Source organism: Salvelinus fontinalis, chromosome 15 (genome assembly GCF_029448725.1).
Source record: "Salvelinus fontinalis isolate EN_2023a chromosome 15, ASM2944872v1, whole genome shotgun sequence".
Classification (NCBI taxonomy): domain Eukaryota; kingdom Metazoa; phylum Chordata; class Actinopteri; order Salmoniformes; family Salmonidae; genus Salvelinus; species Salvelinus fontinalis.
Genome location: NC_074679.1, coordinates 37971358 through 38026594, shown reverse-complemented (window position 1 = coordinate 38026594; position 55237 = coordinate 37971358). Strand labels below are relative to the sequence as shown.

Below are 55237 nucleotides of genomic sequence, written 5' to 3'. Positions count from 1 at the left end.
TTATCAGGTGGGCCTCTATACCACTGCTCCTTGTAATATAAAAAAAACAGAGACCAATTCAACAATTCAATTAAGTGCTAACAGTGTGGCAATCTTAACAAGGGACGTTAACCGTTAATGCCCTTGAATGGGACCAGGAGAATGGTGATACAATAGCAAGATTAGATTAACACATCACTAAAGATGAAATTCTCTCTCTCCATCTCTTTCTCTCCATCTCTTTAGCTTACCATCGCTCTGCCTTTCTCTCTCTTACTTTTCTGTTTTTCCCTCTTACCCCTCTCTCTCTCTCTTTTGTTCTTTCCATCTCTTTCTTTTACTTTTCTGTATCCCCTTTTCTCTCTCTGTTCTTCTCTCCCTCTCTCTCTCTCTCCCTCCCCTTTCAATTCAAATACCCTGAATTACCTCCTGTTTCAAGGAAAAGAGCAACAGTGATTGTTTCTCTCTTTCCCTCTCTCTACCTCTCCCTCTGTATTTCATAATGTACCATCTGACACCTCCTTGGTCTGTGTAATCTACCTAGAGTGTCATCCCCTCCCGTCTCTAGTAATGATGACATAAGTGTCTCTCCGGCACGACTAGCTGATTGGTGACCCACCCTGCTCAGGCACATCCAGAATAATCAGCCCCATCAGTGGCCTGGAGATAGCTTGAGCTGATGAGCAGCCAGGAGCTAACATCTCCACCCCCTCCTCTTCTCCCCTCTCTCTCCTTTCTATCTCTCCTTTCTCCTCCCTCCCTCTCCTTTCTCCTCCCTCCCTCTCCTTTCTCCTCCCTCCCTCTCCTTTCTCCTCTCTCTCTCTCCTTTCTCCTACCTCTCTGTGACACGACTGTGATCTTAACTCCTACTGTATAAGTCATGGGCATATGGCTACATGGTATACGTTATAGGGATACATTTGTGGAATACCATTATCCTCTTATAGCGGTCTAAGGCACTGCATCTCAGTGCCAGAGGCGTCACTACTGCCCCTGGTTCAAAAAATAATAATTATAATATTTTTTTAACTAGGCAAGTCAGTTAAGAACAAATTCTTATTTTCAATGACGGCCTAGGAACAGTGGGTCAACTGCCTGGTTCAACTGCCTTGTAAGCTGGGGGGTTCGATCTTGCAACCATTCGGTTACTAGTCCAACACTCTAACCACTAGGCTACCTGCCGCCCCGAATCCAGGCTGTATCACATCCGGCCGTGATTGGGAGTCCCTTTGGGCGGGGCACAATTGGCCCAGCGTCGTCTGGGTTTGGCCGGGGGTAGGCCGTCATTGTAAATGAGAATTTGTTCTTAACTGACTTGCCTAGTTAAATAAAGGTTAAATAAAAAATATAAATAAAATATATATGATTATAAATCTCTCTCCTCCTCTCTCTCTCTGTGTGTGACAGAGGTGATCCAAACCCATGTACTAAATAATGTACAGGGATGGATTTCCTTTATAACACTCTCTCATCTCTCTCTCTCTCTTTGAATAGATGATCTTTGAGGAATGTACTGTATAGGGATGGATTTCCTTTATAAGACTCTCCTTTCTCTCTCTCTCTTTGAATAGATGATCTTTGAGGAATGTACTGTATAGGGATGGATTTCTTTTATAACACTCTCTCTTCTCTCTCTCTCTTTGAATAGATGATCTTTGAGGAATGTACTGTATAGGGATGGATATCTGTTATAACACTCTCCCATCTCTCTTTCTCTCTTTGAATAGATGATCTTTGAGGAATGTACTGTATAGGGATGGATATCTGTTATAACACTCTCCCATCTCTCTTTCTCTCTTTGAATAGATGATCTTTGAGGAATGTACTGTATAGGGATGGATTTCCTTTATAACACTCTCTCATCTCTCTTTCTCTCTTTGAATAGATGATCTCTGAGGAATGTACTGTATAGGGATGGATATCATTCCCATGCGGCACATTTCTAACCTTTTCTCTCTCTTCCTCTCCTTCCCAGAGCACCTGAAGGGCCGTCTGGAGGAATACATGGCCCGGTTCCCCAAGGTGCGCATCGTTCGGACCAAGAAGAGGGAGGGTCTGATCCGTACCCGTCTGCTGGGGGCCTCGGTGGCCAAGGGAGAAGTCCTCACCTTCTTGGACTCTCACTGTGAGGCCAACGTCAACTGGCTGCCCCCCCTGCTTGGTGAGTGTGTGCGTGCATGCGTGCGTGCGTGCGTGCGTGCGTGTGTGCGTGTGTGTCTGCGTGCGTGCGTGCGTGCGTGCGTGCGTGTGGACCAGCCACACAAAGTGTAGTCCCCCCTGTTCGGTGAGTCGACTGTAACGGAGTCTCAGGGCGTAGCTGCAGGTAGAGATAACTAAAAAAAAGCTTAGACAGAGAGAGGTTTGGGCCAGGAGAGGAGTGAGCGGGAAAGGAAAGTGAAGAGGTCGGACAAAGTGGGACGGAGAAGGTGCATCTTTTAGTTGTCTTTTTTCTCTCTGTAAGAAGAGAGTGGCGCCGGGGAGAAGTTTGGGTCAGGAGAGCGAAAGAAAGGGGGACGGGTCGAGCAAGAGAACGTGTGAGAGAGTAGGAAGGTTAAAATCTCCATAAGAAAACTGTCTTATCTCACACTTCTATATCTGTCAGTTTAACAAAGGAAATATCTCTCTGTTTCTGTAGTTTGTTTGATAAAAGAGTGCCGCAGCCTTGGCTTGAATCCATGTTCAATGCACGTTCCCGACGCGCCGCTCCACGGGTGCAACCCTAAGCATCGAGGAAAACTGCCTCCTGGGCTGTCGCGTCACGTGTAGCCTGTGAACAGGTGTGCTGTTCTTCACATACCAGCATAACATGTTACTGCAACATTAGGGAGACTAGGGAAACTCCCTGATAATAGCCATCTCCCAGCACAAAATAAATGGATGTGAAGTGATTACAGCCATTACTGTACTCAATCACACAGGGACTGGGATTCCCATGAAAGGTATGATAGATATGTACGCCCAGGTCCCTATGATAATAATAATAGTAGATAATAGCCACACCACCACCACCATTCCACGACATGGCCCCATTGTCTTCTGGCTAACAGAGAAAGAGGACTCGCAGTATGGGGTTCTTTAATTGGTTGGAATGGAGCCGCCTGCCTGTCAGAGAGCAGAACAGAGCGGGCTGATGAGGTATGCGTCCAAATGGCACCCTGTTCCCTTTATGGTGCACTACTTTCCTATAAGTCCTGGTCAAAAGTAGTGCACTATAAAGGGAATAGGGTGCCATTTGGGAGGCTGATGTAATGCGGGACGTGACGCGGAGGAGGGAGGCCATGCTGTGCTGTGGGGTTCGCATGTATGAATAGAGTGGAGGAGATACCGCAGTGAACCCCAGGCCATCCACAGGCACGGTGACACATGCAATCATCCTGCCGGGCTCTGGTATCAGATCAGTGGAATACAGGGATTTGCTGTTTGTCGTTCTTTCTTTCTCTCTTATTTCAATCTCTCCCTCTACCTCTCTCTCTCTCTCTCTCTGTAGATCTAAGACTCCAAAACCACACCATTCTAATTAACAGGCCAGGTTTTATCACTGCTCTCTGAATCTAATGCTTCCTCTCTCCTTGGATCTCCTACAAACCTTGGATCTTACCTTGATCAAAGGACATAATGTATAACCCACATAACGAATGGAACAACTTTTGAATTAACCGCTCTTTCGCTATGTTTAACAAACGTATAGGATAAGAAAGTGTGGGCATGGCAACTGTGTGGATTACCTCTTTTCTTTTCCACCTGACTGCTACATTTGAAATGCAGTCCCTTCTCGTTTAATGAGCTCTTGAGAGTTCCCTTCCCATTTGCCTCTTGTTATTTGCCTTTTTGTTCATTTCTATTTCATTACAATTGGGAGTTCTCTCTCGTTCTCTCTTTCCTTTGTTTCAAATGTATCCATGCCGGCCCAGTAAGATGGTGTCATGGGTATTCGCATTTAGACTACTTAGCCGCAGCGCTGGAAATGTGAGGGAATAAAACAAAGGATTGTGTCACAGTAAGCACACTAGATGAGTATTACAGAGACCTGCACATAAACACAAACTGATTCAAGTCAATAGTTTCTGTATGTTTATATTGGCAGGGCCAAGGGGGGGGCTTATAGCTGGGTAGTTACTGCTTGTACAGCCTTCCATATGCCAATTAAATTACATCTTAACCGTGTGAGAAACCCGCCACCATTTCAAGGTGTGTTACTCTTCGCCATGCTGCATGACAATGATTTTATAGCAGTTGGCCAATAAACAGGTCTGGGACCAGGCTACCAGTACTGAGCCCCATGGCATGGCAACAGCCATAGGACCACAAGCAGATCTGGGACCAGGCTACAGTGCTGATAGTAAGGTGTGTCAATGTACAATACTGTACAGTCACTCCCCATTAGTCTCAGTGCTGTGGTGTTGGGCCTCTGCTCCCCTTCTCTCCATGGTCCAACACACACGGCCCACAGAAGAGAGAGGTGGGTGGGGTGGGCGGGGTGTGACAGATCTGGGGCGACTTATCTTTGCTCGGCTCAGTCACACACACACGGCAGACGGACACGTCGAGGTTGGCTCTCAGGCCTCCACGGAGCCAACCCACTTTGAAATGCTGTAATTGTTTCTAATCGCCCAGTGACTCGCTGTAGGAGGAGCAGAGCTGCCCAGAGACCTCCACATAAGGGGAGAGGAGGGAGGAAGCGGTAGAAGGGGACGGAGGGAGAGAGGTCCAAGGGAACAAAAGCAATTGCCCTGGTTCCACTCCCTATGTGTACGTCAGATAAATGGAGAGAGAGAAAAACAAGAGATAGAAAAGAAAGAAAGAAAGAAAGAAAGAAAAAAATAAGGAAAGAAAGAAAGGAAGGAAGAAAAATAAGGAAAGAAAGAGAGAACTACAAACAGCAGGGTATGGTGATTGATACATGCTCACACTCTTTCTCTCTGTTGTTCTGTCCCCCATAAAGACCAGATTGCCCAGAACCCCAAGACCATTGTGTGCCCTATGATTGACGTGATCGACCATAACCACTTTGGATATGAAGCCCAGGCTGGGGACGCCATGAGGGGAGCCTTCGACTGGGAGATGTACTACAAACGCATCCCCATCCCTCCAGAGCTCCAGGGCCCCGACACAAGTGATCCCTATGAGTGAGTACACAGATACGCATGTGCACACAATCATACACACACACACACACACACACACACACACACACCGTATATGTGTCATAGACAGGCAGCCCAATTCTGATATTTGTTTAACTATTTGGGCTTTTGACCAATCAGATCTTTTGAAAAAGATCTGATGTGATTGGTCAAAAGATCAGAATTGGGCTGCCTGTGTAAACGCAGCCTATTTTATGACACACGACACCAGCCTGCTACAAGGCGCACGGCTGAATCATTTCCCCCAGTCAGTTACTAGAACAGTGGTGCAGCCAGGCAGCAAGGAGGGGAGGTGAGAAAGCTAGAAAGCTAATTTCCTCTGCTAGCCCTCTTCATATATCCCTCTAAATTAATCCCGGGCTTAATGCCTTGGCTGCGTCGCCAGTTGGGGGTGAAATGTGTGAGAAGGTGATAGAGGATAGGGGATTGGGAGCAGCACAGCAGTCACTGGGCTGTAACATCCTCTACTCTTCACTGTGACTGACTCCTCTGGCTCACTCTCTTGTTCCCCAGCTAGGGACCTTTTGCTTGCTGCCATTACTGTGTATGCAATGAATGCTTAAAGGAACCCGCTAACCTCTCTCTAGACCAGTGGTTCTTAACCTGGGTTCGATCGAACCCCAGGGGTTCGGTGAGTCAGTCTCAGGGGTTCGGCGGAGGTAAAGACACACATCCGACTCATATGATTCGTGATGACACGCCCCACTTGGCCATCATTGGCTGCAGGTGATCACGCTACATCACTTGGCCTATCTGTGCTACAGGGAATTTGCTGCACTCGGTAGTCGACTTGTGACTGTCGTGATGGTACGTCTTGTGATTTCTTTCTTAATATTTTAATCCCTTCATACTTACTATGTCGAGCAAAAAAAGAAAGTGGTCGGACGAATATGTACAATATGGATTCACATGTATAACGGAACGTGATGGGAGTTAGCGTCCTAACTGCATGATTTGCAATGCCAAGTTGAGCAATTCTTGTCTAGCACCGGCAAAACTAAGAGAACACTTCCTTAAGCTGCATGGAGATGGAAATGACAAGAACACAACGCTCGCTGAATTCAAGGTGAAGAGAGCCAGATTCGATGAAAAGGCTACTCTGCCTGTTCTCGGCTTTGTACCCATCAACAAACCAATCCTCACAGCATCGTACGAAGTTGCTTACCTGATCGCAAAGCAGGGCAAACCACACACCATTGGTGAAACACTCATAAAACTAGCTGTGTTGAAGATGGCGAATATCATGCTGGGAAAAGAGGCTGAAGTTAAGTTATCCCAAATTCCTCTTTCAAATGACACCATCAGCGACAGAATAGAGGACATGAGCAAAGACATCTTGGCTCAAGTAGTTGCAGATCTGATTTCAAGCCTGGCAAAATTCAGCCTTCAACTCGACGAGACCACAGACATTTCCAATCTAAGCCAGCTTGCTGTATTCGTGCTCTATGTGAAAGACGACGTGATAAAGGAATTTTTTTTATTTTGTAAGCCTCTTTGAACAACAACTAAGGCAGCCGATGTGAAGAAACTTGTGGATGACTTCTTCAAAGACAACAATCTTTCGTGGGATATGTTTTCTGCAGTTTGTTCGGACGGAACTCCAGTCATGCTGGGAAGGAAGTCTGGTTTTGGTGCGCTAGTGAAAGCCGATGCACCACACATCATTGTTACGCATTGTATTCTGCACAGGCATGCGTTGGCAACAAAAACCTTGCCTCCAAAACTGGCAGAAGTATTCAAAATTGTAGTGGAATGCGTGAACTATGTGCGAACTAGTGCTCTGAGGCACCGCATCTTCAGTGAGCTGTGTAAAGATATGGGCTCTGAATTCGAGGTACTTCTGTACCATTCTAACGTTCGGTGGTTATCCCGGGGACAGGTGCTGAATCGTGTTTTTGCCGTTATGAGTTCATTCTCATTTTAGCGTACATGGCTGATATCTTCGCAGCTCTCAATCATCTCAATCAAAAGATGCAGGGCGGTCGAGTCAACATCATCGAACCGGAGGAAAACCTGAAGGCTTTTCAAAAAAAGCTACCGTTATGGAAACGACGAACAGAGAACGATAACTTCGCAAACTTTCCCCTGCTGGACGACTGTGTAAGTAAGATCGAAGATGTATCTGGAATCGGAGACATTTCTGTACCCGCGGAACTGAAGCAAGCAATTGCCACGCACTTAGATGAGCTTGTAAAGTCTCTCGACGGACACTTCCCTACAAGAGAGTCATATCCAGCATGGGTGAGACAGCCGTTCACGTTTAGTGTTGAGACAACAGATGTCAATGATGAATACCTCAATGAAATCATTGAAATTCAGCAGAGCCAGGTTCAACAGCAACTTTTCAGAACAACAACGCTTTCAACGTTTGGTGTCAACAAATGGTAACGTACCCTGTTATTGCTAAGAAAGCTCTGGAGATTTTCATACCGTTTGTTACAACATATCTTTGCGAGCAATCCTTTTCAAGGATGCTGGACATAAAAACAAAGAAAAGGAACAGACTTTGTTGCGAAAATGACATGAGTGGCACTTGCCAAGGTGAAGCCACGCATTTCTGAACTGGTCTCTGAAAGGCAACAGCAGAAGTCACACTGATTTGCAGTAAATATTCATTATTATGTTTTTGTTTTTGTGTGAAAATCATGTTTTGATGATTTTGTTCTTTGAACACACGGTGTTGATGTTGATGCACGGTTCATTTTGTGCACCAGTCAAATATATACCTATGTTTTGAATTTGAAAAAATCATATTTTATTTTTCCAATTAAGAAGGGTTCGGTGAATGCGCATATGAAACTGGTGGGGTTCAGTACCTTCAACAAGGTTAAGAACCACTGCTCTAGACCCCCAGAAATGACTCACGATGTCTGGCAAGCTGTCAGTGTCAGTTAGTCACTCTTTACACCCTAAAATATCTTTGTGATCTGTGATCTAGGTCTGTGATCTGTGTCTAAGGCCATTTTATCCCTCGCGGAGATAAGAGTTCACCCTGTCCTATCCTAGGTAAGCACTTGCTGTTAAAGATACACATCTGAACCAACACCTTTTTTGATCTCTTTAACGCGTCAGGCTCCGACTGGCGATAGCTCACAGATCTACAGAGGTACGTAGGTAGAGGGCCCCTAGAATAGATGAAAGCCCCACTGACGTAAAGGCAGAACAGGATGATCCAGTGGGTGTTACTTCTGGTGTGTGTCCCAAATGGCACCCTATTCCCCTAAGGGCCCTGGTCGAAAGTAGTATACTGAATAGGGAATAGGGTGCCGTTTTGGACGCAGGCGTAGCTTTACCCAGTCAGCAGATACTTTTATCCCAGGTCACAGGGAGCGGTTGGCATTTTACACGTCCTCCATTTACATAGAGATACAGTATGGTTTATTAATGAAGCAAATGATTACCTGTCCTCTTCAAGGGCAACGGCATCATCAGGGGTTAAACTGTGTAAATGCTGAGAGGGTAAATATAGGGGTGGGGTGGTGGGGGGTGTGTGCACGTGTGCTTATCCACATTCTGTGCGACCTACTCAGAAATCCAGCTGTCAGGGTGCTGTTTTCCCTTGACTAGTGGCTCCCTCCCTTCTCAGATCTTTCCCAGGACAACCAAATATCCTCCCCCCTCCTCCACCGCAACTTGCTCAAAACACTGACAGCGCAATGCTGTGCACCCCTGGATCTGAACCTTTACCTCATTTAAATTCTATAACACCAGCTCTCATTCCTGCTTCCCTTTATCCAAATCTCCCACCTCTCTGCCTATAGCCTGAGGCTAAGCTCTCCACACTCAATGGTCCTCTTCTTATCCTAAACCCAGACAGACAGACCGACAGCCCTCCTATCTTCCAACGAACCCTCTCCCTTTTCCCAGACTATCCCCCAGGCTGCTGCTGCCTCCTACTCCTCCAGACTCTAAGGACTTGGCCCAGGGCAGCTCACAGTGGGCTGCCCAGACTTGTATGCTCCCCTATAGGCCCTGAGGCCCAGCATGCACCCCCTACCAGGCATGAATCCATGGATCCTCTCTGGAGCCAGCCAGCACAACTCACACAGCCAGACTCCCTGGCTCCATTCTGTTGCACTGATAAACCAGACCCGTTAACCCTCCCACACTGCTTACTCATCTCAGCTCCATCATCCTAAACTTTCTGTGTGTGTGTGTGTGTGTGTGTGTGTGTGTGTGTGTGTGTGTGTGTGTGTGTGTGTGTGTGTGTGTGTGTGTGTGTGTGTGTGTGTGTGTGTGTGTGTGTGTGTGTGTGTGTGTGTGTGTGTGTGTGTGTGTGTGTGTGTGTGTGTGTGTGTGTGTGTGTGTGTGTGTGTGTGTGTGTGTGTGTGTGTGTGTGTGTGTGTGTGTGTGTGTGTGTGTTTCCTATTACCACAGGTGTCCCAGTCAAAGCGGAGCTAAATTGGGATTCATTAAGGGAATGAATGCAGAAGGATGATGCTCATGAAATGTAACATTTTCCCAAACTGCCTCCATCTGTCATGTTTGGCTATGGGAGAGAGATTCTGTTCAACCAAGATAATAACCACAATGCTGTTTGGTAATGTGAACATGGGGCGGGTACACTGAAATGATTACAGTTTAAAGGAGATTACTACAGCACCAATATATTTCGACTCGAGTGGCTTATTTGAGAAAAATCACTGTGTGGGGTTGACTCATATGAAAAGTTCTGGTGGAATGACTTAATCGTAATCATAATCGCACTTTGAAAGTCGAGCACGTACTGTATTGAAGGCATGTTCATTTGTATCAGCAGACACAATACTACAACCATTCCATTTTCACTGATTGCTTGGTCGAACAGAGCAGAACACATACTTTGAGTACATTACTTTTAGTGAGCCACGTACGTGTTCTGAAAGGAACTCTTCCATGTTCCAAACAAAGATATGAAAGAGTGATTTTTATCTCGCCTACGGTGTCATCACGTAGGGGACAACATTTGTGAAAGACTTGCTCCTTTTTAAATCCCCTTGCTATTGAGACTATTTCTTCTTCTTCTTTTTTACCTGTGGATGCTGTGTTTTTGTTTCGGTTTGAGAAAAGAGAAGTTAAAAACACGAAGAGGAGACAAGGAAGAAAGTAAAATCAATATCGAGACCAGTATTTCTTCATGGGCGTTGTGATACCAAGCTGAATATCTGGACATATTCCTCATCACAACCTAGTCTCTCTGGGAGGTTAAGAAGAATATCCAACAGGGAGGAACAATGTAATATAAATAACTAGCTCTGGCCAAAGCTTCTACTTAATTAGAATGATTCTACAGAACACACACATCTCATTAGAATAACAGTTCCCTATGTACAGGAGAATGTTGAGGGTGAGAAGGCTCTATTCCTTTGTTACAACCAACGACATGCACTTTATTGTGAGTATGTTGTGGAGGGAGAATGGGACACTCTCCGTAGCATCTGATCTGAGGTCAGGGTAAGAGGCATAAAGGAGGACCCTGATGCTGACAACGTAACAGGCAGTGTGTCCATGTTAAACTTTGTCACGTGCCATGGCACTGATGGCAGACACCCGTGTTAACTAGCAACCAAGGCTTCTGAAGATGTCCAAGACTTAATACATTAGTCAGTCCGTCTGTTTGTGAACAGCCCTTTCTCTGTGTGAAACTAGAAGGACCACCAACTTCCACGTCAAGTCAGGACATTTTGTGGATTTGTACTCGACTGTCAGAGGAGTGAAGGGAGGAAGAAAAAAAAGAAACCATAAAACAACTTGCTCCAGGTCCGCAGATTTCCTACTTTACCTCTGTTTGAAAAAGAGTGGGAGAGTTAGACATAATGGGGCAACTCTGATTTTTCCCAATCACCTCTCCATTCCAGAAGAGAGAGAGAGAGGAAGAGACAAAGATGTGATGGACTGGTAATGGGGCTCTACTGCTAGGTGCAGAGGAGATACAGGATTCCACAGGCTTTCAATAAATCCCTCCTGCCTTTCTACTGGTGACGCCACATACGGCTGCGGGCCTGCCTGCCCCCGTCTGCCTTCCTGCCTCCATCCCTGCCTTCCTGCCTGCCTTCCTTCCCTCCATCCATGTCTGCCTTCCTTCCTGCCTGCCTCCCCCTTCCTGCCTGCCTGCCTCCCCCTTCCTGCCTGCCTGCCAGCCTGCCTGGCACATGCAGCACCAACACATTGGCATGTGTGAAGTGTGCTCCTCTAAGATGCCTTAATATAGATCTTAGCGCCTGTTATCAGATGAAAGCAGTTCCTCTATCTGGAACAAAGCTCATTGTGAAATGACTGATCCATTGAGAAGGCACATTTTGCTTTTTTTTTTTTCATGTTCTGTGCGTGCGTGCGTGCATGTGTGTGTCGATCTGTCCTAGCACATCAGAACTAAATTAAACCTCATAATTTAACTTTGTCACAACGCTGTTCAATGGGAATTAATCTTGTTAAATGACACTACACCCCCCCCACCTCCACACACACCCCGACAAATACACACAAGCACACACACTTCCCTTCAGATCATGACATGACCTACACTCTGACCATGACATGACCTACACTCTGACCATGACATGACCTACACTCTGACCATGACATGACCTACACTCTGACCATGACATGACCTACACTCTGACCATGACATGACCTACACTCTGACCATGACATGACCTACACTCTGACCATGACATGACCTACACTCTGACCATGACATGACCTACACTCTGACCATGACATGACCTACACTCTGACCATGACATGACCTACACTCTGACCATGACATGACCTACACTCTGACCATGACATGACCTACACTCTGACCATGACATGACCTACACTCTGACCATGACATGACCTACACTCTGACCATGACATGACCTACACTCTGACCATGACATGACCTACACTCTGACCATGACATGACCTACACTCTGACCATGACATGACCTACACTCTGACCATGACATGACCTACACTCTGACCATGACATGACCTACACTCTGACCATGACATGACCTACACTCTGACCATGACATGACCTACACTCTGACCATGACATGACCTACACTCTGACCATGACATGACCTACACTCTGACCATGACATGACCTACACTCTGACCATGACATGACCTACACTCTGACCATGACATGACCTACACTCTGACCATGACATGACCTACACTCTGACCATGACATGACCTACACTCTGACCATGACATGACCTACACTCTGACCATGACATGACCTACACTCTGACCATGACATGACCTACACTCTGACCATGACATGACCTACACTCTGACCATGACATGACCTACACTCTGACCATGACATGACCTACACTCTGACCATGACATGACCTACACTCTGACCATGACATGACCTACACTCTGACCATGACATGACCTACACTCTGACCATGACATGACCTACACTCTGACCATGACATGACCTACACTCTGACCATGACATGACCTACACTCTGACCATGACATGACCTACACTCTGACCATGACATGACCTACACTCTGACCATGACATGACCTACACTCTGACCATGACATGACCTACACTCTGACCATGACATGACCTACACTCTGACCATGACATGACCTACACTCTGACCATGACATGACCTACACTCTGACCATGACATGACCTACACTCTGACCATGACATGACCTACACTCTGACCATGACATGACCTACACTCTGACCATGACATGACCTACACTCTGACCATGACATGACCTACACTCTGACCATGACATGACCTACACTCTGACCATGACATGACCTACACTCTGACCATGACATGACCTACACTCTGACCATGACATGACCTACACTCTGACCATGACATGACCTACACTCTGACCATGACATGACCTACACTCTGACCATGACATGACCTACACTCTGACCATGACATGACCTACACTCTGACCATGACATGACCTACACTCTGACCATGACATGACCTACACTCTGACCATGACATGACCTACACTCTGACCATGACATGACCTACACTCTGACCATGACATGACCTACACTCTGACCATGACATGACCTACACTCTGACCATGACATGACCTACACTCTGACCATGACATGACCTACACTCTGACCATGACATGACCTACACTCTGACCATGACATGACCTACACTCTGACCATGACATGACCTACACTCTGACCATGACATGACCTACACTCTGACCATGACATGACCTACACTCTGACCATGACATGACCTACACTCTGACCATGACATGACCTACACTCTGACCATGACATGACCTACACTCTGACCATGACATGACCTACACTCTGACCATGACATGACCTACACTCTGACCATGACATGACCTACACTCTGACCATGACATGACCTACACTCTGACCATGACATGACCTACACTCTGACCATGACATGACCTACACTCTGACCTATCTCTCTGTCTATATCTGATGTCATATCGCCACCTACTGGCCTACCAGCAACAACACTATAATCATAATATCCTTTACATACATAGTGTATCACCATAGTCGACTCAATTTAACCTTCGCTAAGCCCCTCCGAGGGGATTTTGGGCAACCAATCACAGTGCTCCAATGGATAGCCGTATGGTTGAGTATGATACACTCGGACAAGCTCATGTTTGAAATGAATGAAAGCCAGTGGGCAGTGGGAAAACAAAATATATATTCAAATATATATTTTAAACGGCTTAATAATTAAGCAGTGCATCAGGAGTACTTGCTACTGTGATTTTGAAATGCAGAGCGTGCATTTTTTTTATCCAAAATTATACTTTTGTTACATTGTTTGATAGTTCAGGGGGTTAGCTAGCTCTCAGTCTCATTGAACACCAAACATTGCTAACGCTAGCTAGCTAGCCACCTCATTGACCACCAAACATTGCTAACGCTACCTAGCTAAGCACTTAATATAACTTGTTTTCTCGAAATGTATGTTAGCTAGCTAAATTAGCCATATTAACTCCAATCTGAGGTCGAAATCAGGATACGATTTCAGAGCACTAGTTTGCTCCAAATTGATTGTAGATTTGACTACATGTTCACATTGAATTCAGAGCCAATCAGTCGCTAGCTACACTACAAACATAATATTACCAGGTTCATGAGAAGCAGTTGACAGTCCATTACACCATACCCTAGAGTTTCCTGATTACCAAAGGTTAGTCTGTGTTTAATTTCATTGTGTATTAAAGTTTGTTATCATTGTGGGGGGATTTCGCCTGGGGGAATTGGGTTTTCCAGGAAAATGTCCAAGATTGCAACAGTAACCAAGGGGGGTGGACAGAGGGGAAAGTAAAACTGTCCGGTACGGCATCCCGTTTAAATAATTAGTGGGGGTAAGCCATGTCGGTAAAACGTAAGCCTATAGGCTATTATTAACTCTTCTTTTTTTTTACATTACTGCATATCAGCTGCATAATAAATTAGCGAATTGACTGGAAAACAGGTGTTATGCAATCTAAATGGCGTTGTGGTTTGAGGAGAACACTTACATTTTGTCAAGGCGGAGATGGGTGGCCAAGACGCTCGCAGTCAAGGCGGAGATGAGTGGCGTGGACATGCATCAGTTCAGGCTACAAGTGTGGGCCTAATGACAATTGCAGAATGTCATCACAATACACGTAGGTGTTTTGTAACAGATGCCTCTGCATTCATGAAATTACGGGTGCACAGTGCACTGTTGGGGTTTGAATGCTGAAATGAGTTTCTGAGTGGACGAATGTGCGTGGGTAGCCAACAGGAGCGCCTTTGTTAAGTGATTGTTTGACAATCAGATGAAAACATCATGACTGGTTGTGTTTATGCCACATTAAAACGCATAGGCGCCGTGTCCATAAGGCTAGGGGAAGCTTTCCCTAAAGTAAATTGAATTAAATTGCCAAAATGATATAGTCTAATTAGCTAACTCCTGTCTATACATAAATAAATCAAATCATTCAATATAGGCTACTAGAACATAAAGCATGATTTGGCCACAGAGGATAATTAGCTTTATAAAAAAATACCTGCGGATTGTTTTAAAATGCATAGCCTACAGTCAGAAGGGCTTGCAATTTGGGCAGCGCTCCGCTGCGAATACGAAATAGATGATTGTTGAGTTGCGACTGTCAGTGAAGTTGAGTCTGCATATTCACTGTCTGCCATTGGGTCAGTGGCACTTTCGTTTGTTTTTGGACAATCATTTCCTCCTCCAGGTTAGATGGACATCATATTGTATTTGTGTCTCTCCTTTTCGTAGGCCTATTAGATGGATCAGACAACATCGTTTTTATTGATCTGTTTGTCAGGGTCAGCAGAGTTGGCTACCCTGTCATTTTGTAGTACAACAAAATGTGTGCGCGCACGTACAGGTAAGACATTAAATCTACTTTCACCCCTGGGGGTGGGGCTTAGCGAAGCGTCAATTAGTACAATACAATAAACTCTCATTCATATATTACAGACACTGCAGCCATCACTACATTCTATTATATCATTATAGCTGACTCCATATACTGGGGTCCTATTGTTCTGTATAATATGCAGTCTGTGGAGGCGGAGGGCATTGAGTAATGGATATGTACAGTACATCCATTTTAATCATAATATAATCACCATACAGAGACACAGTGACTGTGTGCCCTTGCCGTCTCCTACTACTGTGCCTTGAACACACACACACACACACATATACACACACACAGACAGACAGACACACGCACAATCTGCACATGGCGGCCTCAAGGCGAGGGGATTATATAAAGAGAAATAAATAAATGACGGGAGGGGGGTACCTATGCAGAGAGAGCAAGGAGCTGTATCGCTGGATAGCACACACACATTGGGCCTATATTCTCAGCTGACTCCCCCTTGCCCGCTGGCAGTCTCTGACCTTGGCTGCATGGACGTGCATTGCAAATGACTCCCCCCTACACACTCGCACACACACAACTCCCCCTCTATACACATCTCTAATACTCCCCCCTTCCATTTCCACGAATTGAACTGCTTAAAGGGATGCACGGGGAGACATAAAAATATTCACAAGTTCATCTGACTCTGGGGAAGTATAGATAAAGGGCTTCATTGCCAAAATCCTGAAGTATCCCTTTAATAAAGCCATCTATAATTGGCCATAAGGAGGTTAAGGCATCCATTATTCCATTTTCCCCAGTGGAGAGCTTGGACTGTGCTGGCCAGTGGAGAGCTTGGACTGTGCTGGCCAGTGGAGAGCTTGGACTGTGCTGGCCAGTGGAGAGCTTGGACTGTGCTGGCCAGTGGAGAGCTTGGACTGTGCTGGCCAGTGGAGAGCGTGGACTGTGCTGGCCAGTGGCGAGCTTAAACTATGCTGGCCAGTGGAGAGCTTGGACTGTGCTGGCCAGTGGAGAGCTTAAACTGTGCTGGCCAGTGGAGAGCTTGGACTGTGCTAGCCGCTAACTAGCTAGCCATTTCACATCCGTTACACTAGCTAGTGGATAGCTTGGACTGTGCTAGCTAGTGGATAGCTTAAACTGTGCTGGCCAGTGGAGAGCTTAAACTGCTGGCCAGTGGAGAGCTTAAACCGTGCTGGCCAGTGGAGAGCTTAAACTGCTGGCCAGTGGAGAGCTTAAACCGTGCTGGCCAGTGGAGAGCTTAAACTGTGCTGGCCAGTGGAGAGCTTAAACCGTGCTGGCCAGTGGAGAGCTTAAACCGTGCTGGCCAGTGGAGAGCTTAAACTGTGCTGGCCAGTGGAGAGCTTAAACCGTGCTGGCCAGTGGAGAGCTTAAACCGTGCTGGCCAGTGGAGAGCTTAAACTGTGCTGGCCAGTGGAGAGCTTAAACCGTGCTGGCCAGTGGAGAGCTTAAACCGTGCTGGCCAGTGGAGAGCTTAAACCGTGCTGGCCAGTGGAGAGCTTAAACTGTGCTGGCCAGTGGAGAGCTTAAACTGTGCTGGCCAGTGGAGAGCTTAAACTGTGCTGGCCAGTGGAGAGCTTAAACCGTGCTGGCCAGTGGAGAGCTTAAACCGTGCTGGCCAGTGGAGAGCTTAAACCGTGCTGGCCAGTGGAGAGCTTAAACCGTGCTGGCCAGTGGAGAGCTTAAACCGTGCTGGCCAGTGGAGAGCTTAAACCGTGCTGGCCAGTGGAGAGCTTAAACTGTGCTGGCCAGTGGAGAGCTTAAACTGTGCTGGCCAGTGGAGAGCTTAAACCGTGCTGGCCAGTGGAGAGCTTAAACTGTGCTGGCCAGTGGAGAGCTTAAACCGTGCTGGCCAGTGGAGAGCTTAAACTGTGCTGGTCAGTGGAGAGCTTAAACCGTGCTGGCCAGTGGAGAGCTTAAACTGTGCTGGCCAGTGGAGAGCTTAAACCGTGCTGGCCAGTGGAGAGCTTAAACCGTGCTGGCCAGTGGAGAGCTTAAACCGTGCTGGCCAGTGGAGAGCTTAAACCGTGCTGGCCAGTGGAGAGCTTAAACTGTGCTGGCCAGTGGAGAGCTTAAACTGTGCTGGCCAGTGGAGGGGCTTTTTTGTGCTGCAGATGGCAATCTCTGTTGATGCTTTTTCTATTTTCTTCTACGCTCTGAATAGATTGTGTGATTTTTATTGATGGAAATGATATGGGAGGTAGAGTAATAACTGTGGTTTGGCTGAAGTTTCCCTAAACAGTGTGTGGGTGTGTGCGTGGGTGTGTTTTGCATGCGTTTGTTCGTGTGTGTGTGTGTGTGTGTGTGTGTTTATAAGCAATGTTCCCTCTAATATTTTTTTGTCACTGAGCAAATTTCAGGTCTGCTGAGCGCAAACTTGAATGTTGTGAAAATTCTGTTCAACTTCCAGCGTGTGTTTACTGTGAACACTGAGGCTGTACCCGCTTTAAGTTGCAGTTTTAACAGTGGTCAAGTAGGCTACTGTGGTTATTTGATCATAGTTTGTTTTGGCTAATATTGCGTTGTAGAGGGAAACGTTGATAGTGTTAACAGGGAAAGCTCTAGAACAGTGGTCACCATCCTTTTCTGAGTCAAGATCACTTTCTGAGTCAAAATGCAAGCCGAGATCTACCACTCAGATTTTATTTTACAAACCGTAAGCATATGCAACATTAACCAATTAAAAATAATACTGTAGCAATGAGGAATTGTGGAGTAAGCTATATGCCCAATACATTATCACTGCATATTGGCTTTGCTTGAATTGCCCTGCAATTGTTGTTCAGGTCATTTTTTTAAATTATATTTCAAAATTTGAGGCTATATGATCACACTGGTAATAGATCCATTGTTGTATTACTTGTGAGGCACAGCTGAGTGAGCATACATTAAAATAATTCGCTTTTTATTTTTTATTTCTCTGGGCTGATGGTGTCTGTATCTAATGGTCTGAGGGTCTGCTTCTCAACATCCCTCGGCTCTCCCGTTCCTCCACTGACACTGACCAAAAAGGGACACCGTCTTCCAGCTGATGGGGAAGCTCGAGTCGCACTGCATTATTTCTGCCTCATGCACAAATCCATGTTGTTACTCTTATGAACAGAGAAAGTGAAATATTCCTTGATATTGAAAAAGACCCAATCCAGTAATAATAACAACACAAGACTATAGATACACTTTCCTACTCATTCATTACTGCTGCACTACTTGTTGTAGCGCTGAGTGGAAATAGGAAGAACGCGCATTATATGGTTTATAAAAGTGTTGAATAAAAGTGTTGACAGTGCTGAGTAAGAACTTAAACATGAACTCACTCATATAAACAGCAGCTCTTTGCTGTATTCGTTGACAAAAGGATGGAAGCAAATGTAAGTAATTATAACGTCATAACGGGTCATGCAAAAAATGTACTGTTGAGAAGAATATGTTAGTTAATGTAGAGACAAACAATTATACATTTTTTTTTTCATAAAGTTAAATGAAGAAAATTGCTATTTAGCAAGCTAGCTGACTAGCTAACATTAGCCAGCGAGCTAGCTGGCTAATGTGTTGTGACATGAGTATGAAATTGTAATTGTGTTGTTTAATGTTTTAGGGACTCCTGAGAAAACCAGCAAACCAGGTTGTCGTCTTGTGAAACAGTGGATGTAAAGAATCTAGATAACTAAAGAATTTACTGCAAATTGAATGTATAATTTTGTAAGCTTGCCTTGCTGATATTTCCCATGCAATGCAGCTGAAGTAACGAAGCTAGCTAACAATTTTCTTGCTTCTTGTATAGTGGAGGATAAAAATACCAGTATGCTTATGGATGTGTAACTAGCTATGTTGCCGATCTATGTGTGGACCCTAAAACATTTGGTATAAATATTAGTTCAGAACCTAGCTATGAACCTCAGCCGTCATAGCCTGTTGTATTGACTGATATTCACTGTATTCACTGATCATTTACTCTGTGAGACATTCTTTTAAGTCATATCCAATACCAGGAGTATCAAACTCCATTCTTTGAATGATGCTGTGTCTGCATATATGTATTACAATTATACACGTCAACAGTGTTTACCAATCCTGGTCCTGGGACATCAATGGTTTTTCTTTATTTTCTTATTTTTTTATTTAACCTTTATTTAACCAGGTAGGCCAGTTGAGAACACGTTCTCATTTATAGCTGCGACCTGGTTACACATTGTAACTATGCAAAAGACTAGAAACATGATTTAAGTAATTAAAGGCTGATTTGTAATTCATATATACAGAAACAGAATTTAAAACATCGTACACTCCACTTCCTATGCATCATGTAAATACTCTAAAACCGGTTCATCTCAATATCTAATGCCCTTCATCTGCATTGATCTGAGGACACAGGATAGGTGTAGTATTTCATCAAATGAGAGACTTAATTTCAACCAGTAGAGAATGTGAAACGCTTCATTGAAAGAAGTTCATTATCCAAGTGTTATAAATACATAATACATGCATTATAAATATTATAATTGTAATATGATATTATAAATACAAGTTCAATCTGTACTTCAATGCACATCTGGTGTGGATAAAAACAGAGGAAGAAAGGCGAGGTAGGTAGAGAGGTGTGAGAGAGTGTAAAACACAGAAAGGGAAAGAGGTAAGAACAGAGGAGCTAGGGAAGACAGCATATGATTAATGAATCAGAGTGCTACCCTAATATTCTCTCAGTTCATCACAATTACATAATAGTGTCTCTAGCGGTGTCTCCTAACAGCCTTGGAACCCCAGTTGGCCCGAAGGTTATCTTAATAGCGGGTGAGATGGCGATGATGGGACTGGAGGTTGGCATCCTCTCTCACATCAAAACATATCTGCAGACGAGAGACAAATGGAAGGAAAGATTAAGCCTTGTTTTCTTTTTATTCAAACATTGTCAGTCAGCATAATCATCAGTAGGTGAAATGCAAAACTGACCTTGGATCATTAACTCTGGAACAACTACATCTCTATCTGTATCTCAATGAATAATAAATCACTTTAATAATACTTCCTGTTGACCCGTCCGTCATGCCCTCTATGTGTCAGCCAGTTCAGATGCGGGGGGGGGGGGGGGGGGGGGTTCACCGACATAGCTGAAATACATAGTTTTTGCGAGCCACGGCCTGTTCACCACACTATCATCCAGAAGACGAAGTCAGGCAGGTGCATCAAAGCTGGGATCGAGAGACTGAAAAACAGCTTCTATCTCAATGCCATCAGACTGTTAAATAGCCATCACTAGCCGGCTAGCACCCGGTTACTCAACCCTGCACCATAGAGCCTGTAGCCCTATATACAAAGACATGGAATCACTGGCCACTTTAATAATGGAACACTAGTCACTTTTATAATGTTTACATACTGCTTCACTCATTTCATATATATATATATACTGTATATATATATATATATATATATATATATATATAAAACTATATATATATATGAGAGAGAATAACATCTTCTAAAACAGTGTATGTGACCAATAACATTTGATTTGATTTGATAACCTAGAGGATTTAGGGAGAAGGGAGGAGAGAAATTAAGGTAGTTATTGAGAAAATAATGTAGTTAAAGATCGTGTTCAACAGGAATCTGTGTGTGTGGTCTCACCTGGTGTCCACACTAAGTGGCTGCAGAGTACTTTATCAGGGATGCATGTATCAAGCTGGATGCCATTATAGAGGTGAAAGGAACACCACACACTTTTCCTCTTTCTCACTTTTTCAATACGGTAGATTTAAAGGGGTATGGCAGGTGTACTCCCTGCCTGAAAGAGATCAATTATGCCAACAAAGAGTTTCATGCTCTGCTGCTGGCACATTGTAGAACAGATGTCCACAGGCATAAAGTGTAAAATGTAATAACGTGCAGTGTAGCTCAAAGCTATTGCTTTTGTTGTGTTGAACTTGATATGAGCGGTAGGGTAGCCTAGTGGTTAGAGCGTTGAGTTTGTAACCGAAAGGTTGCCAGTTCAAATCCCCGAGCTGAAAAAGTACAAATCTATCGTTCTACCCCTGAACAAGGCTGTCATTGAAAATAAGAATTTGTTCTTAACTGACTTGCCTAGTTAAATAAAGGTATAATATAAAAATATACAGGTGAGGGTGGATCATTTTTGTTTTTACTCAGTGAATGTTATTTTTGCACACATAGCCTTGTGCACTTCATCGGTCTACTACAGTGGCCAATATAACAGAGCAAAAATAGAATGCCTGTTTGTTTTATTCTAATTCTACTTTAAGATCTTTTTTCCCCAAGTGCAATATTTAAATGTGTGTGGTCACAAGCATTCTATTATAAAGGCTGTCATGGCTCACTGCAATATTAATGTATTGTTTTTTTCTCTGGACTTGAGTGTCATTTGCAGTAAAGTCTAGGCAACAAATAACATTGGATTGCTTTCCTAATATTTTTTAGCTGTGAGTTCAGTGGCGATTTTAGCATGTAAATCTTGGTGGGGCAAACTAAAAAAAAGTGTGATGCATGCCAACAAAGCCACTACACAACACTAAACAATACAGGAATTGCACTATAACAGTGACAAACGGTGCCCACAAACTGTTAGGGCCTACATAAATCTGTCCGAACAGTAGAGTCCCAACAGCAGTCCCATCACCTTACCACTGTTACACCATTGTTACACCTGGCTATCAGCTGAGCCTTGTCTGGCAGCGAAACAGTTCATTCAGCCTCATTTACTGCCTTTTAAAAAACTTAGCTGATATGGCTGACTTGCTTAAACAAATGTGGTGTCTACTGACAATTGAGATGTACAAACTATGGCATAAGGGAACGACAAGCGGATAAAAGGCAATCCGTAATTTCGATTAAGACATCAATGAGCGAGCGAGCGACGGACGTAGTCAATATAACTATTTGTTTAGTACTTTTGAAATGTACAGCGACAGAATTCAGAACATGGGCCATTCTTACAGTGTTCTCCCTGTACACCAAGTCAGAACCGTAGGATAAATAAAGGGGGCATATAAGCAGACAATGAGAGCTCTTACAGTATTCGATGATTACATTTCTCAAAAACAGCTTATAGGCTACATGTGAATAACCAAGTTAGAACAGTAGTCAAAATTAAGAGGTGAAAATAGGCTAAATAATTAGGGTGAGGCACATTGAATGCCGTTTGGGTCTTTGTGTGATAAAAAAAGATACGTCAAATAACACTATCTCGTTAAATAAGCTTTTCATTTGACACGTCAAATAACACAATTCTATTATAGAATGTTGTATGTGCTGAATGTGCACATGCAAGCCAATCACCACCACTACTATCAGTAGCACTGTCAAAACTGTCCAAAATAAAGTCTGGTAATAATCACACACCGGCCACAAGAGATGTTTACAATACCGCGTTGGTGAAAATAGACCAAATTATTAGGGTGAGGCACATGGGCTACTAACAGCTTACTACACAACATACACTTAGTATTACTTTCTTAGCTACAGTATACATATCTCCCTGGCATATTACATCATTTATGCAGCAGCATACAAGACATTTTTGGATTCACCTTGCTCACTTAAACAGGAAGGTGGCGTGGTGGTCCTTTTTGGGCAAATTTTGTCATCAAAGTCTGGCATTCTCTGGATTTATGATGGGAACTCTGGGGAGGGGGGGACAGCCACTCCACTGAATAGCAGGCTAGTGATTGCTTTGCGATGCTTGTAGTTAGACACTGATTCCTTCCAAACCACTCATTGTTGAATTAGCAATATCCAACTTGTTGTGGAATGGGTATGTCCGATGACCACCGATACGTTTTATTTATAATTTCACTTAATTATTTATCTTCATATGACAAGTATTGAAAAGGATTTGCCATTAGATTGTCGACTTGATTCATAAAGACGACTGCTAGCTAAGATTTTGAAAGTATGATGTTGGCATGATCAGTCCAATCAAAGCTACTGTACATATAATGTGATTTGATGTCATTTTATCTGTGCCCAATGACCTTGAGTCTTCTTGGAAGGGCACTTATAATGTAACTCTATGGCAGGGCTGACATGTTCGATGTCTACCCTTACTAAGGACGTGGACTTGGCCTGTGACGTAGTGTCCCCATGAGTGACAGAACACTGAGACAATCAGGCGCAATGCTCCTATTTTCTGCTGGCTTGCCCCACCACCACAGAAAGCACTGAGCTAGGCTGAAACACCTGCATTTTGGAGCTGCCTTACGCAAGAAAGCAAAAAAGAGACCAAGTTTGTATGCTGCTTTATTAATTCAATTATATATTTTTTTTTTACAGTTTGCAAACAGATATGTGACACATATTAATGCCAAAATAGCATGCAAAACATGCAGGGCCAACTTTTAAAAAGATATATACATATCTTTTTAATGCTTTTTATTTTTTATTTTCCCTGAATGACGGGTCGGCACTGTGAGTTAGGTTCACATTAATCACTTTTGATATTACACACAGACTGATCATGTATATCATATTCTTTGTGGTTTAATTAGTTAAAACCTGCATTTCAAAAAGGGATCCACCTACTAGAAATTTGCATTTTAAAGCTGATAATTATTTCAATTAATTTTTTTATCCTTTTATATTTTATTTTGCATGTTTCAGTGCCAAAAAAAGTGTCACCTTTTTGGGCCCTCACCAGTTTGCATCCCTGACTTTCTACTGAGAAACATGCACAGACACACGAAGACAAACAATAGAGCGTAGTTACATAAATATAAATAATGAAGTGTCTTGCCTATTCTTTGAAGGTGGAAGGAGCCACAGTTATACACCTGAGCCTGCTTACTGCCCAACACAATCCATCCATCAGATTGATACACGAGTGTGTAGGTGTGGGTTATAGGGTGTCTAATTGTTCTACATTTTTTCAATATGGGTGACTCTTAAATGAGCCTGTTTTGTTTTTGTACAGACATCACCCTTCACTGAACAGCACCCTCACCTGAGAAGTAGAACGCAAAAGGAGAGAAAGTGGGAATTGAACAACTCCAGTTGACATAGCTAAGTAAATGGAAGAATACTCTTATTTCAATGTGAATGAGCATTTGGTTGTGCTTAGTGTAGTCTATGGTGTTGCCAGGGAACAGAACCCTCTTCGAAAAAGTAGGTGAAGATCTCCCGCACATTGATTGCCTCCCGTGCTCCGTTGTTGGACCCCATCCTTGAAACATCCTGCAAAGCAGCAGACTTCTCCTCTGGTGCACGAGGGCGAGCTGCAGATCCTCTACTGGTCCTCGTGTCCATCATCGTGAAGTTATGCAGGACACAGGTAGCCTTCACTCACCTGAAATCTCCCAGGAGGTAGTCCCAGATGGCCCTGGTCATCCAACCTTGCAGTGCCCTACACGGTAACTGTAGGCAATCGTTTTGAAGGTATCTGTAGGAATATGGAAGATAATTTCATTATTATACTTTTACATCACCAGGTCATTGTGGATTACTAAAGTATAATATCCCTTATAACATACCATGATCACATCGGATAGATAGATGCATGTGCACACACATGTGCATGTGTAGCACGTGACAAGCAGGATCATATCAAGGATAGCATCACAAATTAACACATAAATACCACTTGAAGCTTGATGATGAGTTGATCAATTGAATCAGCTGTGTAGTACTAAGGCAAAAACTAAAATGTGCACCCCTTTGATTCCCCAGGACCAGGACTGAGAACCACTTCTCTTCATTGGGACCTCTTTATCTGCAGACAGGCTTTCACTGTTCCCTGTATCTGAGGTCAAAAAAACCTCACAAGGAACAGACTTCATTATTCTCGAATTAGACCGCACTGAATATTATGTTACTATTATCTCCGTCCTCACTTCTACGGACTGGAACTACACAAAAGTACCTGCCCTATCCAGAATAGCCTACTCTCTCACTTATCTATTTTACCGTCCTCTGTGACTGTTAGTTAGCTACCTACAAATGTATTTGGAGTTGTTTTTTTACAGTGATAAATACATCAAGGTAGCTAGCTAATATGAAGTTAGGTAGCTGGGGATATTTAATTAACTTAGCTAGCTATCTATACAGTATGTAAAGTTGGCTAGATAGCTAGCTTGAATAGGTCCTCCCAACCATGTGGACGATTGGAAACAGAGCAGCAAAGATTGTTCGTCACCAGAGCGTTTTACAGCATATTACTATTTTCCTGTGAATAAATTAATGAAATGGAGAATGGATCAAACTATTTATCCATTTCATTTATTATTTAACCTTTATTTAACAAGGCAAGTTAGTTTATGAACAAATTCTTATTTACATTGACGGCCTACCCCGGCCAAACCTGGACGACGCTGGGCCATTTGTGCGCCGCCCTATGGGACACCCAACCACAGCCGGTTATGATACAGCTTGGATTCGAAACCAGGGTTTCTGTAGTGACATCTCTAGCACTGAGATGCAGTGCCTTAGAACGCTGCGCCACTCGGGAGCCCCCAAAATAATTGTGTCCCTGGGTGGGCCAGACCTTCATACAAACTAAAGTGCAGTATAGGCCTACCGCTGGCCAATAGGATGGCTCAGATGACCGTGTCTGCAGTAACGTAGCAGGCATAAAGGAAAGATACAGTAAAGTGAGATGTCAAAATGCTTAAAACCATGACTAGAGAGAGACTGTCAACTAATACAGCAAAGAGCTGCTGTTTATATGAGTGAGTTCATGTTTAAGTTCTTAATCAGCACTGTCAACACTGTATTCAACACTGTTATAAACCATATGCTGCCTGCACGCCTACAAGCGAACCACTCTGGGCGGCCTAAGCGGCACTCTGCAATTCACCGCGTGCTAGTGTACACGAGCCGTAAGGCTTTATCGTTGGGTTTATTACAGAAATGTTTGTCAATCGACTAGGAATGCCTTGGAGATGGACCAGTGGATTGCGATCGAACGGTTGGTGACCGCTGCTGTAGAAAGTGGAGTGAAGTTCTATCTAGTGCTTCTATCTGTGGGGTGATATTTCTGCATGGCAGCTGCGCGGCAGTCCCAGGGCTACAGCGCGCACACGCATGCAGTTTAGAGCGAACATTGTTTATAAGCTGCATAAATGTGGTATTTGTGTGGTGGTCCTTCCTTAATTGGATCTAAAAGCTCATCCCTTGAATGTACATGATGATTGACATCTCCAGGCAGGCGGGTAGGTGGCAGTAATTGGGGAGCGTGGCTCAGAAACAGATAGGTGTCAACATACTGAGGTGTGGCTGAGCTCGTCAGAGATGTGCGAAGTGTTTGTCGACAGACAGAGGCCCTCTGAATCGATGCCTGGGTTTTTTAAAGCTAAGCCACTGAAGCTACAGTATGTCTGTCTGCACTACAGAAGAGAAGGGGTATGATTAATTGTATTTGGAAAAGCCTAAGTAAAGAGAGGTTGGAGCTGAGCTCCCCTATCGTTTGGACTGATGGAGACTGGGAGCCCTTCCAAACTGTCTCCACACACACACACACACACACACACACACACACACACACACACACACACACACAATCCTCTGTTGCTTTACTGTGCTGTTAAGGGATGACAAACATACATGAGGTGTCAAAGTCTTGCTAACTATTTGACTGTGTACAGTGTGTGTAGAGTGTGTGTACAGTGTCTGTGTGTGTGTGTACAGTGTGTCTCTGTGTGTGTGTACAGTGCGTGTGTGTGTGTGTACAGTGTGTGTGTGTGTACTGTGTGTGTCTGTTTATTCTTCCACATCTGTCTGTGTGATTCACCCCATCATAAAGAACCTATTCTCCCTGGACAAGAGTGTTCACACATTACACCGCTTAACCCAGGACAGAAACAATGTTATATTTGAAGAAGAAAAACCTCCAACTCATTTCCAGAGAGAGAGAGAGAGAGGCCAAAGGCTTCAACGACATGGCTTTATTAGCATGTTGCACTAATTCCAACAGCATTTAACTAATCACATCAGATAATTAGTATTTTGAGTGGAATTACTTCTTAATTCGTTTATAGTCGGGTCAGTCAGTGTTCAGACTAGTAAACTGCCTGATCTTGCGAGCTTACATGCATGATGGCTACACAGATATCAGTGGTAATCAGTCTGGTAATTATGAGGCTATGTTCAGACTGTCAGGGTTGAGCTCTGGTCTAATTCTACAAGGAATTTGCCATACATAGGAAACCACACACACACATCCACACGAGAGAGAGCAAGAGAGAGAGAGAGAAAGACTCACATACACACACAGGGTCTTCAATTCAATGGCATTCATGGCTCTATTTCGTTTGCCTAACGTGCTACGTATACGGATGAATAGATCAGCTAAGGCCTTGTTTGTAAGCTATTCCCCAAAGGTCTATAATGTACACATCAATGTAGAACAGCAGTGATCTGCTGTGTGGAGTGCAGTACAGACTCAACTGGCTGGAGGGTAGAGTAGTGTTGTGTCAGAGTGCTGTAATTTATGCATGTTCAGTATGATAACATTAGGAACAGTATGTATGAAGGTTAATGAGCTGTGTGAGCCGAGGCTTGTACAGTGTGTGTGAGTGTGCCTGCCTGTGTGTGTGTTTGTACACTATATGTACATAGGCCAATGCGTGCTTGTGTGTCCTGCAGTTTGATTACAGTGATTAGGTTCCTACTGTGGGTAGCAGGTCATTTACAGGGCTGGGCCTCCCAGGCTCCTATGGGCTTCAGAGGCCGAGAGAGGCTCAGTCAGCCTCAGTAAGTAGCTTGACCCGGTCACACACGCCCCACTGTCTCAGAACGTCAACCTGCAGCGGTGTGACCTCTGCTTTACTCACCTGGCTGGCCAAACACACACACACACACACACACAGACACACACACACACACACACACAGAGAGACACACACAGGAACACACACATACAGCCTCCTCCGTCTCAGCTCAGCCTCATTGATCTACACGTTCCCTCTGAGATCCCTGTCTAATTAAGGGATCGATAACAGCCACCACGCTGCAGTCTTACTATATCAGATCCAGTTTGGCTGCTCCCTTCAACTCAGACCCAATCCTTCCTGGAGGAACCCACACTGAAGTAATCACATCTCCTTAGTGCTAGCCCTCTGTCCCTGGCAGGTTTGACTGACCAATATCATCTTGACTGACTGGCCTTGTTTCTTGACTACATAGTCTGCATACCAAATGGCACCCTATTCCCTAGAGGGCACTACTTTTGGCCACGGACTACATTTTGATTGAGATTGTGCCAGGAGAAGGAACGTGCATGCTGCATATTCAGCTCAGCCCCCCCCCCCCCTCAGTTTTATCTGTTTGTACACTGACTTTGCATATAATTAATTAATCCTACAATATTGAATTTGGCTATCATGGCACCCTTGAATAAATTGCATGACGTCTCTGAATGCTGCCCTCCTTCAATCAGATCATCTCTTCATAGCAGGCTGGTTCCTTCCTCCTTGTTGGGTAAGTCTCCTGTAGGATTAGATGAAGGATATTAATTCTCTCTCTCTCTCTCACACACTCTCTCTGAGCCTATCAGCAGAAATCCAGCCTGATCAAACAGTGTAAAGCCTCCACTAACCACTGAGATATCCACAGCTAAAAAACAGCTCTCATTACCTTCTATATCACCACACAAACCATCCCACTTAATCTCTCCCGTGGTGTATTTAAACCGTAGTGAATCAAAAACGGACTTTCCAAACGAGGAGGGTTTAATTTCAACCACCACAACCAGAAAGTGTAGTGTCCACGACAACTTTAACTTCCCAAATAATCCTCTAATGTTGTAGGTTTTTTTAAATAAGAATATTACGGGAGTTAGTTCTGGATTTTGTCTAATCCCTCTTTCCATCCACCTTAACCAGAAGTTGTAGTGTCAACGACAAATAAACTACTTTAACTTCCTAAATAAACTATGTTCTCTAGTGTTTTTCAGCTGTTGTTGGCAAGGCTGCTAAGAAGATAAAATATACACTGCTCAAAAAAATTAAGGGAACACTTAAACAACACAATGTAACTCCAAGTCAATCACACTTCTGTGAAATCAAACTGTCCACTTAGGAAGCAACACTGATTGACAATAAATGTCACATGCTGTTGTGCAAATGGAATAGACAAAAGGTGGAAATTATAGGCAATTAGCAAGACACCCCCAAAAAAGGAGTGATTCTGCAGGTGGGGATCACAGACCACTTCTCAGTTCCTATGCTTCCTGGCTGATGTTTTGGTCACTTTTGAATACTGGCGGTGCTCTCACTCTAGTGGTAGCATGAGACGGCGTCTACAACCCACACAAGTGGCTCAGGTAGTGCAGTTCATCCAGGATGGCACATCAATGCGAGCTGTGGCAAAAAGGTTTGCTGTGTCTGTCAGCGTAGTGTCCAGAGCATGGAGGCGCTACCAGGAGACAGGCCAGTACATCAGGAGACGTGGAGGAGGCCTTAGGAGGGCAACAACCCAGCAGCAGGACCGCTACCTCCGCCTTTGTGCAAGGAGGTACACTGCCAGCGCCCTGCAAAATGACCTCCAGCAGGCCACGAATGTGCATGTGTCTGCTCAAACGGTCAGAAACAGACTCCATAAGGGTGGTATGAGGGCCCGACGTCCACAGATGGGGGTTGTGCTTACAGCCCAACACCGTGCAGGACGTTTGGCATTTGCCAGAGAACACCAAGATTGGCAAATTCACCACTGGCGCCCTGTGCTCTTCACAGATGAAAGCAGGTTCACACTAAGCACATGTGACAGACGTGACAGAGTCTGGAGACGCCGTGGAGAACGTTCTGCTGCCTGCAACATCCTCCAGCATGACCGGTTTGGCGATGGGTCAGTCATGGTGTGGGGTGGCATTTCTTTGTGGGGCCGCACAGCCCTCCATGTGCTCGCCAGAGGTAGCCTGACTGCCAATAGGTACCGAGATGAGATCCTCAGAGCCCTTGTGAGATATGCTGACACATGCACATTTGTGGCCTGCTGGAGGTCATTTTGCAGGGCTCTGGCAGTGCACCTCCTTGCACAAAGGCGGAGGTAGCGGTCCTGCTGCTGGGTTGTTGCCCTCCTAGGGCCTCCTCCACGTCTCCTGATGTACTGGCCTGTCTCCTGGTAGCGCCTCCATGCTCTGGACACTACACTGACAGACACAGCAAACCTTTTTGCCACAGCTCGCATTGATGTGCCATCCTGGATGAACTGCACTACCTGAGCCACTTGTGTGGGTTGTAGACTCCATCTCATGCTACCACTAGAGTGAGAGCACCGCCAGCATTCAAAAGTGACCAAAACATCAGCCAGGAAGCATAGGAACTGAGAAGTGGTCTGTGGTCACCACCTGCAGAATCACTCCTTTTTGGGGGGTGTCTTGCTAATTGCCTATAATTTCCACCTTTTGTCTATTCCATTTGCACAACAGCATGTGAAATTTATTGTCAATCAGTGTTGCTTCCTAAGTGGACAGTTTGATTTCACAGAAGTGTGATTGACTTGGAGTTACATTGTGTTGTTTAAGTGTTCCCTTTATTTTTTTGAGCAGTGTATAATGATTTCAGCTTGCTCCTCCATTAGCTCCTTTAATTGAGTGGACTGGTATATTTCAGCGCTTTATTAAATTGGAGGGAAGCAGGCCGGAGGGTATTACCCGCAGAGTAAATAGATTTCTTCTCTGAGCTCCCTCCGTCTGGCTCTGCCTTCACCACCACACACAAGCTAATTCCTCACTTGTTGTCTTGTCTTGTTTTTTGCACGGGCAGATCATGGTTGTCATAGATACATAGACACACCAAAAAAATGGAACAAGGAACATTTGGTTCCTTTGACTCATCATTGGGTCAGACCAAACAGTTTTTCGGATTAAAAAGACTGTCCATCTGTGGAGGCCTAACCTTAAGACACCAAATCCAATCCCTCCCACAACTCCTTTCCTATTTGGGATTTTACTGCTTAAAACTTTCTTGGCTTAAAGCTCTTTTTTGTTGACTAAGATGCCCAAATAATGTGACGCTTCCTCTGTGAATCAGGAGGTGTGAAGAGATTTTAATGAGTCAAGCTTGCTGTTGTGTTGTGGCTTTGCGCCATGGTGCTGTTTACTCGGAGCATTTTGGTTACAAAACACCCCTAGTTCAACGGCTCCCCAGCTCAAACGCTAGACCTATCCTCCACACTGCCGTACCGCTTCCATCCAAGCCTCGCATCAAGACACCGCCGCTCTTTTCGCCCTCTCAGTAATTCAAAGGGCTGTGGTGTTTTCCTTTTTTGGCCTCCTCTACTTACATCACAGTATTTCATCCCCACACGCTTTATTAGAAGATTGTTGCCTCGTCCTCGTCGCTACCGAGGAATGACTCAAAAAGAGCTCTTCCCATTACCCGGAGGATTACTCTGATTATCCACCGTGCGTCGAAGAAGAACTACAAGGAAAAACATTCAAACATGCCAAAGTCAGGGTCCAACAAAATCCACTCCCCGAGCTTAAGCCCTGCTGAAAGGGAGTGTGAAATAACAATGAGTACAGGTTTGGGGCAGTACAATGAGCAAGGAGGGAGAAAAGGAATAGGCAGGGAGAAAGGATTAGAATACTATTAGTAGAAGCAGTTTGTTGTTGATAGGAAGGAAGTTGCTTCTCCTTGGAGTAGATGCTGCTTACTGTGCACCAATCCCTCGTCTGCTTTGATTTTTCTGTAGATTCTGCAGTGTGAAATGTGAAATGTCAGGCAAATAGACATGTCAAGTGTCAATCATGGGGATTTTTGACTGCTTGAGCTCTTTGTGAAGTTTATCGATTGCGCGAGGGTCGGTGTCAGCATACCGCGAGAGACTGGTATTTCTTTGCCGTGATTGGATGAAAGCTTTGACTGAGATAAGCCTGAACGGAACATCCTTTATTATTGCAAGCCAGGGGATTTATGGGTAAAGACTCAATATGTCTTTGAGACTGCCTGCGTGTCCGAGTGCATGTTTTTACTATATGTATGATGGTGTTTTAGAAGGTGTGTATTTACGTATCCAGGGGCAACAGAGCGATGCGGGTCATGCAAGGGCCACATCATTTCTCTCTGTATGCTTCCACTAAGACTGCAATATGATTGTCTCTGGATTATGATGCTCAAATGCCACCTTTCAATATATGTACTTTACATATGTCATATTTTTCTCAGCTTAAGGGATTAGGTATGTTACTTTATATTTTTGTTAAAGAATTACTCACACCCATTATCTGTCTGATACCACAAAGACTGCAAGTGTAGATGACTTTCTCTGGATTTGGGATGCTTGGAATTACACCAAATGTCCCCTTTCAATATATGGATGTTATGCACTATTTTAACGTAATAAATCTGAACATGGTAACTAACACTTGTATTATTTATTTGTCTCTCACTGTTTCTCTTGCACAGTCTCTCTATCTGTCTATCTTTAAGAGCTACAGCTGTAGCAGTAGATGCTCACATTATAACACAAAAAGAACTGGACACCGCCACATTGTTTTGTGCTGATCAGAAGATTTAGAAAATAACTTGACCGACAAGCTAAAGACATGGATTCTCTCTCTGTCTCTCCTACAGGTCTCCAGTGATGGCCGGAGGTCTCTTTGCCGTCAACCGTCGGTGGTTCTGGGAGCTGGGTGGCTACGACACTGGCTTGGAAATATGGGGCGGAGAGCAGTACGAGATATCGTTCAAAGTGAGCAAAAATGTATAGAAGATAGCGTTTCCCAATCATACATTTCTCTTACCAATGTCCTCAAGACTGGAAAAAAGTCTTATCATTCAAGCATCTCAATACAGCACTGTAGAGAAACTGGAAGTCTTAAGGAGTCTTAAGGTTGCTAGTCATGAGGGCTAAGTTCGTCTTTCAGTATACACCAGGGTTAGGCAACTAGATTCAGCCACAGGCCAATTTTTGTCTGAGCTTTATTTATACAGCACATTTCAGACATGAAATGCAACTTAATGTGCTTCACAGAAGAAAAAAAATGAATAAAAACAATTAAAATAACAGAAATATTTACTACACAAAAAATCAGAAGAGGATAAAAAACAAAAGAATAAAAATAAAATGACTAAAAATCACCCTAAGGAAAAGCAAAGCTGAAGCAGCTTTAGCCCCACCTCAGGTTCTCTGGCAGGCTATTCCAGAGGCTGGGGGCATAATAAATTGAGTTCAAAATCTAAAATAACACCTAGGTTTTTTACCTGGTGTTTTATCTTTATTGCCCGTGAATTAAAATGTTCGGCCAGATTCTCTCTCTGTGCTTTGGCTCCAACAATAAGTAAATCAAATCAAATTGTACTCGTCACATGCGCTGAATACAACAGGTGTAGACTTTACAGTGAAATGCTTACTTACAAGCCCTTAACCAACAATGCCGTTTTAAGAAAAATAAGTGTTAAGAAAATATTTACTAAAATAAACTGAAGAAAATAGAACAATAACAAATGATTAAAGAGCAACAATAAAATAACAGTAGTGAGGCTATATACAGGGGGTACCAGTGCGGGGACACAGGTAAGTTGAGGTAATTGAGGTAATATATACATGTAGGTAGAGGTAAAGTGACTATGCATAGATAATAAACAGAGAGTTGCAGCAGCGTAAAATGGGGGGGGGTCAATGCAAATAGTCCGGGTATGCCATTTGAGTTGGTGTTCATGAGTCTTATGGCTTGGGGGTAGAAGCTGTTAAGAAGCCTTTTGGACCTAGACTTGGCACTCCGGTACCGCTTGCCGTGCGATAACAGAGGGAACGATCTATGACTATGGTGGCCGGAGTCTTTGGCAATTGTTAGGGCCTTCCTCTGACCCTGCCTGATATCGAGGTCCTGGGTGGCAGGAAGCTTGGCCCCAGTGATGTACTGGGCCGTACGCAATACTCTCTGTAGTGCCTTGCGATCAGAGGCCAAGCAGTTGCCATACCAGGCGGTGATGCATCCAGTCATGATGCTTTCGATTGTGCAGCTGTATAATTTTTTGCGGATCTGAGGACCCATGCCAAACCTTTTCAGTATCCTGAGGGGGAATAGGCATTGTTGTACACTCTTCACGACTGTCTTGGTGTGTTTGGACAATGATAGATAATTTGTGATGTGGACACCAAGGAACTTGACGCTGTCAACCTGCTCCACTACAGCCCCGTCGATGAGAATGGGGCCGTGCTCAGTCCTCATTTTCCTGTAGTCCACAATCATCTCCTTTGTCTTGATCACGTTGAGGGAGAGGTTGTTGTCCTGGCACCACACTGCCAGGTCTCTGACCTCTTCCCTATAGGCTGTCTCATCGTAGTCGGTGATCAGGCCTATCACTGTTGTGTCGTCAGCAAACTTAATGATGGTGTTAGAGTTGTGCTTGGCCATGCAGTCATGTGTGAACAGGAAGTACAGGAGGGGACTGAGCACGCACCCCTGAGGCGCCCCCGTGTTGAGGATCAGCCTGGCAGATGTGTTGTTGCATACCCTTACCACCTGGGGGCAGCCCATCAGGAAGTCCAGGATCCAGTTGCAGAGGGAGGTGTTTAGTCCCAGGGTCCTTAGCTTAGTGATGAGCTTTGAGGGCACTATCGTGTTGAACGCTGAGCTGTAGTCAATGAATAGCATTCTCACATAGGTGTTCCTTTTGTCCAGGTGGGAAACACTAGTGTGGAGTGCAATAGAGATTGCGTCATCTGTGGATCTATTGGGGCGGTATGTGAATTGGAGTGGGTCCAGGGTGTCTGGGAAGATGTTGTTGATGTGAGCCATGACCAGCCTTTCAAAGCACTTAATGGCTACAGACGTGAGGGCTACGGGTTGGTAGTCATTTAGGCAGGTTACCTTGGTTTTCTTGACCACAGGGACTATGGTGGTCTGCTTGAAACATGTTGGTATTACAGACTCGATCAGGAATAGATTGAAAATGTCAGTGAAGACACTTGCCAGTTGGTTAGCACATGCTCGGAGTACACGTCCTGGTAATCCGTCTGGCCCTGCGGCCTTGTGATTTTTGACCTGTTTAAAGTTCTTACTCACATCAGCTACGGAGAGCATGATCACACAACCGTCCAGAACAGCTGCTGCTCTCATACATGCTTCAGTGTTGCTTGCCTCAAAGTGAACATAGAAGTAATTTAGCTTGTCTAGTAGGCTTGTGTCACTGGGCAGCTCGCTGCTGTGCTTCCCTTAGTAGTCTGTAATAGTTTGCGAGCCCTACCACATCTGACGAGCGTCAGAGCCGGTGTTGTACAATTCAATCTATAAGGGCACAAGGCGAGACCCAAATGCAGACACAGGCAGATGGTTGAGTTACGATATTTATTATAACAAATAGGGGTAGGCAAAAGGCAGGTCAGGGACAGGCGAGAGTTCATAAACCAGGTCAGAGTCCAAACAGTACCAGGCGATAGGCAGGCTCAAGGTCAGGACAGGCAGGGGTTCAATGATCAGGTTCGAGTCCAAACAGTACAAGGGGATAGGCAGGCTCAAGGTCAGAACAGACAGAGTGGTCAGGCAGGCGGATTCGGCGTCAGGACAGGCAAGGGTCAAAAACCAGGAGGGCTAGGAAAAAACAGAGACAGGGAAAAATAGTAGCTAGGAAAAATGCTGGTTGACTTGGAAATACAAGACGAACTGGCACAGAGAAACAGGAAACACAGGGATAAATACAATGGGGACTAATAGGGAATCAGATGACCTGGCCTCCACAATCACCCGACCTCAACCCAATTGAGATGGTTTGGGATGAGTTGGACCGCAGAGTGAAGGAAAAGCAGCCAACAAGTGCTCAGCATATGTGGGAACTCCTTCAAGACTGTTGGAAAAGCATTCCTCATGAAGCTGGTTGAGAGAATACCAAGAGTGTGCAAAGCTGTCATCAAGGCAATGGGTGGCTACTTTGAAGAATCTAAAATATATTTTGATTTGTTTAACACTTTTTGGGTTACTACATATTTCCATATGTGTTATTTCATAGTTTTGATGTCTTCACTATTATTCTACAATGTAGAAAATAGGGAAAATAAAGAAAAACCCTTGAATGAGTGTGTCCAAACTTTGGACTGTTACTGTACAGTATATGCCAAGTTGCTCTCTCAGAATATCATAATGGACCTGCAACTTTGACTTTCTCCACTTCCGCTCTGCCTTTCTGCAATTTCTCTTTAGTTGATTTGTTTCCTCACTCATCCAGCTCTCCTAACATAATTATAATAATTTGTACACCGCAAATTGACTACAACTCAGCCCCAATATAGATTTATTTGAAAATAGCAATAATTTCATAACTTGATTACATGTAGACACAATCACATGCAGTGCATTCAGACCCCTTTACTTTTTCCACATTTTGTTACGTTACAGCCTTATTCTAAAATGGAAATTTTAAAAAATCTCAATCTACACACAATACCCTATTATGACAAAGTGAAAACGGATTTTTAGAAATTCTTGCAAGTGTATTATAAATGTTAAACAGAAAAAATGTATATTTCCATAAATATTCAGAACCTTTGCTATGAGACTTGAAATTGAGCTCAGGTGCATCCTGTTTCCATTGATAATCGTTGAGATGTTTCTAACGCTGGATTGGAGTCCACCTGTGGTAAATTCAATTGATTGGACATGATTTGGAAAGGCACACAACTGTCTATATAAGGTCCCATAGTTGACAGTGCGTGTCAGAGCAAAACAAGCCATGAGGTCGAAGAAATTGTCCGTAGAGCTCCGAGACAGGATTGTGTCACCGGTCTGGGGAACGGTACCAAAAGATGTCTGCAGCATTGAAGGTTCCCAAGAACACAGTGGCCTCTATCATTCTTAAATGGGAGAAGTTTGGAACCACCAAGACTCTTCCTAGAGCTGGCCGCCCGGCCAAACTGAGCAATCGTGGGAGAAGGGCCTTGGTCAGGGAGGTGACCAAGAACCTGATAGTCACTCTGAATGAGCTCCAGAGTTCCTCTGTGGAGATGGGAGAATCTTCCAGAAGGACAACCATCTCTGCAGCACTCCACCAATCAGGCCTTTATGGTAGTGGCCACACGGAAGCCACTCCTCAGTAAAACTCCCGCTTGGAGTTTGCCAAAAAGCACCTAAAGGACTCAGACCATGACAAACAAGATTCTCTGGTCTGATGAAACCAAGATTGAACGCTTTGGCCTGAATGCCAAGTGTCACGTCTGTAAGAAACCTGGCACCATCTCTACGGTGAAGCATGGTGGTGGCCGCATCATGCTGTGGGGATGTTTTTCAGTGACAGGGACTGGGAGACTAGTCAGGATCGAGGGATAGATGAAGGGAGCAAAGTACAGAGAGATCCTTAAACCCAATCGAACATCTCTGAAGGGACCTGAAAATAGCTGTGCAGCGATGCTCCCCATCCAACCTGACAGAGCTTGAGAGGAACTGCAGAGAAGAATGGGAGACACTCCCCAAATACATGCGTGCCAAGCTTGTAGCGTCATACCCAAGAAGACTCAAGGCTGTAATCGCTGCCAAAGGTGCTTCAACAAAGTACTGAGTAAAGGGTCTGAATACTTATGTAAATGTGATATTTCCATTTGTTTTGTTTTTTAATACAGAAAAAAATATATCTAACAAACAGTTTCTCCTTTGTCATTATGGGGTATTGTGTGTTGATTGATGAGGAAAAACAACAATTGAATCAATTTTAGAATAAGGCTGTAATGTAACAAAATCTGGAAAAAGTCAAGGGGTCTGAATACTTTTCCAAATGCACTGTACCTCTTTTTTTTTTTATTCATGGGAATACTTGGTGAGCAGATGTCCTAAATGAAAGTAATTTCTTGCTGAATTCCTGGTGATTTTTGTATTTTTTTAAACCAAAAACTGAGATCCCTCCCCAAAATATATAATATATATATTAGTTTAGTTTTTTTGCTAAAAACTTTGGGAGGCCAAAACAAATGACTTGCGGGCTGGTTTTGGCCCACGGCCAACAGTTGCCGACCCCTGGTCTATACTATCCAATTTCTATCTGGGCTGAGGTGCTTCTATTTAGTCCTTGTCTGCACTGTGTGTAACACGACATATAAATGCCACTAGTCTTTTATTCAATATGATAGGATATGATATAATATGAACTAATAGTTCAAATTATACAATCATGGTCACGTAGCAATGTGGCACTTCCACCCTTTTCATCCAGTGACTGTGTCCCACCTTACCTTGAATTAATTTTATTGGACATATTTAAAATACATCTAAAGTTGCGTCATTCATCTGAGCACAACAATACATCCCTTAAAAATTACAGATTTAGAAAACACTAAAGTCTACCAATTTTGCAATTATATTAGAGTTCAGACAATCATGGACCCATAACAATGTGTTTCTTTCGTCCATTCTTTTCCATCCTGTCCCATCATACCCCTGCCTTAGTCTCCAGACAGGTCAATCTGCTCCCAGACAACTTTATTAAACTGGAATGACTTTCACTCCGAATCATTTCTCTCGCTCTGTTCTCCAGTGTTTTGTTTCCCCTACCTTCTCCAGTACAATGCGCTCCTCAGAACCCAGCATTCCAAAATAATGTTTGTGTGTGTGTGTGTGCCCGTGTGTCTGCAACCGTGTGTGTGTGTGTTAGTGTGTTACAAGCAGTAGTTCAGGCTTTAGCCTCCTTCCCAAACTAATTACAGCCAGTGATGTTTGGCTTGTTTGCGGCTCAGAGGTTATTCCATTTTGATTTCCGGAGGAGAACACAGTATATGGATGTGAGGGAATATTGTGTTTATCGTGCCTGACATACCTGCCATCCAACCAGGTCTCAATATACTCTCTCTCTCGCTTTCTCTCTCTCTCGCTCTCGTTCTGTCAGTGAGTGCACTTTGTAATAGGAATGCAGCCCTTTCTTCCTTGACTGGAAACCATGGCAACGATAAAAATAGTTCCCAAGCAAATTTGCAATAAGTCTTCTTCCAGAGGTGGGAGGGGGGATTCAGACATTTGTGTTAATCTGTGTGTTTTTGAGTCGTTGGTGTTATTTTGTATTGAGAATTCACAAGTGTACAATAAGCACACAAATGAAGCAAAAGTGTAAATATCTGTCTAAATGTTAAAAGCTCTGATTCAGAGTTCTCTGGTCCAGTTACTTAGGGGAGAGTGGGGTAACACGGATCCCAAACCGGCTGCGCGCGTGCAACACCAAACGCGATCACGACACACAGGTTAAAATATCAAAACAAACTTTGAACCAATGACATTCATTTGGGGATAGGTCGAAAAGCATTAAACATTTATGGCAATGTAGCTAGTTAGCTTGCACTTGTTAGCTAATTTGTCCTATTTAGCTAGCTTGCTGTTGCTTAGCTAATTTGTCCCTGGATATAAACATTAGGTTGTTATTTTACCTGAAATGCACAAGGTCCTCTACCCCGACAATTAATCCACACATAAAAACGGTCAACCAAATCATTTCTAGTCATCTCTCCTCCTTCCAGGCTTTTTCATTGTTGAACGTATATGGTGATTGGCATCTAAACTTTCATAGTATTACCACGACAACCGGCAACAGTTTGTCTTTCAATCACCCACGTGGGTATAACCAATGAGGAGATGGCACGTGGGTACCTGCTTCTATAAACCAATGAGGAGATGGGAGAGGCAGGACTTGCAGCGCGATCTGCGTCAGAAATAGGACTGACTTCTATTTAAGCCCTTGGCAACGCAAACACTCGTTGACGCGAACGGTGTAGTCAGGGTATTAGGAGAGAAATGATTTACATTCAGCATCACTCTGTAAATGAAATATATCGTATTATTTCTAGCAAAGATATCTACATATATTTCAGAATGTTGTGTATCCCTGGAAATAATCAGAATTCATGTAAACATTACAGTTTTGAAAACATAGCTATGCCGCCTACATAGCTATGCCGTCTGTATTGATTGAAATATTAGCACTACATTTTTGAAACCATCTTTATTTCCCAAACACAATTCATCATAATCACAATCGCTTTTTTGTCTTTTAATATTTTGAAGCATCTTTTAACACAGGCTTAACACCTAACAAACACTTTGTACTTTTTAAAAGTAACCTCATATCCCACCAATAATGCCTTGCATTACACTTGGGAAGAAAACACTTCAATTTGCTCAACTTGCCCCAAGGCAAACATTTTGACTATATTAGCCCACACAGCTACAAGGATGCACTTTCATTCTAGGTTTAGGACCTCATATTGAAGCTTATAGAGACCCCAACTGATATATAGAACACTCTTAAAAGGAATTACTTTGGTTTAGAAGCATCATGAAACTGTCAGACATCCATACTACTCTAACACAATAAATGACTTTTTTGACCTAACTTGCTCACCACTTTTTCCATGTGGTTTCTTCCTTCATAGACTCCATGAGATGATGACCTCTTCCTAAATATTTGGTCAAATGATACATTTTGTGTTTGGTTTCCTAGAAACAAGGGTGGCTCAACTGACCCCACTCTCCTCTACTGTCACGGAGTATGGATGTCTGACAGTTAGCCTACATATGATAGCTGTTAGACTGACAATCTATTGACCCTGGTTGTATCTCACGGTGAACAGACATCATCAAAGCATCTCCAGGAATTTTACCTCGTCCTGTGAGTTGTACGCTAAAACAAATTGTTACTCATGAACGCATGGGAGTCATTCATAAACCCTCATATTTCTGCTGATATGAGAGGTTAATGAACATCTACACTATTCCTCTGAAGAGGCCATTTTCTGAAGACTAGAGGAATCTCTCCACATGTCAATGACGCCTGTAAAGCCAGCTTGACCATTAACCTGAGGCTCCACAGGAAAGCACCCTGCCTCGTTTTGATATGGCAGAGCAGGGAGAGAAGTGGAGCGCTCACACACACACAGCGGGAGAGAGGAGGAGAAGCGGAGGAGAGGTGAAATGTCCCAGGGTCCTTTCCAAACAGTCAGCATGACCACTCTAATTCTAATCAAGATGCCAAGTTTGAAAGAAGGAGGGGTGAGAGAGTGAGGGGAGAGGAATGAGAAAGAATGGAGGGACATGAAGAGATAAAGAGAGGCATAGGGAGGATGAGAGAGCGAGGGAGACAGTAAGGGAGAGGATAGCAGACTGAAGGAGTTCAGAGTAGCACTACTGACACCTGCCCTCTTCCTTCCTCTTCTTTCTCTTCCTTTGATGCAGGAAAGAGGGGTATTGAGCGGAGTGCTCTGGAAATAGGATTCCTTTCAGTCCCTCCGCTCAAAGAGGCTTATAATGTGGCCCTGCCAAGCAGACAAAGTGGAAATACACTTCAAGTGTGGACAGAGGGACAATAGGTTGTCTGTATTAGGGTCTTGCAACAAACAGAACACAAACCCATCTACACAACCATTTCAACAACAATGTCCACACTCTGAACTCAGTCCACAATCACTCAGGGCTTTGAAATGGAAAGATTCCTGTGATTCCTTTCTGGAACAATAGGAAAAACAAGATGTGTTTTTTTCTTTTCTTTCTTTACTTCCGTGCTTACAACTAGGGTTGCAAAATTCCGGGAACATTCAATACATTTTCTGATTTCTCCCGAAATCCTAGAATCAGGAGGGAATAAGCAGGAAATCCAGAATCATCCAACCAGGTATTCTGGAAAACCAGAAAATGTATGAAATGTTCCTGAAATTTTGCAACCCTACTTACAACACACGGTTGGTTGAGTTACAACGGTTTCGCGGCCTTGCTTAGAACACATAGCTAGCAGGCTGACAGAAAGCTTTTGAAGTAATGTACTGAGGTATTATTTGTGTTCCATCTCCATTCAGGTATGGATGTGTGGGGGCAGTATGTACGACGTACCATGCTCCCGAGTAGGACATATCTACAGGAAATACGTCCCCTACAAAGTGCCATCCGGAACAAGCCTAGCCAGAGTAAGTTAGACTGACCAGTCAATACACTGCTTCCATCAACTGGTTATGGCTAACATGCGGCCATTTTGACTGGTTGTCTATTAATTAATTGGCACATGGCTGATAGATGGCTGGACCTACATCCTCAGTTTGACTATCTGATTTAAGATGAAGTCTGACTAACTCGGCGCACTGTGACCTGTGCTGTGATAAGCTAAACACAAAGACAGTCGCATCGCCTTACTCCATCTTTCCCTCACTGTCTCTCTCCCTTATCGCAGAACCTGAAGAGGGTGGCTGAGACATGGATGGATGAGTACACAGAGTTCATCTACCAGCGTCGTCCAGAGTACCGCCACCTGTCCACCGGGGACCTGACGGCCCAGAAGGAGCTGAGGAGACACCTTAAGTGTAAAGACTTCAAGTGGTACATGAACGCTGTGGCCTGGGATCTGGCCAAGTACTACCCCGCTGTGGAGCCGCTGCCTGCCGCCTGGGGAGAGGTAGGAAGTTAGGAATACACACAGAACCACCACACACAGGCAAGAGCACGTACACACACAGACCGAGCTAACACACCTACAGAACGAATGAACACACTCGCAAGAGCCGGTACACACACACACACACAAACAGAAAAGCATACAAAGGCATATAAAAGCACATGTGATTACCTTAGAATCCAAAATGAAATGTCAGGTCATGTTTTCGAGGTCACTTACTGAGGCATTGATACAAATAATAGGACTTCTCACAATACTTAGGCCTACATAAACCCACTGTCTTACATGCCACCAATAACAGCTAAGTCTGAGCAGTATCCACAGGCTGATTTGGTTTCTTGCGTATTTTTAGCTGGTATTGTAATGAATTAATCTATTTCCAGACACCAATACATCAGCTAAGAGACAGTCCCTGAATGCCTCCACAGGTGTGTCACGGAAGGCTATTATTCTACCAGAGTTGTATCCCAAATGGCACCCTATTCCCTTTATAGTGCATTGCTTTTGACCATGGCCTAATATTGTGCACTATATAGGGAATAGGGTGCCATTTGGGACTCTTCCATGTTCATTGATTTATGAATGTCTGGTGCTCGCTGAAACGTAATGCGTTTCTCATATGGGACAGGCAGCCAGCAGCCTGCTAATGAAATGTTTTAGAGTAGACAGTGTCACAAAACGGACACAGCTGGACTTTCTGCTTCACTACCCCCAGAAACTATAAGTAGCAGATTTTACTTTATATTGTCCATAAACATGACATGTAGTTTGCTGCATCGTATTCTGAGATATATATAATGCCTCTCTGTGTTACCTGTGAAGGGATGGGGCTGGAGATGGCCTTGGCATTTTATTACTATCTCACTCTGTCTGTTCTCTGGCACACACACACAATCTCACTCTATCTGCGCTCTGTGAGGATGGGATCTAGCCTCAGGCAATCATACCCATAAATGCAGGAGCTGGAATCAGGTTGCCTGGAATCCACACTCGTATGCTCCTTTCACCATGTACAGTTAAAGTCGTAAGTTTACATACACCTTAGCCAAATACATTTACACTCTATTTTTTCACAATCCCTGACATTTAATCTCAGGAAAAAATCCTTGTTTTAGGTAATTTAGGATCACCACTTTATTTTAAGAATGTGAAATGTCAGAATTATAGCAGAGAGAATGATTTATTTCAGCTTTTATTTCTTTCATCACATTCCCAGTGGGTCTGAAGTTTACATACCCTCAATTAGTATTTGGTAGCATTGCCTTTAAATTGTTTAACTTGGGTCAAACGTTTCGGGTAGCCTTCCACAAGCTTCCCACAATAAGTTGGGGGAATTTTGTCCCATTTCTTCTGACAGAGCTGGTGTAACTGAGTCAGGTTTTTAGGCCTCCTTGCTCGCACACGCTTTTTCAGTTCTGCCCACAATTTTTCTATGGGATTGAGGTCAGGGCTTTGTGATGGACACTCCAATAGCTTGACTTTGTTGTCCTTAAGCCATTTTGCCACAACTTTGGAAGTATGCTTGGGGTCATTGTCCATTTGGAAGACCCATTTGTGACCAAGCTTTAACTTCCTGACTGATGTCTTGAGAATTTGCTTCAATATATCCATATAATTTTCCATCCTCATGATGCCATCTATTTTGTGAAGTGCACCATTCCCTCCTGCAGCAAAGTACCCCCACAACATGATGCTGCCACCCCCGTGCTTCACGGTTGGGATGGTGTTCTTCGGCTTGCAAGCCTCCCCCTTTTTCCTCCAAACATAACAATGGTCATTGTGGCAAACAGTTCTATTTTTGTTTCATCAGACCAGAGGACATTTCTCCAAGAAGTACAATCTTTGTCCCCATGTGCAGTTGCAAACTGTAGTCTGGCTTTTTTATGGCGATTTTGGAGCAGTGGCTTCTTCCTTGCTGAGCGGCCTTTCAGGTTATGTTGATATAGGACTCGTTTGACTGTGAATATAGGTACCTTTGTACCTGTTTCCTCCAGCATCTTCACAGGGTCCTTTGCTGTTCTGGGATTGATTTGCACTTTTCGCACCAAAGTACGTTCATCTCTAGGAGACAGAACACGTCTCCTTCCTGAGCTGTATGACGGCTGCGTTGTACCATGGTGTTTATACTTGTGTACTATTGTTTGTACAGATGAACGTGGTACATTCAGGCATTTGGAAATTGCTCCCAAGGAAGAACCAGACTTGTGGAGGTCTACAATTTTTTTCTGAGGTCTTGGCTGATTTCTTTTGATTTTCCCATGATGTCAAGCAAAGATGCACTGAGTTTGAAGGTAGCCTTGAAGTACATCCACAGGTACACCTCCAATTGACTCAAATGTTGTCAATTAGCCTATCAGAAGCTTCTAAAGCCATGACATCATTTTCTGGAATTTTCCAAGCTGTTTAAAGGCACAGTCAACTTAGTGTATGTAAACTTCTGACCCACTGGAATTGTGATACAGTGAAATATAAGCTAAAAATCTGTCTGTAAACAATTGTTGGAAAAATTACTTGTGGCATGCACAAAGTAGATGTCCTCACCGGCTTGCCAAAACTATAGTTTGTTAACAAGAAATTTGTGGAGTGGAAAGAGAAGGAAGGGAAGTGCTACTAAGGTACACAATAGTACATTTTGGTAGACAGAAAGTGGTCTTCGGTAAAAGGTGTAAATTGGTCATCAAAAAGAAAGGAGCACCAAGGCACTCTTCATATAATTAATTAAATGTAATTAATTATACGAAGAGTGCCTTGGTCCTGCTTTCTTTTTGATGACCAAATTTGTGGAGTGGTTGAAAAACAAGATTTAATGACTCCAACCTAAGTGTATGTAAACTTCCGACTTCGACTGTAAATAGTGGGGATTCCAGGCTAAGAATCAGGTATTCATGGAGATTGTTTCCCAACCATTTTTTTTCCATAGGGAGGTTTGGTGCGGGATTGGTTTTAATCATCACTGATAGATGGTTAGATGGACCTGGGATACATCATTCACTAATTAATTCATCCTATGTGCCGGAAGGAAACCACATCCTCCTCTCAAGCCACTGAAACATTTCAGAAGCCTCACGGCGAACACGTTGTATGTTAATATGAAAAATGAAATTAATTTTGCATGACATATAATTGGATTCTATTCTTTCTATGTTTTTCTGACGTCCTGGCCCCTGGGTCAGGGTACTAATGATAATAGGTAGAATGGAAGGCCGTCTCAGCGGTGTCCCACCTTTCCCACTCTTCGCTCTTCACGTCTACAAGGCCATTAGCACAAATTGTACAAGCACACACACACACGCACAACACAAGTCCCAGCTTATTCCCGTCCCCGCTGATTAACCACCCCTTCCGTAATAGCCAGAGGTGAAAATGGATAGTAAATAAGAAATGAAGCGGTGTACCTCTTGATGAGAAAATGTTTGCACAGTAGGTAAATATCTCCTCTTTCCTCCCCCGGGTGAGGATGACAGTAATTTTATCGTCAGGCTGACAGCTTCATGTGCCATCTCTTCTCTGGCTCTCACCCTGCCTGTCATCCCGCCTGTCCCCCCGCTGTCACCCCACCTGATCTATGGAACTATAAAGATCTCTCATAGAGAGAGAGAGAGAGAGAGAGAGAGAGAGGGGATGACGATCAGGGGTCAGCCTTCTCGACGCCTTAGAGCTGTGCAGACTGGGTAAATAGGGGGCTGTCGATCTGACTCCCTCCCTACCATCCAATCTGCCTCCCTCCCCACAACGGCTCCTTCAATAGGTCTAAATCACTTCAAGTGATGCAATCATCAGGCCTTTTGATTCGGCTCTAACTATGTCTCCAGATCAGCGCTGGCATGTTGATAGGCATGGCATCAGGGATAAGCACTGTGTTTTGCTCCTGGGCCCATTTCAGACAGATGAGGCTTGGGAAAAGTGGAGAGTGAACGCCCATTATGCAGTACAATTCGCACACCATTATTGGTCTTTCGGAGCGATCGGCAGTTTACTCCTAATGACCCTGTGGTTAAATGCACTTTGTCGATGCGGGTGGCAGGCTGAGGGAGTTTGATTATTTGAAGTTTCTGAATTGCAAAATGCAAAGGATTAAATTCTTATTGTTGGTTGCCATGTAAAATACTGTAGAACTTTGCAACAAAGATTTGTATTGTTGGTATGTATCATCCTTTTGGAATAGTGTCCGATTGAATTAGGTCTATGTCAGGAAAACAGTATTTCCCTGTCTTTTCTCATTGGCTGCATCCTAGAGAATATATGTAATCTTATCTCAGAGTGGAACAATGTGTGGGTGACGATGTGACCTTCCAGAGATGGGGCTGCCTGTAGAAAATTGGTCACATCTGACCTGTACCTCATGGATGTTTCTGTTGTTGTTCAAGAGGAAAGGTGAACTCACTTGTCTTAAATATTTCACTCCTTCATGATGGTAAAAGGGGAGAGCCTCTCTAGTTTAGATGCAGGAGCAACCAAAGAGGCAGAAAGCACTGAGGCAAGAAATGTGTCGCCATTTTGTAGAGAATTTACCTGTCATTCCGTTATTTTCGTTTTTGTTGCTCCATTTTTCACAGCTCAAGAGCTTTTATCTCAACTCCACAAAAGAAACCGGTTATCCTGACCCAAATAAAAGATGTAATCTGTACTCTGTTATTAGAAAAACATGCACAACATTGAGGAGAGCTGACATTGAGTTACATTTTTATAATCAACATTTTCAGAGCCAACCATAGCGTTGTTGGCAGACATTCTCCACACCAACAGTCAAGCAATCACCATTATTTGCTACAGCCCTAGCTAATGTCTTTGGCGTCATCTAGTGGCGAGCAGGGGTAACAACTTTTATAAGAGTCAACCCTGTGCAAAACACCTCTGAGTATTCCATCCCTGGTCTCCTTCCTGTCAAATACAGTGTCTCACTCTGACCCTGTAGGATCTCTCTCTCTCTCTCTCTCTCTCTCTCTCTCTCTCTCTCTCTCTCTCTCTCTCTCTCTCTCTCTCTCTCTCTCTCTCTCTCTCTCTCTCTCTCTCTCTCACTCTCACACTCACACTCACACTCACACTCACACTCACACACTCACTCACTCACTCTCACACACACACACACTCACACACACACACACTCTCTAACTCTCTAACTCACTCTCCTCCTTTGTCCTCTCTCCTCTGAATGTGTTAGTGAGGGCCACAGAGACAGACAGAGACCAGGCTACTTTAGATGCAGTGCATCTGGATTCATGCATTATTGAGCCATACTGTGACACGAGCCAAGCTCACCTGAATGCTAGAAAGAGAATGAGGCAAATGACACAGTCAATCAAATGTGTTTGAGAGCCGAGTAACTCTGAAACTTTTCAAGTTTTCACAGTAGGGGGCGCCTATTAAATCCGGTTTAGAGGGAGGGAGATGCTCCAGGAACGAATTAGCTTATCTCTTACAGTCACTGGTGAGAGTAGATCTTGTCAGCAAACTGCGAGAGCTTTGATACCATGTCAGATCATACGCTGTTACTTAAAACCACGTACTGTGTATAGATAGTTGGCTGCTTGTACTTCGTTACTGTGTACAGTGTGTTTGGAAGGTTGCCATGGATTCCACTCACTATACACTGGAGTCCTGTGATCAGAGCGTTGAGCGTTAGAGAGAAGCCAGAGTATCTCATCCTGTGGTCTCTACGTCTATAGATGTATATTGCATGGTGTTTGTGTGTGTGTGTGTGTGTGTGTGTGTGTGTGTGTGTGTGTGTGTGTGTGTGTGTGTGTGTGTGTGTGTGTGTGTGTGTGTGTGTGTGTGTGTGTGTGTGTGTGTGTGTGTGTGTGTGTGTGTGTGTGTGTGTGTGTGTGCAAGTCTTTACCGAGGCCTCCCTTTCGCTGTTTTTGGGAGGCTTCAAAGTGTGTGTTTGGTTTTAACTGAGCCCTCCCTCTCTTTGTGTCCTTGTAGATTCGTAACGCTGCATCAGGTCTGTGTATAGACTCCAAGCACGGCCCCACAGGGACAGAGCTGCGACTGGACGCCTGTCTGAAGGAGGGGGCTGAACGCACCTGGGCACACGAACAGGTCGGTACAACCGGAGCCGTGTACTGTATACTACATTATACTGTATAGTAGGGTGTATTCTATACTATATTATACTGTATAGTAGGGTATAATCTATATTATACTGTACAGTAGGGTGTATTTTATACTATATTATACTGTATGGTAGGGTATAATCTATATTATACTGTACAGTAGGGTGTATTCTATACTATATTATACTGTATAGTAGCGTGTAGTCTATACTATATTATACTGTATAGTAGGGTGTACTCTATACTATACTGTATGGTACAGTGTTGTCTATACTATATTTTACTTAATAGCAGGGTGTAGTATATACTATATTATACTGTATAGTAGGGTGTAGTCTGTACTATATTGTACTATATAGTAGGTTTTCGTCTATACTATACTGTATGGTACAGTGTGGTCTATACTATATTATACTGTATAGCGGGGTGTGGTCTATACTATATTATACTGTATAGCGGGGTGTGGTCTATACTTTATTATACTGTATAGCGGGGTGTGGTCTATACTATATTATACTGTATAGCGGGGTGTGGTCTATACTATATTATACTGTATAGCGGGGTGTGGTCTATACTATATTATACTGTATAGCGGGGTGTGGTCTATACTATATTATACTGTATAGCGGGGTGTGGTCTATACTATATTATACTGTATAGCGGGGTGTGGTCTATACTATATTATACTGTATAGCGGGGTGTGGTCTATACTATATTATACTGTATAGCGGGGTGTGGTCTATACTATATTATACTGTATAGCGGGGTGTGGTCTATACTATAGCACATCACCGGCCTGTTAATCATTCAGTCCGTCAGTCAATTGGCATTTTCCTTTAATACAAAACAAGTTTAGGGTACTGTAGACGGCGATTGCTTCAAATGCAACTAATGTTCCTGCTGTTTACTGTTAAATCTGAACAGATCATCACCGCATTCTTGTCCTCATGTTCATCCGCCTCTAAAATGACCTTTAGGGTAGTCATACTGTGAATCTCATAACGGAACTTGGATACCATGCTGTGCCTGTGTACTTGTTTGTACTCAGATATTTACATTTGGCTGGAGAGAGGACATCAGGCCAGGGGATCCTCTCCACACCAGGAAGTTCTGCTTTGACTCCATCTCCCAGAGTTCCCCTGTCACACTGTACGACTGCCACGGCATGAAGGGCAACCAGCACTGGAGCTATAGGAAGGTAACTTTAAACAGAATTAAATAGAACACGATTATATTGTATCTCTATGGTACTTACTTTACTTCTGTTTTGGCTTTATATTCCATGTGGAACGTAAATTATCAATAAATAGTCAATAATCAACAGAAAGTCAACAGTATGATTACTGTTATAACACCACATCAAACACCTCATCATTCAGATTACTACCACAGCCACAGGACGGTACACATTATCAAAGTCATCAGACAGAAAAGATGTGCACCGCGTTTCTACTGCTGCGTTCCAGGTAGAGGGAAGTAATAGAGGACTTATTTTATCGTCGCACCACTCCTATTTCCTCCACATCGTTTAGGGACGAGAGATGAATGTTTACTCAGCGCAAAATCAGAATGTCGTTACAGTCCCATCTCTCTTCAGGTTCTGCCTAGAATGACTCGATGAGGTTGAGGTGCACAGATGCCAGCGTGAGTCCCAGATCTGTTTGCCACCTCCATTACCGTGGCAAGACAACACAGTCAGGTCTTGAACTCAGGCTACACAGATGCAATAGCCGCTTATTAAAGGGCTGAGTTGGGCTTGCACAGTGCACGGAGGCCTTGAGGCTGCGTGAACATTGTAAATCAGGAAGGCGGACGCATGATACAAGAACAAAATGACTGCCAAGTACCTCTGAGGCGTTCTCCACCTCCTCATCTTTCTCCACGACTTTATCCCTCCCCAGAGAATCCTTTTTCAGTTTAAATCCACCACTGGCTATATTTAAGAGTTCGCTATCACCATAGATAATCTTTTATCGGGAGCCAGGGACGTGTTTTTATTTTGTGTTGTCAGTTTTCAACGATTCGTACTTCATTCAATTCCTCTTTCTTTTGCAGCTGAATTTGTTACTTTTCCCTTTCTGTCATGCGAGGGAGGATGAACCCAAAGAATAAACATCCAGAAAAGGAATGTAATGGTCCGTTGAAGCTTTGGGTTTAAAAACTCTTGTGTGTTGAACTCATATTTCTCAGCCTAGTTTAACTCCCAAATCCAGACCCCTCTCCATGAAATGAAGTAAACTCAGATTAGAATGGAGGGAGGAAAAACCGTGTTGCAGTCAGTTGCTCAGCTCCCCGTCTGTAATCTGTTTGAAGGGAGTGGGAGATGAGAGAGCAGGATTAAACAGCAGCCTGTCTGCCAGAGACAGGCTTACCTGTCTCTACTTTATTTGAATAATTTATCTCAATCCTTCTTTTCCTCCCTTCTCTCTCTCTCTCTCTCTCTCTCTCTCTCTCTCTCTCTCTCTCTCTCTCTCTCTCTCTCTCTCTCTCTCTCTCTCTCTCTCTCTCTCTCTCTCTCTCTCTCTCTCTCTCTCTCTCTCTCTGCCTCCTGCTCTCTCTCTCTCTCTCTCTGCCTCCTGCTCTCTCTCTCTGCCTCCTGCTCTCTCTCTCTCTCTCTCTCTCTCTCTGCCTCCTGCTCTCTCTCTCTCTCTGCCTCCTGCTCTCTCTCTCTCTCTGCCTCCTGCTCTCTCTCTGCCTCATGGTCTCTCTCTCTCTCTCTCTCTCTCTGCCTCCTGCTCTCTCTCTCTGCCTCCTGCTCTCTCACTCTCTCTCTCTCTCTCTGCCTCCTGCTCTCTCTCTCTCTGCCTCCTGCTCTCTCTCTCTCTCTCTCTCTGCCTCCTGCGCTCTCTCTCTCTCTGCCTCCTGCTCTTTCTCTCTCTTGCTCTCTCTCTCTGCCTCCTGCTCTCTCTCTCTCCCTCTATCTGCCTCCTGCTCTCTCTCTCTCTCTGCCTCCTGCTCTCTCTCTCTCTGCCTCCTGCTCTCTCTCTCTCCCTCTATCTGCCTCCTGCTCTCTCTCTCTCTCTGCCTCCTACTCTCTCTCTCTCTCTGCCTCCTGCTCTCTCTCTCTCTGCCTCTCTCTCTCTCTGCCTCCTGCTCTCTCTCTCTCTGCCTCCTGCTCTCTCTCTGCCTCCTGCTCTCTCTCTCTCTGCCTCCTGCTCTCTCACTCTCTCTCTCTCTGCCTCCTGCTCTCTCTCTCTCTCTGCCTCCTGCTCTCTCTCTCACTCTCTCTCTCTCTCTCTCTCTGCCTCCTGCTCTCTCTCTCTCTCTGCCTCCTGCTCTTTCTCTCTCTTGCTCTCTCTCTCTCTCTGCCTCCTGCTCTCTCCCTCTCTGCCTCCTGCTCTCTCTCTCTCTCTCTCTCTCTCTCTGCCTCTCTCTCTCTCTGCCTCCTGCTCTCTCTCTCTCTCTCTGCCTCCTGCTCTCTCTCTCTCTCTCTGCCTCCTGCTCTCTCTCTCCCTCTCTGCCTCCTGCTCTCTCTCTCTCTCTCTCTCTCTCTCTCTCTCTCTGCCTCCTGCTCTCTCTCTCTCTCTCTCTGCCTCCTGCTCTCTCTCTCTGCCTCCTGCTCTCTCTCTCTCTCTCTCTCTCTCTGCCTCCTGCTCTCTCTCTCTCTCTGCCTCCTGCTCTCTCTCTCTCTCTGCCTCCTGCTCTCTCTCTGCCTCATGGTCTCTCTCTCTCTCTCTCTCTCTCTGCCTCCTGCTCTCTCTCTCTGCCTCCTGCTCTCTCACTCTCTCTCTCTCTCTGCCTCCTGCTCTCTCTCTCTCTGCCTCCTGCGCTCTCTCTCTCTCTGCCTCCTGCTCTTTCTCTCTCTTGCTCTCTCTCTCTGCCTCCTGCTCTCTCTCTCTCTGCCTCCTGCTCTCTCTCTCTCCCTCTATCTGCCTCCTGCTCTCTCTCTCTCTCTGCCTCCTGCTCTCTCTCTCTCTCTGCCTCCTGCTCTCTCTCTCTCTGCCTCTCTCTCTCTCTGCCTCCTGCTCTCTCTCTCTCTGCCTCCTGCTCTCTCTCTGCCTCCTGCTCTCTCTCTCTCTGCCTCCTGCTCTCTCACTCTCTCTCTCTCTGCCTCCTGCTCTCTCTCTCTCTGCCTCCTGCTCTCTCTCTCACTCTCTCTCTCTCTCTCTCTGCCTCCTGCTCTCTCTCTCTCTCTGCCTCCTGCTCTTTCTCTCTCTTGCTCTCTCTCTCTCTCTGCCTCCTGCTCTCTCTCTCTCTGCCTCCTGCTCTCTCTCTCTCGCTGCCTCCTGCTCTCTCTCTCTCTCTCCCTCTCTGCCTCCTGCTCTCTCTCTCTCTCTCTCTCTCTCTGCCTCTCTCTCTCTCTGCCTCCTGCTCTCTCTCTCTCTCTCTGCCTCCTGCTCTCTCTCTCTCTCTCTGCCTCCTGCTCTCTCTCTCCCTCTCTGCCTCCTGCTCTCTCTCTCTCTCTCTCTCTCTCTCTCTCTCTACCTCATGCTTTTTGTTTTGCGCTCTGTGTCTCTCTCTCTCTCTCTCTGGACCAACACATACAGGATAAATTGCTGTACCACCTGGTGAGCAGCGGTTGCATGGACTGCAGTCCCAGTGATAAGAGGATTTTCATGAATAAATGCGACCCTGGGTCGGAGACACAGCAGTGGCTGTTCCAGAGAGTCAACGCCACCGTCCTGGACAAATTCAACAGCGCTGCGGCTGCCAGCTCCTAGGAACCAGGCGCCAACCCCCACGACAAAAAAACAACAAACGTGTGCATTGTAGCAGCAAGCGGCCAGCCAGTTAGCTAGCGGTCCTGTCTCCCAGACCTCCCAGCTCATCAACGTGGGGGCTACAAAGTGGAAGAGAAGGGGGTGGGGGGGCTGGGGCTACGTTTCTGTTCTGTCTGACGGATCCTCTGCCCGATGGGATCAGATCCAAAATGGAGGATAAAGACTCCTTCCTGGCTGAAAGAGATTTTGGGATTCTGCCTGGTTCTGCCACATGGGCTGATGGGACGTTCAAGGTCGCGTTTCCTCAGAGAACCAACCAGACTAGACTAGACCCAAGCTAAGCCGCCACACAGAGGCACCTTGCTGGTCGAGGACACAGAAACCTCCAGAACACTGTCCTCTAGGTCCTCTATGGGTCAAAGGTCAAACACAGCAGGTCTAGTAGACTGGATTTGTTTGTATCAGGTTGAAAAAGGAATGTTCCAACTGTCACTCTCTCCAGATCGCATGGTGGATTTGTACTATATCGGAGGCTCATGAATAATTTGCTCAATTTTGTAAGGCTATTTATTTTCCATGATTATTTTATTCGTATTTATTTGGTGTTAATTTATTTTATCTTTTTTTTTTTAAGAACAATAATTTATTAAGTGTATACTTGAATGGGTTTTTCAGATTTCTGGTCCCCGTGATTGTACGATTTGAAGTTGTGAAGTTCAGCCAATGAAAATGATGTAGTAAACATGAATAAAATGTGGGAAAAATACATGAATTGTTGCAATTGTATGGCGTGTGTGAGCATTTATATGATGACCCATCTCACAATGATATTACGTGGAGATAGCAGCCAAGAAGACGCCCATGGACGTATGATTATGCATGTGGGTGCTCATTCAAAAGTGATGATTGTGTGCCCTTTTTTGAAGAGTTTTCAAAACTCGTCTACATGTGCACTAATGGGACGATTCAGCCTTAGGAAATGTATGCCTTTTTTTACACGTTTTGATTTCAGCACTTCTTAGTATTTGCTCTTCAGACTTACCCTATGCACGTGCATAACAAGGTTTTGCGGGTGTGGCTCCCTTGTTCACAATGTATACATTTGATACAATTCCAGAAACACACCCACTGGGTGGCCTATCAATTTGATCAGGGAGTTGTTCTTTTTGTTCATCTTCATCAATCCCGTTATTCGCCCACACCAGCAGAAATCCACTTTTTCGAGCTGAAAGATGATGATGGCCAGAGCTTACCCATGGTGTTGCCCAACGATTTAATTCAACAAGTCATCGTTTTAGTCAAAGTATGATATATTTGGGCTTGAAGTGACACATCCAACCTGCCCACTTTCTGCAAATCCATGTGAATACAGTCTTTTCTTATGATATGACATACAGGTTATTTTCAGCCTACGTTTCGTTTCAGTGCTGGGTTATATTTTAATGTTACCACCCACCAGCATGGCATTGTTTATTAATCAGAAACAGCTGCAGTGTTATTCCTCTTCGCCACTGAGATGACAGCCTTTGTTCCACTTGGCCGCCTGAGCCATGGAGCAAATAAAAAAAGGAGGAAATTAGATGTTTTTTTGCACCTCCTTTTCTTACTAGAAAATTATCATAATCCATTGGATAATTTGTACATTTTCACCGATTAAAAAAAATATATATATAAATTATATATATATATATTTTAAAATCCGGTCTGTATTAAAATATATA

At 44.3% G+C, this 55237-nt stretch overlaps 1 protein-coding gene across 1 annotated transcript; it reads left to right on the top strand.

The window, feature by feature from the left end:
- The first annotated feature begins 1878 nt into the window (after positions 1–1878).
- LOC129811916 (polypeptide N-acetylgalactosaminyltransferase-like 6) lies at positions 1879–54282 on the top strand. The gene is made up of 8 exons (XM_055863672.1): positions 1879–2140; positions 4922–5105; positions 33026–33143; positions 42213–42320; positions 42581–42802; positions 48725–48841; positions 49904–50053; positions 53343–54282. Exons 1-8 carry the CDS (start codon positions 1879–1881, stop codon positions 53514–53516), a joined length of 1335 nt encoding a protein of 444 aa, XP_055719647.1. The 3' UTR covers positions 53517–54282.
- The last annotated feature ends 955 nt before the right edge of the window (positions 54283–55237 follow it).

Bases quoted from the DNA above. Each gene is read 5' to 3' on its own strand.
- LOC129811916 (XM_055863672.1), top strand. From the start codon at position 1,879: ATGTACTGTATAGGGATGGATATCATTCCCATGCGGCACATTTCTAAC. The intron at 5,106-33,025 runs GTGAGTACACAG...TCTCTCCTACAG, and splicing joins GACACAAGTGATCCCTATGA to GTCTCCAGTGATGGCCGGAG. The intron at 42,803-48,724 runs GTAGGAAGTTAG...GTGTCCTTGTAG, and splicing joins TGCCTGCCGCCTGGGGAGAG to ATTCGTAACGCTGCATCAGG.